This window comes from Protopterus annectens, chromosome 3.part1 (assembly GCF_019279795.1).
Source record: "Protopterus annectens isolate FY-2018-M chromosome 3.part1, PAN1.0, whole genome shotgun sequence".
NCBI classification, from domain to species: domain Eukaryota; kingdom Metazoa; phylum Chordata; order Ceratodontiformes; family Protopteridae; genus Protopterus; species Protopterus annectens.
In genome coordinates this window covers 152,826,278-152,898,366 of record NC_056732.1, presented here as the reverse complement: position 1 = coordinate 152,898,366, position 72,089 = coordinate 152,826,278, and positions in this window count along the sequence as shown.

Here is a 72,089-nt window from a genome sequence, read left to right as displayed (position 1 = left end):
CCTCTACATCTCTTTTAATTTATTATTATGACACTGTGGTCACTGTTGCTTGAATAAAAAGTAATCACTAACGAGAAGTACAAACAAAATCTGTCTCACTCTTTCTCTCGGAGGTTCAGAAATCAGCTCACCCACTAAACACTAACATATAAGCACTAAAGTGCTTTTTTATGTAAATTGGCACAGGAGCAGCCACCAAACTGATATGCACTACATCAGCGGTGTGTGAGCTTAGGTGCAGGCATGGGATGGCCACACCTGCGAAATAAGTTCTGCTAGGTATTTTATATTCCAGCACTGCCATTTTCAGCAAACATCTGAAGCCATGCTTCTTTCAATAACAAATAAATGGCATCAAGTTACTGGATAATTTTCCTACCATTGTATTGGTTAGGTTCTTTGATTAGGAAACCAGTTCAACATGTACTTTCTGCCTTTTCAAAGCAATGAGTCTCAGATATTTGGTGTCTACCTGAAGAGATATTTTTTTTAATCTAAGTTTTCTTTACTACTAACAGCAACATCACATCTACAGATGACAATGTAAATATGCATGATGTAAGAACTAAGCAATGTGTCGTCTGTTTCAGGAAGTGATACAATTCAGAGATACCAGGAAAGAAACACCTTAGCAGACAGAAAGAGGAGAGGGGATCTAGAAATAAGTGAAATGTTTAAGCGGTGGGACCTGAAATCTGCAGAAAAAATTATTTTTAAAAGCCTATAAAAAGCGGACAGCAATGTGTGCCACATATAGAATACATAAGCCATGGCATTCATCTTTTCATTGTTTGACTCTGGTATTGTTATTGCAGGTTAGCTATTAATTGCTTGCCTGCTACTGAAGCACCTGCTCATTTGTATGGTATTGTTTAAAGCAAGGAGAGGGAAATAGATAAGGTAAAATAACTAAGAAGGTGGCAATAATTTAAAAACAGGAGATCCAAATTAATGAAGCAGAAAGAAGGGAGCAATGAATGTTGGGGAAGAAAACAGAAGTGAAAGGTGAATAAAGGGGGTAGGGTGTATGCCAAGACACTGACTTGGGAGCTCTGGAGTGACACAGGATGTGGAGTACGAACAAGAAAGGGGAGTTTAAAGGAAGATTTGGGAAGCTATTTATGGGAATATGGTGGTTAGTCAGATACATAAAGGGCAAATACAATCTGGAGAGGAGGTGTCAGTGTGGTAAGATAGGAAGGATGCAGTAGAAAAGGATAGAAAGGGAACAGAAAATGTACACGAGGACTTGAACACAATAAATCAGAGGAGAACAAGCGAGATAGCAGATAGGAGTACAGGGGACAGACACTGGATTATGTAGGTAGCAAGGAATAAGGAGAAGGTAGTTATATTGTCATATAGAAGTTATATTTTGCAGAAGCGTACTTATGTCAGTGTTCATTGCCATTTGAAGTGGACTTGCTCCTTTCATCGCTTCTTTCATCAGTTTCAGCTGTGGATGACCCAGACATATGCTGTTTGATACTCATTTCAAGAAATAAGCAGAGATGTGGCAGAACAAGATAAATGTATTTTTAGACACATCTTGTATTAATAGTCTTAATCTTGAAACTAGTGCACAACTCTCATTGTTACGGAAACCTATTTTTATATACAATTACAGTTTGTTGTAGAGACAGCCTGTTGTTAAATATTTCACTAAAGGTTTTATAGAAAGACCAATAGCCATCCTTTAAATAGCCCTGCACTAATTTCCAGGAGGATGAAATGGACTGGCAGCAATGGTGTGAGCTCACCTGTCAGGACATTCAGAAGAGCATTCAGATTTCGACTGGCTGGAAGAAATGAAAACATGCAAAAGTGTTTCTGAGACAATGAATTTTAGGATAGTTGATATTTAAGAAAAGGTTGCACCACAAAACCACAAATATTATTTACATGCTGCAAGATTTACTGGTCCTTCCCTTTGTCAAACAGTGAAGCAGATTCTGCAAGACTTGGTCTCAGTGAATGGGCCTTACTCCAGTGTAAAGCCTATCTATAAAGCAGGTTTACACCAGGGACCAGGTTCCAAGCTACTTACTCTCACTATAAGTGACACACTGTGGTGCCTTAAAGTAATAATGAATAAAAATAAGAAACAGGTTAAAATGGTACACTGGTTTCAAAGCTCATATCTTCTTCCTCAATACCAAATCTTTTTTTTTCATTTGCTAGTTTAGTATAAATAAAGTGTTTGCTGCACCTTACATGGTGGCTGAGGTTTTGGACTGCAACAGTGCTTGGTCACTGTATGGACTTACTGTTGGTTGCTGCTAGCCATTCTGTGCAAATTGCAGGTTTCCTGGACCATGCATTGGTTGTGGTCTTCAATATGCAATATTACCTGTGGTTATCAGAAATATAAAATATGACTAAATACTTCTTCAAGTTGCAAAGACAAGAACATATGCAGGTTATGCAACTTCATAAATAGAACAATGTAACTGGCAAATTTCCAACTGCTTGAGTTGGTGTTAGTGCAGGTGGATGTGAAAGATCCCACATCACTTATCAAAAAGATCAGGAAATGTCCCCAGTGCGCTGGCCAAATTTCTCCCAGTCAATATAAATACCACCTCAGGTCTCCCCTGAAAAGACATTAAATGCCTACTGGGACTATCCTGGTCAACAAAAGATAGATTAGATTAGATAGATAGATAGATAGATAGATAGATAGATAGACAGATAGATAGATAGATAGACATAAAACTCTCTCTTTACGTAGTCTCTACAACATATATCTGGCTATTACCTGAGAACTCCTCTCTGATGCCCCTATTTAAGTTTCTGTACTACACTGCAACCTCTATCCCTGTTGACCTCTGATACTGCTTTGCAACTGAAGTGAATATGACCGACTTTTAAAATTGATCTACTGTGAAATTGTTTTGTATTGTGAAAATTATCAATACAATTGTAAATCTTTGGATTATCTCCTACCTTTGCTATTGTTTGTTAATAAACTTACTATATATATTATGTTATCGCATAGGACAATTATTATGATTTTTTTCTCCTTTGTGCACGTTGTCATTTTCATAGTGTTGTATAAAGCTTTTCTCCTGGGGTCTCTGCTGAAAAGGCGTTTGCTTTTGCTAAATCAGTTGGACTATCCCAGCAAGTAAATGTAAATAAATAAACAATTGAGGGAAATGCATGGTGTCCTTGTTGACCCATTTCATTGCAGAGTTATGTTTCCCTTGAATATATCCTCTCACAGGACAAGAGAAGAAAATAAGAAGCATTTAGAAATATTCATGACATTTTATATCCTTGAATACAACATCAGTTCCAAAGCAGCATGGATTTTAAATTTCCACTTTGGGTATTTCTTTCATGCTATTTATATGAATATGTAATTCAGCATTTTAATATAACTTTCAATATTGTTTATAGTGAAAATGTTACTTATGGTAGAATTGAAAATTGGAACATATTCTTTATGTATTTGTTCATTTTTAATTGTGATTGTTTTTTTCTCAAGAACATTTTATTTAATTGGTTATTGAGTTATTGAAGGGCCTATTTAAGGTGCTGGTTTACTGGGCTATGTACTCCTAAGATGGTTTTATAACCACCAAGGTGCTTAATAAAGTTAGTTAGTGCTGGCAGTATGACAGTGTGTTCTTTCCAAGAAGGTTGTAGCAGAAGCCAGGAAAGACATGAGAAAGAAAAGAAGGTTAAGTTAGATGAACTGAAGCACAGAGTGATCAGAAAGTAGAACCAGAAGTGGCCATGCAAGAATCAATTTCATAGGGGGGGGGGGGTACAAAGGAAATAGCCAAGAAGGGCACTCAGCCGTAAGGGAGCAAAGAGGTTGCCAGTCAACAAAGTATAGGGAATCAAGAATAGGACAATACAAAAACAGGGTGGACAAGGCTCGTGGGCAGAACTGTGATGCAGCATAGAGTACAGGAGGCAGGTGATAGCAGGATGATGCAGTACAGAGAACAGGGGCTGGTATGCAGAACAGTGATGCAGCTTAGAGTACAGAAGGTTGGTGGGCAGAACAGTGATGCAGCATAGCATACAGGAGGCTGGTGGGCAGAACAGTGATGCAGCACGGAGAACAGAGGCTGCTGGATAGCAGGATGATACAGCATAGAGTACAGGGGATGGTGGACAGCAGGATAATGCAGTACAGGCTGATAGATCTAGAATAAGAGAAACGGGCAAGATAATTATGGTAGACTCAGTCACTAGCAATATCTGATAGTTTCAGCAAAAGGACATATTTTGGAATTGAGGTAAAGTATACAGGAAGGTGGAGCTCACCGTGTGGACAGAGCAGTATAAGGGCCAATATGAGGAATTTAGGAATGTGCTGACAAAAAACAGCAATAGAAGGAGGAGGGAGCTGAAAGGAATTAAGGAAGTGGGAACCAAGAAAGGTCATCAGTGGAGAGACCTTGTAGAAGTATTATGGGATGGGCAGATAAGTGGTCAGGTATAGCACACAGAGACAGGCGACTGACAGCAAGAATTAGGACAGCTGTAGTGGTACAACTGGTGTAAGAAAGGGTACAATTTAGGGAGTTATGCCACAGGGCAAAAAGTGAAGAAGCAGAGCCAGATTGGCCAGAAAGAGCATGAAGAAGACCAACAGTTTATTAAGATAGAAAGGATAGTACAGGTTACTGTAAAGTCAAGCTTTTGGTTTAGGCTTAGTAAGATATGGAAGGAAGTGACTAAGGTCATCATTAAGAAAATTCTTTTATGCACAAAAGATACAGTGATAACAGGCACTGGGAAAATTTCCATGTAGCGTTGGATGACCTATAGAGATCTAGAAAGCTGCAAAAGAAGAAATTATACTCATTTGGGTAAAGCTATTTAATCAGGTACTAGAAAAGAAAAACGTTACCAAAAGCATTGAAAGAAGCAATTATATCACTTGTACCAAAAGAGAAGGGTGACCCATTTCAATCAGGGTCATACAGACATATAGCAGTGTTAAGTCATGATTATAAAGTCCTTATAGCTATAATGGTCAACAGGGTAGCTCAGGTGTTACTGAAAGTTACATAATTAGAACAATGCAGATTCATAAATGGAAGGCAGACATTTGACAATATTTTACTAGTTAATATAATCCACAGGGAAGCAGAAGAATCCAATAAACCATTAATAATGTTGGGCCTAGATGCAGAGAAAGCATTTGACAGAATTAATCGGCCCTACCTATAGGAAATGCTAAGGGAAATTAGTTTTCCTGAAGAACTAATATGGCTGTTTCAGAACGTATATAGTGGGATCAGAACAAGTATAAAGGTGAAAGGGAGGGTGATGTAGGAGATAGAGATTCACCAAGGTACCAGACAGGGCTGTCCCTTGTTACTGCTACTTTTTGCACTGTATTTAGAGCCATTGGCAAATAAAATAAAACAATCTGTAATCAGATATTGGTTCGCTGGGCAGAAGCAATATAAACTGATGAAGTTTGCAGAGGACATAGTACTGTATTTGACAGAACCAGAAAGGGTTATACCCAGATTGTTTGAAATATTGTGACATTTCACAGAGGTAGATGGTTATAAAATATATTAAGGGAAAATGCAATAATAATATAATACAACTGCAGTGAATTTTTCCCCACATACCAACTAGTCAATACTATCCTATGTTATGGGGACAATATAAAATGAAGTATCTAAGGGTATGGATAGCAAGAAAAGCAAAGGGGTCATCAAGTGAGACATAGAACAAAATGGCACATAAGACAAAACAAATGCAATAAAAGTGGCAATTAGTTCAGGTGGATATGGAACGACAGATTCAGGAAATTAAAATGTCTGTAGTGCCTCTACTGATTTAAGTAAAAAAAAAAAATGTTTATACCTACCATCAATGGAACAATGGCAGCCACTGCAACAGTAACATCAAGATATATCTGGGGAGCATAGACCTAGGGTAGCATGGGAAGTGATGGGTGCACTGCAGGAGGGAGGTCTGGATGCCCTCATCTTAGAAGAATGTTGATCTCCTACTCAGTTAGGAGTAATATACAAATTGCAAGATAGTTTAACTCATACTGGAAGGAGATTTTTCTATGAGCAGCACAAGGATCCCAAGAGAAGTTTAATGTAAAGATTTGGCAGAAAGGGGAGACAAATATCATAGCTGGGTTAAGCTTAGAATACTTAAGGTAGGTGGTAGTTTGCACACAAAAAAAGAAAACATGGACAGATGGTGGAATTTTGAACTGAAACCTACTGGAATAGCTGGCACTAATGTGAAGCTACACACAGTGGCATTAAAGATTTGAACAATGATTAATAACAATATAATACTTTGGGAACAACGTAAGAGAGGAGGAGCAAATCTATCATTAAATAAGTTAATAGAAATATGGGGTGAGCAGAAGAGCCTAGATGAAATGTAGGGGCTTACGAACAATTTTAGAAAAATATGAAGCAGAGAAAAACATCAGACACAAAGACCACAAATACTGGAAATGTTAATACAGGCAAAAATGATGGAAGCCACAGAAGACAGACTGGTAAGAAAGGGACCTCCTGCATATCCATAAAACAAATAACACCAGAATTACCCATCCTAAGACTTAAACTTTGCCTATGATATAAATAGGACCTGCTGGAGAGATAGGCATGTATCCCAGAGACTACCGCATCTATGGAACAAGCTCCCCATCCAAGTGAAGCAGAGTTCCTCCCTAACCCAATCCAAGTGCAACTTGGACAACTGGACGGGAAACCAGAAATTCATCCCTGGTTTGGCAGCTATGTCTAATGGACACAGGTAACCTGTAAATGGTTCATCTCCCAAGCCCATGCTTACACTTATCAAGGGTATCAGAACTTGTCAGAGATTTGGGATGCATGGCTAGGCTTAAAAAGGTCCTTGTGGTCATTAGCCTAGAAAACACTTACAAACCTATAAAAAGTATTGGGATAAATGGGATTGGAAGAAAGCTGGAAATAGATATGCACAATTGCTAAAAAAAATCACAAAAGCAAGGAAATTTTGTATGTTTGCATGGAAGTGCCTGCACAACTACTTTTATACTCCCCAAAGACTCAGAAAGATGTTTCCTTGGGTTTCAGCACATTGTTGGAGATGTTGAGAACTGTTGCGCATGTGGGAGCATATTTTCTGGGTCTGCAGCAATTGAGAGCTTATCACATAGAGTTACATGAATAGTAGAAGGAATTCTAGGGGCAACCTATATAATGAATAAGACAGATTACCTCACGAACAACATGGGTGGGACTCAGACTTTTAAGCATAAGAAAGAATTAGTGTCATTAATCTGGATATTTTCAATGAAAGTAATTACTAGAAAGTAGAAATCGCAGTAGGAACCAAGGATTGTGGAATGCATAGAATTGATGAATGATTTAAAAAAAAACAAGAGTTACTGATTATAAGAGAAGACAGTATAAAAAATGTTTTAGTGAAGAGCAGCACGTCTTCCACATGAGTGACAGCTGGAAGGACTTAGCCATAGCCCTCCTATGATGTGTTGCATACAATAGACTGATGACCAGGTGCACCAGTTTTGACAAGCGGCATCATTAGCACCCTATTGAATGGAGGAAGGGGGATATTTGGTTTGTGGAGTGGTCAACAAAGGTCTTTTGTAATTCTGGATGTTGGGTGCAAGTACACTATTGTAAAAACAAAGTATAGAAGCACTCAATCAATCAGCTGGCTATGCAGACAGCTTTACCAGTATGTTGTAATCCAAATTCTTTGATGTCATATCCCTGTTGAACTACACAATATGCAGACAGCTTTACCAGTATGTTGTAATCATCTCTGTATGATGTTGCATCCCTGTTGTACCACACAATATGCAGACAGCCTTACCAGTATTTTGTAATCTTCTCTGTGTGATGTCGCATCCCTGTTGTACTACACACTATGTTGATAGCCTTACCAGTATGTTGTAATCATCCCTGTGTGACGTCACATCCCTGTTGTATTACATAATATGCAGACAGCCTTACAAGTATGTTGCAATCATCTCTGTGTGATGTCTCATCCCTGTTGTACTATGCAATATATTGATAGCCTTACTAGTATGTAGTAATCATCTCTGTATGTGCCATATCCCTGTTGTAAGGCACAATATGCAGACATCCTTACCAGTATGTAGTAGTCATCTTTGAGTGATGTCACATCCTTGTTGCACTAGACAGCATGTTGGCAGCCTTACCAGTATGTTGTAATCATCTCTGTGTGATGTCACATCCCTATTGTGCTACACAATATGCTGATAACTTTACCAGTATGCTGTAATCATCTCTGTGTGATGTCACATCCCTGTTGTACTACTCACTATGTTGATAGCCTTACCAGTATGTCATAACCATCTCTGTGTGATGTCACATCCCTGTTTTACTACACAATGTGCAGGCAGCCTTACCAGTATGCTGCAATCATTTCTGTGTGAAGTCACATCCCTGTTGCACTAGACAGTATATTGGCAGCCTTACGATTAAGTTGTAATCATAACTGTGTTCATAGGTTCATATGTTCATAGGTTGGTACTAGGCTATCGGCCCTGGGGCCTATGCAAGCCTAGTCATAACAATTCCCTGGATATTTCTTCCCACAATATTTACTTCTCTGGGCCCATGTCTAGCAGGGTGACTGACATGATCCCTGGGGTGAATTTCCTATCTTCCATCCAATCATCAAGGCTCCTTTTGAAGAGGGCCAATGAGGCGCTCTGCTTGACATGTGTGGGTAGTCTATTCCAGAGTATGGGGAGTCTCTGGGTCAGGAACCTATCCCTCCAGCATGTTTTGTTCATTATGATGACAAGGTTTAGATCCCTGGAGAATGTGGCTCTGAGGGATTGGGATTTCTTTAAGTGGAGCATGTCCAACAGCTCAGGGTTTGACATGGCCTTGTATGTTAAGTAGAGATCGCCTCTGAGTAGACGATATGCCACAGAGTATAACTGGGTTTTTTTTAGACGGTCAGCATATGGCATCTGCTTTAGGCCTGTAATTCTTTTAGTGAGGTATTTCTGTGGCCTTTCCAGCTGTTGCAGATGTCTTGTGAGGTACATACCAAGTGGGGCATTATACTCTACAATGGGTCTAATGAGGGATGAGTACAGTGGGACAATGACCTCCTTTTTTCTGGAAGAAAAGCCCTTAGTGATGAGGTGTGCCACATAGAAGAATTTCCTGACTGTTGTGGTGATGTGGTTATCGAAAGTGAGATCACTGTCCACCTGTGTCCCTAAGTCTCTCATCACACTTTCGATGTTTAGTGTCCTGCCACCTATGTGGTAATTCATGGGTACATGTTTTTTTCCAAAGGGGATAACTATACATTTCTTGGTATTAAGCTTAAGCCCATGGCTCTGGCACCAGGCATCTGTTTCTGTAAGGCCCTTTTGTAGAATATCCACATAATTTGCGTATTCAATAATGGCTCCCAGTTTGCAGTCATCTGCAAACTTTGTTAGCCAGAGTCCCTTAGTGTTGGCCTGTACTTCAGAGAAGTAGATGCCAAACAAGAGTGGTCCCAGGACTGAACCCTGAGGTACTCCATTTGTCATTTGTCTGGAGCTGGATTTGGAGTCTGGGTTCTGTCAGTAAGGCAGTTGGCAACCCATCGAGTGACGTAGGGATTTATGCCCAGCTTAGTAAGTTTATCTATGATTCCAGAGAGGGGGATGGTGTTGAAGGCCTTGGCGAGGTCCAGATAGGCTGTGTGGACCACCTTGCCTTCGTCCACAGCTCTAGAGATTGAGTCAAAGAAGTCAATCAGATTCAGGAGACAAGATCAGCCCTTCACAAACCCAAACTGGGTGAGGTCCAGTGTTTGTAGGTTGCCAATGTCTTTGTTTATAACTTCCATGATAATGCGTTCCATGCCCTTGCAGATCAGGCTTGTCAGACTGATGAGACAGTAGTTCCCGGGATCCAAGGTGGATCCTCCCTTGTGGAGCGGGATAACTGTAGCTGTGCGCCACTCAGTGGGCATGAAGCCTGAGGTGAGGCTATGATTAAACATGACACTTAGGTGAGGTGTCAGTTCATTTTGTAGTTCATGTAGTACACAGCCTGTGTGATGCCACATCCATGTTGCCCTTCATGCAGATTAAGGCATCAGAAAAAGTAAAGTAGTATAATATTGTTTATTAAATGTACATCAAATTGAAATTTTTATTATATATTGTTTTGGTCCATGGCAATATTGCAGTGATACAATGTGAGTAATGAATGGTACGATCAGAAGCCAATAATTCTCATCCATCCCTTCTCATCATTATTGCTACAGCACAACCAAACAGTTATATCAGAATACATGTCCTGCAGTGCAGTGGGTGGACAAGGCTGTGAAGCTAATTCATATTTAACAGTGCTTTCATGCTTGCATTATGGGACTGCCATCTGTACAATAAGCTGCATAAAGAGACCCTGTTGAACAGTACTGCATTATAACCTATGCATATATTACTATGCAGATGTGGAACCAAGACTGGAAAAAATGTGCAGGATTTAACATTTTTCAGTTCTAAGGATAGCTGTGAAGCATACCCAAAGTAACAATATTTACTCTTTATTGGATTTTTCTTGTAATAAATGCTGTAGTAAGTGTATTTTATGTGCACCTTCCTTTTATGTCTGTCAGTTAATGAAGAGGATTATGACCCTGAGCTGTTAATGACTGTTTCCTCTGTCCATGTTGCAGTGTTTGATTCCTTCACCTCCATTTGCATATTGTGTGACTCTGAACAAGTCACTTGACCATATAGTGCTTTTGGGTTGCCACTGTAAAGGGATACTTGTGTACAGTGGGTTTATCCAGTTAACAAATGTTACATTGAAAAAAAAAATAGGCCCCACATCTTGCATTCATCATCTTCATCACTATCAGTATCATCAGAAACCTTCTTCACTGCAGGTACTAGGGTATGGGAGGTCCTGCAATAATCCCTGAGTCTCTAAACACACAGGCCTTTAAAAACATTAGTTGAAGGAGTCACAGCTCATAAATTAACCATGGAATGTGCTATTTTTGCAATAACACATTCATGAGGAAATTGTGTGCATCCAGATAAGTTAAGTGCAATATCAAGATATCAGAATGCATATCAACAAGACATTTGGTTAGGGTGTCTATTCACCCCCCCCCACACACACTATGTTTCTTACGGAAGTTGGTGACACCATGTTCTATCTTCCTACGCCACTTCATAACCCTTCATGCCAACTATGAACAATATTTCACCTTGTTTGGTGTCCAGTCCACCCTTGTATCATGTGTCTTCCATTCATATGTATATATGCCTCCACGGTGAAGACAAACCACTGAATCAGTAACATGCCAGCATGCCTGTTATCTCCTGTGTTTTGCTTCCATGCATGTCCCTGCACACTCCCCATGTACAATATTTCTATTACTCCTGCAGCTGATGCTTTTCTCCAAACTTTCATTGCATTGCCACTTTCTCCAAAAGGGGATCTGCTATGAAATATATTATCATCCCATATGTATATCCATTTCTTCCACTACAGATTCTATCATTATATATTTTTTAATTATCTGCTCCCTTCTTGGTCCCCCATTTGTACTAGAATATGCCCCCTTTTCTCCACAGCAATTGTATTGTGGGGGGTGCACCCCTATACCTCATCAACCACCATTTCAGAGTGACTACTGGTCTGTTTGTAGTGTGTTGGGTTATATTGTATACACAATTTATTTATGTCTGCAGTGCACATTGGCTTGAGGTGTAACTTAACATTACAAATAATTTTAAGATTTGCACACCATTTGGTGGTAATGCCAATGTGCTACCCTATGAGAGTGCCTGGTTCTTACATTATCATATGCACAGCATATACATACATATTAAAAATTATATTTCTAAACATTGTGACTTCTGTTGCCTCTTCAGCTTGTATATTAATTTGTTTTTGGATATTTATCCATTTGTTTTTTGATTGCCAGCAGACATTTTTGTATGGGAAATAGTTGCAATTGTTTAGCACGTATGTGAATATCTTATTTTGCACTTCTATTTGTCAGTTGTCTACATTATGTCTTCTTCATAAATATATTAGCATAACTATATGGTAAAGACAGTGGTTAGGGTCTACATATGTAGCATGCAACTGTAATATGTACATATGTATGTAATCCATGTTATGCATGTAAGATGGGTGCTGTGGACACATACTGTTCATATTATTATTATTATTAATAACCACAAACTTTCATGTTTGACACTTGAGTTGTTACCATGGTCATGTTTCCTTTTTTCTGACAACGTGTTTTTTGCTCTGGATAACGTGTACTGATGCATTTTTGTGACAGTGTCATAACTTGCTGTGTGCTTTGGAATGTATAGCACAATACCTGTTTCACATTGGTATTTCTATGTATTTTACCTGCTTTGCATATGTATGTGTCACTAAAAGTATGTACCCAGCCTTAATTTAGTAAATGAATATGAATATGTCACTGCACCTTCTACATACCCTCTGGGTTCTACATACACACATCATATATATTTTAGCTTTTTTTATCATGGACAATTGAAAACTATGAGCTGGATGCTTACCTAGGTAATACTGTGACTTTCATTTCTGTATTTGTTTATTCATCCTGTGACAGAATTTTACCACTGATGTTACAGGCAATTCTTGTTATACATGAGTGATATTGTTTGGCCCTTTCTCAGAGCATCAGTTTTTAGTGGCCTCTGTGCATCCTTTATTATCATTTATTGATTTGCTTTTGGTCTGCAGTTTTTTTTTACTTTATTTAATTTAGCTCAGGTAAGCTTAACAGCTTAACAGATACCGTAAAGTGCATAGGACTGACCAGCTGTAAGGAACCCATTCAAATATGTTTTTACTTCTCAGATGAGATCTCTCATGACATTAAAATTGCTGTGTTTTCAGTAAAGGTACTGGGGTTTAAATGGTATTTCAGGTTCTGAACAACACACTTAAATGGTTTAACTGCTATTTTTCCCACCACTAGTAAATGTTGCAACAGCCCATATGTTTTGATGGATCTAGGACTTTTGAACGAAAGTTCAAAAGCCCAAATCCATTACCACCAAATACACTTTAACGAAAGTGCTTTCATCAAAAAAGCACTTTCGTTAAAGCATGTTAAAAAAAAAACACAAAATCTACTTGAATGCAGGGGGACAAGACCCCTGCACCGCCCGATGTGGGGGACTGGGCCCTTCACACCCCCCTCACTTTAATATTCTCACTCCGAGGTTGCACTATAGTGGGGAAAAGGGAATTTTCCCTTACCGCACCGTAGTACAACTGGAACAGCAAGCATACTTACGTGAAAGTGCTGTTTCGGTGAACAGCACTTTTGCGCAAGTATGCTCACCAAATTGGGATTCGGTGAAAAATGCAGTCGAGCATCTGTTTGGATCAGATCTAGGACTTTTGAACGAAAGTTCAAAAACCCAAATCCATTACCACTGAACACACTTTAACGAAAGTGCTTTCATCGAAAAAGCACTTTTGTTAAAGTATGTTAAAAAAAAAACACAACATCTACTTGAATGCAGGGGGCAAGCCCCTCCTGCACCCCCCAATGTGGGGGGCTGTGCCCCCACACCCCCCTACTTTAATAATCTCACTCTGAGGTCACACTACAGTGAGGAAAAGGGAATTTTCCCTTACCGCACCATAGTACGACCGGAACAACAAGCATACTTACGCGAAAGTGCTGCTTCGGTGAACAGCACTTTCACGCAAGTATGCTCACTAAATTGGGATTTGGTGAAAGATGCAGTCAAGCATCTGTATGGATCCCATTTTGATACACATTGAACTAATAACCTTTCATGCTTACTTAATGTTTTCATGATCATTTACAACATTGTAAGGCCTCTTTCCAAATACATTGACCAGTCTTTCACAACAGCAACAAAAGCAATAACACGTGAAATATGGCCTTCCATATTAGGTTACTTCAGTTTTCAAGCGCATGCATTATGTTTACTGATTTAGACTTTGCAGTGTTCAAAGCTGGTATGTATTTATTTTGTTTTTATAAATAAAAATCACTGACTACACTCTTTTTAACCAAATGTATTGTTGTATTGTGCTTAGATAAGCAGTTTTCTTTATCAATGTCAAATATATAAATCGTTCCATATTTCACTGATTAGCCTCTTGTATTATGCCAGAAAAATCACCTTCTATTACCTTTACATAAATAGTTTTCATGCCCAAAGTCACTCTGTATAAATCAGTTTCATGCCCACAGTTACAATTTATATTTTCCATCACTCACTGATTAGTCCCTTGCATTATGCCAAAAATGACCTTCGATTACCTTTAGATAAATCATTTTCATGCCCAGTCACTTTGTATAAATACTTCTTAAACTAATTAAAACTCATTGATTAACCCCATGAGTTATGCAAAAATCACTTCATATTACATTTAAATATGCTATTTTCCTATCCAATGTCACTCCATATAAATATAAACTTCATAGAACCACCTATTAACCTATGTGCTGTGCCAAAAATCACTGCATGTTGCCGTAATTCTTTATCTGCATATTATTTATTCAGTCTCCTTTATTAGATTTGCCTTATTAGTAGTTCTAGTTTTCCACATCAGCTGCTGGGTCATTTTTTTCCTGTCTCTTCCATGTCTGCTGATTTTGCACCCTGGATCCTTGGGTTCTGCACACATGGGTGCAATACTTAACTTGTCGGTGTTTTTACCAATTAGAAAAATATAATGGCCCAATTTAATGACTTCCTCAACCTTACCAGTTGTGTCCACAAATTTTTGCATGTCTGCGAGTGCACACACACACACACACACACACACACACACACACACACACACACACACACACACACATAAACACAAGACAGGTACCATATCTAATTAATGTCTTGCCTAAGAAAGCTGTGAAAATTCCACATGTGGCATGGATATTGCAAATATTACATAATTTAGTGAAGGAATCTAATACGTACAGAAATATGTAAAAAAATATTTCTCTGTCTCTAACATTGCTTCTCATGTTATTCCTTCTGTTTTAATGAGTAACATAATCTGTGTGTTTTCTTTATCCTCAGGTTGAGCCTGAAAGTGGTCCACCTACATCAGTGTTCTACCCCGGCCAACAAATGGTAAATTAAAATATAATATGATAGATTTTCTTGATTGCATCAAGCCTTTAAACAGAGTAAATATGCTTATTATCTCAATAGTGCTAAATACATAAGAAGTAAGCTGTAATAGTAACTTATTTGGGCTCATTATGAAGGGAGAGCGGCCATGTTTTTATTTCTGCACTCTGGGATACATTTTCAGTTACTCTGAAATTCTGGTCATCATTAAGCGCTCTTTGTGAAATGGAGATGATCCTATTTCTAGTCCACTGAGAGAGCACATTCTTTTTTTATGAAGAAGCATTGGGTTGTATCTGAAACAGTGTTTGCCCATCCTGTCTCTGGCCCATTAATGAGATACTTACAGTAACTTCCTGCTGCAGACTTCATTATATACCCTTTACTGCTCTGATTTAGTCACTATTTTATGCTCTTTCCTCACTGACTAACTAGCAGAACTAGCACTTATAAAGATCTTGTCTTTAAGAAATACTCTGAATATCAGTTAACCTAATTTCTTCTTGTTTTTGCTGTGTTGCCCGTGCAAGTGTTGCCTGCTCATTTTTAGGACAATAATATGATGCAATGTTTAATTCTATGCATTGTTTACCCTGAGTACAGGTTTTAATTCAATGTCCCTGTGTTCACCAGCTACATGCACTCTGATACTCTACTTTGAAGGAAAATTTGACTACAAAACTGAAACAAAAACGATATTATCTTGAGACTATATGCTATATTAAGGCATCAGTATCACTTTAAATGTTTCTTAAAATACTTTAATTTCTTAACTCAAAATGGGCATTAGTCTGGACTGATATACTGGCATGATTCTGGTTTTTAGTCTATCCGATTCCTACAGTGCAGCTTCTGTCTTTATAATACAACCTAGCCTAGATGCAATGAAGGACTTTGTTACGACAATGTTATGAGTCACTGTCATCATGGACTGTTTATAGAACCAGTGTGCATTTCTTATTCACTGAATAACTCTGATTTGTCCTAACTATAACCTGCTAAAATCCTTTCATGGCATATTGAAATATTCTTCAGTACAACACAAACAACAGTGTTTTGTCAGTTACTCAGAGCAGCAGTTTACAGATCCTAATCCCCCACACATCTCAATTTTTGCCTCCAGAGTTACAAACAAAGCAAAATAATTAGGGAAAAGGTTCCAGATTAGTACTGTTAACATAGAACTTCTCAAATAATTTTCAGTTTTATGAAGGATGGAGCAAAAGTTTGAGAACAAATTAGGGTTATCCCTCCAAAATCTAGACAGGTAAGAGGAATGCTTCTCCCACAATATTGTTAGATGCTAAAGATGCCAACAAGTCAAGAAGCACCACTCATTTATGTGTGATTAACAGTTTTCACTTCAAGGAGCTGGCAAGGTGGATGAAAGCAACTTGCACTATTTCAGACTGCCATTAATATTCTCGCATTATGTGAATAAATACAACACTGTCTTGACCAAAAATGTGAGTACTTACCAATTTGGTTATGTAATACTGCAGTTAACATGCTCCCCTTAACTACCAGCTAACACATACTACCATGATTCCTTTATAACTCTAATCTTCTATTGTATTTCTGTTACCACAGCTGATCGTAAACACACAGCAGCCACAACTATAATATCCTGAGGCAAATTCAAAATTGCATGGTTCTCCTTGCCAGCCCTGATATCAGTGCTGTATCAGAAAAGTAGCTTAACCATAATTTGCCAACACTGCATTTGTGGATCTAATTATAGTGCTCTTAGATACAATAGGTCTGTCACTGGTGTCATGGTTCTTAATAAAACATGTTCATAATGTATCAGTTTCCAAAAACAGTCTTTGGACTAGTATGAGACCAAGTGGCTAATCTCTAGGGTTACATTAGGAGGTTGCATTACTATGCACATTATCCATTGTTGACTACCATTTCTGGTTAGTCAATCAACTTCACATGAACTTGCCCTCAACTTAAGTATCTGTTGCATCAAATTAAGCACCATCTTAAGATGTAATTTCACTTCAGACCTATTTGATCTACTTGGCATTTATCTTACAGACCACATGGCTGAACTCCACTTCGCACAAATGGTGCAAGAAACTATCAGTCATCTATGTACATACATCAGTAAGCTGCCTAACATATTAGCAACCATAAACATAGTACAATTATAGATCTTTAAGTTTTTTATTTATTTTATTTATTTATTTTACATTTGTTAACCGGGCTAGTCCAACTGGATACATGTCCATTTTCAGTGGCGGCCCGAGGAGAAAAGCTCCGCTATCTACTACATGGTAACAAAACATTAAATCAAAGTACACAATGCATATAAATCACAAATAAGCAAGGCAATAAATAACAATTTCAGGGAGTTAGAAAAAAAGGGGGGTAGAGAGACAAGGAGGTTACTCAAGTACAGGTAAAAGTGAGCGAAGAATTTAAGTTGTTTAAAAAAGTTTAGATACGTGTTACTAGAAAAGTATAATAAAAAGTTGAGATAGTAATATCTCAGGTAGGGAGGAAAAAATAAATTGAAGAAATAGATTTGGGAGAAAGTGTAAGGGATATAGGAGAAGAATAGGAGGTAGAAGAGGAGCTAGATCAGCTAGGGTTGATGTAAGAGCAAAGCCAGTGTTTAGTAAGAAAGAGTTTCAATTTAGTCTTAAATAGTGTAATGGAAGTCTGGGCTATAAGGTCTGGAGGAAGTTGATTCCAAATTTTACCAACTGAGTTAGAAAAGATGGAGTCACCTGCTGTATTCTTAGAAAGAGAGGTTTGAATCAGTATTTTATTAGAAGAGCGTAGGGCTTTTAAGTTGTTGTAGGGTTTTATAAGGGTGGAGAGCATGGGTATGTTTTCAGGGTGGTAAAGGGCTTTGTGGGCAATTGTAAGCTGATAGTACTGAATTAGGTGGGGTAATTCCATCCATCCTAGGTTAGAGAGGTTAAGACAGTGATGTGTTTTATATGGAGAGGCAGTGGCAAATCTGGCAACATTGTTGTATGCTGTTGTGAGCTTATTTATGTTATGCTTAGAGAGATTAGTATATATGGGGGAAGCATATAGTAAAGTAGAGATAAGATGTGTTCTAGCTATGGTAGTTCTTGCTTCAGGGATAAGGAAATTTCTGATTCTGTAGAGAGAACCTAACTTTCTATTAGTTGCTTTTATGATGGAGTTGATGTGAAAGTCAAATTTTAGTAGGTTGTCAATAGCAATACCCAATAGTTTGGTTGTTTGGTCAGGAGAGATAAGGGTGCCATTGTTAGAAGTAATAGTGAAATTAATAGGGGGAGACAGGTGTGTAGGTAAGAAGAGGAGAAGTTTAGTTTTCTTCGGGTTTAAGAGAAGACAGTGGTTGGAGAACCATTGTTCAATAGTAGTGAATGTCTTTTGGGTAAGGTAGTGAAGGTCAGCTTGGTTTGTGGCAGAGCAAATGATGGTGGTGTCATCAGCATACTGAATACAAGTAGTTAGGGGGGTGGCAAGATGTAAGTCGTTAATAAAGATGGAGAATAAAAGAGGACCTAAGATGGAGCCCTGAGGGACACCTAAGGTGGTGGGGAGAAGTTCGGAGAGATTGTTGTTCCATAAAACAGCTTGTTTCCGGTTATGAAGATAGGAAGTGAACCAGTTTAAGGCAGGATTATCGAGAGAGAGAGATTTTAAGCGATGTAGGAGGAGTTGGTGATTCACCATATCAAAGGCTTTAGACAGGTCTACAAAGAATGCTGATGAAAGAAGATTGCTATTCCGGTTAATATTAATGGAGTCAATAAAGGATAATAAGGCTGTAGTGGTGCTATGGTAAGGACGAAAGCCATGTTGGCAGTTAGCGAGGAGATTATTAGATAGGAGGTGAGTTAGTAACTGTTTGTGGATGCATTTCTCCATTATTTTTGCAATAGGAGATAGCAGTGCTATTGGGCGGTAGTTTGAGTACTCAAATGAATCACCCCCTTTGAAGAGGGGGATGATGTGTGAGATTTTCCAGAGTGAAGGTATAGTACTTTCTTTTATGGTTCTGTTTATAAGTATAGATATAGGGTAGGCAATAGCTTTGGCACCTAGCTGGAAATATTCGGCTGGCAGTTTGTCGGCTGAGGGGGTAGAAGCTTTAAGTTTTTGAAGTAAGTTTAGAATATAGGAGGTAGGTATGGGTTTAAGTTGCATAAGTGGGGGAGTGAAGCTTGGGCTACCTAATAGAGAGGGGTCAGGACTTTGTTGGTTGGCCAGTTTAAGTATTGTAGACGTAAAGAAGTGATTGAAAGCATTAGCTGTTTGTAAGGGAGAGTCAGGGCAGGAGCCGAGTGGATTGGGAGTTTCAACCTTTCCGGGAGAAAAAAGTGTGTTAATAAATTTCCAAAATTTGTGTGGATGGTGGTGGGAGGATTGCTGTAGCTGTGTGTAAAAGTTCTTTTTATCTTTTATGATAGCTAACTTTGTTATGTTCCTTTTTTGTTTGTAGCTAAGGTGATCAACGGGGTCTTTGGAGGTTCGCCATTGAGTCCAGGCCTTATTCCTACTAAGGATTAGTTGTTTCCTGTTGGCTGTAAGCCATTGGGCTGTATTATATTTCATGCGAATAGATCGCATGGGGGCATGTTGATCTAAAATAGTAAGAAAGGTTTTATTAAAGTGGTCAACTGCGTCTTCTATTGGGAGAGTTTTTAGAGGAGACCAGTTAACCAGGCTAAGTTCATTTTGAAACTGATGAGGGTCAAAATGTTTTTGCTCTTGAGATAAGCGAATAAGGGGAGGTGTTTTAGATGAGTTTTGTGCCTAATGATGTATGTGAGAGAATGGTCACTAAGGTCATCTGGGAGGGTACCTGTTGAATACTTTTGTTGGGGACTGTTTGTCAAGATCCAGTCAAGTATGGTATCTTTGTTATTGCACTTATTTATTCTAGTTGTGGAGTTAATGATTTGGTAGAATCCATGCAGGTTGATGAGGGTGGATGGATTAGTTTGGTTACATACATTCCAATCAATATTGAAGTCACCTAACAATATAATTTCTTGAAGAAGATTAGTTGAAAACCAGTTAAGTAGGTTTTCTAATATGGGGGGGGGGGTTATTGCCTGGGGGAAGATAGGTGCAGATAATGTTAATAGTTTTATGAGGGTTAAGGGAGAGTTTAGAAATAATAAGTTCAGTGTTTGTTACATATGGAGGGGTTTGGGCTGATTTGTTTACATCCAGTCCAGATTTAAAGAGAATAGCTACTCCGCCACCTTTTTTATTAAGACGGTCTTGTCTTAGGATGTTATAGCCAGGGGGAATTATTTCATTATCTTTTATTGTGGGTTTGAGCCAGGTTTCGGTAAGACAGAGAATGTTAAATTGTTGGATTTCTATTAGGGCGTGAAGAGCTGGAAGCTTGTTGCAAATGCTACGGATGTTAAGATGAGCTATTGTGAGAGATTTAGGAGGTTTAGAATGAGGTGTAGGTGGAGTTATCATTTGTTGGGAGTTAGGGGATATTGTGAAGGTTTTAGGGCCTGGGTTGGGATGGATGTCCCCATCAATTAATGATAAACTTTGAATAAGGTGAGTTAGATGTGTGGGCTTGAAGCAGTACAAGTGTTTTGTGTGTCTAAGAACAAGGTATTTGATATGTGAGAGACGGTGATATTTAGATTCAAGATATGAGTTGCAATATGTAAGACTAAGATGGGTTGTGAGTGTAGATGGGGGGGTAGCTAAGGTGTGTCTGTGTGGAATGCTAACAGTAGGATTTAAAGGTTGCTCATAGTAGGTTATTAGGTATGTAGAGGAAAGAATAGTTAGGAAAGTTAGTAGTAGGAGAGGAAGGTGAGTGTAGGACATGTTGAGAAGGGTAAGAGACTGTATAAAGTAGGTAAGTGTTCAAGTAGAGAGGGTGGGTGTGGGAGGAGATGACTATGGAGTGGGCGGAGAGGAAGAAGTTCTGATTGGTTATGGATTGTGGTAGGTGTGGTTATGTGGGAATAAATGTAGAGGTGCTAGGGGCGGGTGGAATTTGGGGGCTGGGAGGGGAGCGGAGTGAGCCAAGAGGCAGAGCGGGTAGACACAAGAGAGTGGAGTTCAGCAGGAAACAATCAGAGAAAGGGAAAAACAAACAGGTAAGTTAGTAGGCTAGAGAAAATGTGTTAGTGAGTTATCTAATGTGTTGGAATAAAACTATAGAGGAGCTAGAGTAGGAGGAATAAAGGTAAGGAAGGGAGGTTAGGTTAAAAAGCAGGTCTGTAGAAAGTTTCAGTTAAAGGATAGATAAGAAAGGTTAATAGAGGCAAGAGTTAAGCAAAAGAATGGGAAAAAGGGAAATAACAGGAGAAAAATAATACAGGTGCTACCTTATGGCAAGATGTCTGGTTACAGGGCCAGACAGTAGAGCAGAGGGCTAAGTATAAAGGGGGAAGGGGGAAGGAGTGTGATGTGCTAGCAAACAAGGATAGTAGGGGTAGATTCAGATAGAAATTAAACTGAGATATATAATGTGGATGGGGAAATATGTAGGCTGCTGGAAGTACAGGAGGGGTGCTTAACCCGAGATACACAAATAGAGTATGTCTGGTCAAGTAAGGAAACGTAGCATACTTAATTTCCCAAAGTAAGTCGATGCCTCTTGACAGTGTAAGTTATGGGATCAGTTTTGAGGTTCCTTTGTTCCCAGGAGAATGGTAGGCGGGAAAAAAGTTTTGCTTGAGTTACACAGTTGACCACTCTGTTATAAGGTAATGAGGGAGAGAGATAGTGAGTGAATAGAGCTAAGGAGCTGGAAGCAAAAGTAGTAACAGTGCATAAGATTTTCTAAATAACAGTATCACTAAAATACTAGGTGCAAAACATTAAACATTGAAGAATAATGATAAAACCTTTTTAGTACATACAGTAATGAAAAACAAAACAGGTATATCAGTTTGCATGTATAAACACTTTGTAACAGTATAATATTCAAGTATAGGTTTCGAGAAAAATGTACATTGCAATGGTGAACTACAGTACTCGTTGGCCGTTATTGAAATCTGGCATCCCTAATTGTCAGGTAATTCCCTGAAAAAGCTACCTTTCAGTAAATTGAGACTAAATGTCAGTAGGGGCTCAGAGATTAAGGAGTACAACTCACTTAAAAAATGTTGGAATAGAAATTACTTGCCCCACGCTCACTCTACACGGACCTGACATCTGGCGTCCCCAGTTATCGAGTAGTTTCTAGGTAAAGCTACTGTTAAGTAAAATAGGCCAAATCTTCACTAGGGGTTCAGAGATTATGGTGCCCGACTCAGTTACACAGAGTTACAATAGGAATTTCTAGCCACCCACGTTCACTCTACCAGGGGCAAATAATACAGCTAGTGGTATCGTGAAATGATTCCACCACAGTTCGGTGAAAAGACAGGATTTTTACTCAGTAATTTAAGACATTTATTTTACAGTGGTCTTCTAAAAGACACAAAACTCCATCCTGTGTTGTCACAAGCAAGGCCTTCTCTGCCGTCCAATTCCATCCTAACCAGCTGAACTGAACCTTCCTTATCTCTCACCTTACATTTGCATGACGTGTGATAACTTTGTCTCAATGTTATGTGAGCTGCAAGGCAATCCCTCCTCACACTTCATAAAGAATATGGAGAACACAGCAACTCTGATGACCCAGAACTTTAAATGGCTTCTCAATATGTGTGATGCTAGATGATAAGTTTGTTTGTCTTTTCGGCTTTTCCCGGTTAGGGGGTCACCACAGCAGAACTCCACTCCACTAATGATTGGCAGTAGATTTTTATAGTGCCAAGTTGCCAGCCTGACTCCCAACCTTCAGTGAAGGCACACCTATTCACGCATGTCTTTCAGAGGCCACTCGACCGTGGAGAGGACATGCAGACTCCACACAGAAGGCACTCCAGTCGAGAATCGAACAAGAAAACCTCTTGCTGTGAAGCAACAATGCTACTGCTGTACCACCACGGCACTGAGTGATGCTAGATGATAAGAATAGATAATTATTGACTAACATGAAAAGTACCAGAGCTTCATTAGCCTGAGTAGTTTTGGTAAAAAAATAGCTATGTAATGAAATTAATTTATTTATTTTATTTATTTATTTATTTGTAGTTGGTTTACCAGGATAGTCCATTGGGCCAATATGAACCCGTTTTCAATGGAGTCCTGGGGAGAAAAGCTCCAGGAAGAAGGGTTGCAATATGTGTTACGATGTTTACAAAATTATGCAGTTTGAGCATCAAACAATATTAACACATTGTGCAGTGTGAGCATGAGACAATATTTACAGGTTATGCAGTTTGAGCATCAAACTGGTGGTGAAACAATACAGAAAATACAGAAGTGTACATTGCACTATTTACAAGATTATGCAGTTAGAGAATACCATTCAGAAGACAGTTACAGACAGTTACAGATGATATAGACTAGAAACTGGAAAACATTTCTGAAAAAATACTGAGAAGTCCTTACTTGTGAGGCAGAAGCAAGCATGTTGTTGGAAAAGAGGGAGAGGAGGTAAGGCAGTGCAGTATTAAGATGGATGGGAGCAAGAGCATTCCCATTGGGTTAGTAGGTAAGAGTGAAGAGATCTTTTGAATGAATAGTGGTTGGAAGTGGCACGAATGGCTGGAGGTAGAGAGTTCCAGAGACGTACTAGACCATAGGATAGGAGGTTTTTACCTGGGGGATGAGTAGGTTTGTATAACTCAATTAGGTTTTGGTTATTAGTTCTGAGAACTCTGTTGGGAAGATGCATTTTAAAGGCAGAGGAAAGGGATGGACAAAGGGAGGGTTTGAAAATGAGCTTATGAGCTAGAGAAAGTTGAGTATAGATGAGTTGATTGGTTAGTTCAAGCCAGTTTAGTTTGTGGAGAGAAGAGCAGTGGTGGGTAGATCCTTTGTGACTGTTTGCGAATTTGGCTATTTTGTTATAGCATGAGGAAAGTTGTGTTTTGAGGGAAGATTGAAGGCTAATTAGGAGTGGGGCTCCATATAGAAGAGAGGGGATAAGGAATGTAGAACAGAGTGTGATTTTAGTTGAGGGTGTAAGGTATCGATTTTGTTGGTAGAGCATGCCTAGTTTTTGATGAGTTTTTTTGATATTAAGTTGTATGTGGGAGTTGAATTTGAGTTGACTGTCAATTTGTACCCCAAGTAACTTGGTCTCTGGCACCAGTTCCAAGGATGTGTTGTTGTTGCTGGTGATAGAAAAGGAGCTTGTGTTGAAAGAGTTGCATTTAGAAGGGGTAAATATCATTAATTTGGTTTTAGAGGCATTGAGAGCTAGGTGGTTTGCTTTCATCCATTGTTCAGTGATTGAGAATGTGTCTTGTGTAAGTTTTTGGAGTACTGGGAGGGTTGTGGCTGAGGAGATAATTGTTGAATCATCTGCATATTGAATGATATTGGAAAATGGGATAGAGTTGTGGAAGTCATTTATGAATATATTAAACAGAAGAGGACCTAATATGGAATCTTGGGGGACTCCTGTAGGGGTATTAAGGAATGAGGAGGTGGCTTTTTTCCATTTGACTGTTTGAAATCTATTAGATAAGTAACTAGAGAACCAATTCAGTGTGGAAGGTGATAAGTTAAGTTGGGAGAGTTTAGTTAAAAGTAGTTTGTGAGAAATAGTGTCAAAGGCCTTTGAGAGATCCAGTAGCAGGGTAGAAACAATGTTGCCAGAGTCCCGTGCTTTATTAATAGTTTCTGAGAAGAAAAGGAGGGCTGTCATGGTGCTATGGCCGGGTCTAAAACCATGTTGGGTTGGAGTCATCAGGTGATTGTCTAAGAGGTAAGGTAGGAGCTGTATATGGATACACTTTTCTAGGAGTTTAGAGATGGGGGACAGGATAGCTATGGGATGGAAGTTTGTAGTACTGTTATTATTGCCACCTTTATGCAAAGGTATGATGAAGGCTTTTTTCCAAATTTGTGGTACTATGCTTTCTTGGATAGAGCGGTTAATTAGAATACTGATAGGGTAGGCAATGGCTTCTGCAGCTATGCTAAGAAAGTATGAAGGAATGTTGTCTGGGGCATTGGAGCATGGCTTTAGTTTCTGGAGAAGTTTTTTGATGGTTGATGTGGGGATAGGTTTTAGTGAGAAAGGTGGAGAGTTAAAGGGTGCTGGAATAGTAGAGGAAATGGGGGTGGTATTGGGAGTGGGGGGGGAAGTGTTAGTAGAGGAGGATGGGGGAGAAGTTGAGGATGTGGTGGTGTTGGAGAAAGAGGAGGTTAGTTTAGAAATAGAGTCAATGAAAAAAGAGTTGAATTGAGAAGCCAAGTCCATGTCAGTGGCATTTGGATCTGGGCTGGGGTTGACTATCCTGCCAGGATTGATTAGGCTAGAGATTCCTTTCCAGAATTTCTGAGGATTTGTTTTATTAGTATTTTGGAGGGTGAAGAAGTAGTTTTGTCGATCAGTGATAATAAGCTTTTTTACTTGGTTTCTTAGTGTCCTGAATTCATTATGAATAAGTGGAGATTTATTTTTCCGGTAAAGTGCCCAGAGTTTGTCTCTATGTCGCATGGTTGTGAGTGTGGTTTTAGTTAGCCATGGGGAGGTTTTTAGTTTAATTCTTTTAGTCCTTAGAGGAGCATAGTGATCTAGGAGGTTTAAAAAGGTTGTGTTGAAGTGGTCCACAGCATTATCTAGAGGTAAAGGTTTTAGAATGTTCCAGTCAATTACTTTTAGGGAGTCAGAGAAAGTTATTGGGTTAAAGTTTTTAAGGTTGCGGGTGGTAATGTAGTTATGTGATTTCTGTATAGAAGTGGGGAGACGATATGTGAAGATGGGTAGGTGATCACTAAGGGTGTCTGGGAGTGCACCGCTATCAGAGAAGTAGTGTGGGTGGGAGACTAAAATCCAGTCTAGAATGCTACAATTTGAAGGGGTTTTTGAGGGGCGAGTTATGCTGTTAATAAGCTGTGAGAAGATATAGAGGTTGATATTAAGTGGGTTTGCGGAGCATTGAATGGAGGACCAGTTGATATTTGTGTCACCCAAAATTATGATTTCATAATTGATGTTAGTGGAGAGCCAGAATAAGATATTCTCAAGTGTGGTAATGTTATCTCCAGGAGGGATGTAGAGGGAAGCTATACATATGTGTTTGTTTTTATTGATTTGAAGTAGTGATAGGAGTAGTTCAGCATTATTGAAATTAGGTATGGTTTTATTATAAGGGGTGACTGTCAAGGAGGATGAGTATATTAGAGCTACTCCACCTCCTTTTTTGTGGGATCTGTCTTTTCTGATGATTGAATAGTTTAGTGGTGTTATTTTGTGGTCTTTTATGTGGGGTTTTAGCCAAGTTTCTGAGATAGATAGGATATCTGGTTTATTATGTGTAAGCCAAGCATGAAGGTTTGGAACTTTGTTTACTATGCTTTGGGAGTTTAGGGAGGTGAATAGTATACATTTATCTATGGTGGATGAGGTGGAGGGGCCTGAATTGGGGTGAATATCACCTGATAGTAGAGTGGTTAGTAGATATAGGGTTAGGTTGGAGAGATAATTGGAGTATTTTGAGTTTGGGTTGGTTATTATTATGTTGATGAAAGAATTGTTAGGTACTATGGGGGTGTGGGGTTTTTGAGTGTTGATAAGTTTATAGGTAAAAAGTAGATGGCTTTTTATGGGGTAAAGATGGGGAGAAATTGTTGTGTGTGTTTTTGCATGAGGTGAGTTGAGATGTATTGTTATGTGAAAGGCTTGTGAGTGGTTAATATATATGGGCTGGGTGAGGTAGTAAATGTAGACTATATTGAGGAGAAATAGTAGTAGAGTAGAGGAGGGTTTGGGTTTTGGCAACATTTGTAAAGGTAGTTTCTGAAAATGCAAAAGGTGTAGATGAACAGTTAGGATTTGCTATGTTGTTTGAAGTGAACTTGTAGGTGCTGTGGGGTTTGAAGTACAGTAACTAGGTATGTCTTTGATTAATTATGGGAGGATGGTATAGAGTAATGATTTATGTAGGTGGGGTTTGGTAGTGATTGTAGACTGGCAAGTATGGTTCTAATTGGTGAGGTAGGGCTTTCTAGGAGGATGAGTAATGTTTGAATGGGTGGGGTAAGGAAGTGGATGTAGACAGAGCTATGGTATGTGATTGGTTGGGAGTGTAGTGGGCGGGATTAATGAGATATAAATGTAGAGGTACTGGGGGTGGGTGGGAATTGGGGGTAGGGTAGGGGAGCAGAGTGAGCACATAGGGCGAACGGAGCGGGAAGAGCCAAGGAAGGCAGAAAGAGAGTGAAAACCTATCAGTGAAATATGGAGTGGAGAAGGTAAGTGCAAGGGTCAGGGGATTTGTTACCAGTGGTGTTTACACAAGGCAGAGGGAGAAAGGAAAAGGGGAAGTTAAAACCTGTGTGGAATACTAGGGAGTAAATTAAAAGATATAGAAACTTGGAAAGAGTATGGTGAGGGTGCCACCTAGTGGACTAAAGGTGAAGTGCACCTGAGAATTCACCGGGGTAGATCTCTAGGCTAGATTAAGTTAAGGGGGAGAGTGATGAAAGGTGGCCTAGAGGAGGGCTGATATTGGAGAATACAGGGTGAAATTAGTGTTTAGCTGCTGAGTTTTCTACCAAGGGAGCGTACCGAACACTTAGCAGGAATAATACAACTTTAATGGTACAAGGTTTAGCAGCAATTATACATACTTTCATAAGTTCTTCTATGAAGAGCTTAGTCCTTTTTCCATAAGGGGGTGAGAGAAGTATGGCTTGTTCTGTTGAAAGGTTAGGTGTAGGCCTCCGAGTCAGGTGTAGTCAGAGAGAAGGTCAGGGTTAGAAAGCTTCATAAGTTCTTCTATGAAGAGCTTAGTCCTTTTCCCATAAGGGGGTGAGAGAAGTATGGCTTGTTCTGTTGAAAGGTTAGCTGTAGGCCTCAGAGTCAGGTGTAGTCAGAGAGAAGGTCAGGGTTAGAAAGTTTCATAAGTTCTTCTATGAAGAGCTTAGTCCTTTTCCCATAAGGCGGTGAGAGAAGTATGGCTTGTTCTGTTGAAAGGTTAGGTGTAGGCCTCCGAGTCAGGTGTAGTCAGAGGGAAGGTCAGGGTTAGAAAGTTTCATAAGTTCTTCTATGAAGAGCTTAGTCCTTTTCCCATAAGGGCGTGAGAGAAGTATGGCTTGTTCTGTTGAAAGGTTAGGTGTAGCCTCCGAGTCAGGTGTAGTCAGAGAGAAGGTCAGGGTTAGAAAGTATTGTTGCAGGCGCTAATGCCTGTTTTCTCTACACCAGTCAAAAATCTCTTCAAAAATAACTCCATCGAGTTCTGGAAAGAAGTAAACAGATTGATAGGATACTGTAATATCATGGATGACTTTATTATAAATACTCTGACAGGAGATACTATGTCTTCATCCTAGCTCATTTCCATTTTCCAAGAAGTATTCTGTATGCCACATAGGCCTAATTATGCTAATATTATGGAACCTCATTTTCACCAGACCTTCATTTTCATTCCACTTTTACAATATTACATAGAGTGAAGTTCTAATTCTTGTTATAAAACTATAAAAACAGTAAAAATGACAGTTTAAGACAGTTTCCATTTACATTTCATGGAGATACAGGCCCCTTATATAGCAAAACCTCAAATTCATATTTTCAGATTTATTCTGTTTCAGTCCTTTGTTCCAGCTTCACAGAAAAGGGCAGCTGTTACATCACTTCTTAAGCACCTGCTGCAGTTCATGCTTAACAGTAAAACCATAAATCATTTATTTTATCTTTGATAAAATCTTGGAAAAAAACAGTATCTATAGAATTCCTAGATAAGTGTCAGATTTGCATCAGATGTCAATATGCATTCAGCCTACCAACATTATAATGAATTTATTTGGCTGCTATGTCACAAAATCCCCAAAGTATGAAAAGAGATCAGTTAACAGGTGTTTCATTTACTCACCTCACTAAGTCTTCAGGCTGGAAAAAAATTCTCAACTGCTCTAAACTTCATTGGCAAAAAGTTTAACCAAAGAGACGCATTGGTGGTTCTCACACTAGATCTTTAACCATTTTTTCTAAGTTAATGTTTGCAACATTTGCTAAAAGAACATGTCATTTAACACAGTACACAGACATTCCTCAGGACTCAATACTGAGCCCTTTTTTATTTTCTGTCTTTATCAACAGGATTAATGAAGACCTTCCAAACTTTCTAGATGTATTAGGTAGTTACTAGGCATGCAGTGAAGGAAACCATTGCTATACCAAGTGCAATTTCCCAATTACCCTAGAGCATTGTCTGGTTACTTGACTTGATGAGAGTCAAACAATAGGCACATGGAGGCTGAGGGGATTAAACCATGAACAAAAGGAATTAGCCCATTAACAGATCACAGCTTTAATCCTCTTTAATAACTGCTAGACTTCATTATTACAATGTAAGTAGACTGTCTTGATTATAAATGGATATTTACATTTGTTACAAAAGATCAAATACTCTGAACAAGGTCTAGCCAAACTGGAAAAAAGGCTCACACCCACATTCTTAACTATGAATCTTTTATGTTTATTATTTCTTCTTTTGTTGTCCAGGTTAGTCCTAGTAGGCTAGTGGCCTGAGGTGATATTTCTACTACTAATGGAAATTTGGCCAAACAGGGCTGGCCTTTGGTCAACTGGTACCCTAGTTGAAAGGGCTCCACACTGCCCCCACACCATTCAGTGCCCCCATCCTGGTCTACCTACACCTTCCGGATTACTAGAAAAGTGCCCCTGCTAGTGGCGCCCTAGGCGGCTGCGTAGTTGGCCTATGCCTAAGGCCGGCTATGTAGTCAAGGCATCAAAGAACTTCCTCAACTCTTTTTAAGTGCAGTGGGATCTTTTCCATTCACCTGAGCTACCACCAATGCAAGCAGATAGGACCACATTTTAATGTCTTATTTGAAGGATGACAAACTCAAGAATGTAGCACCCCCTTATGCTATACTGCAGTGGCAACAATCAATTTTCCTAGTGTGGGATTAGAACCCACAGCCTTCTGTACCAAAGGAGAGTGTGCTGTTGTGCCACTGACACTGCATTTATTCATTAATTCATTTCCTGATTGTTGTTTTATCCTACTCAAGCTTATGGTGAAATAGAACCTATCCCAGTAAGCAATATGCATAATGCAGACAATCTGTCTTAAATGCAATGCCAGCTCATCACAGGACAAGAATACACATGAACAGTTCACACTAGCCTGTGTACAGTTTACAGGTAACTCAGCAGGTGACCCACTATACTTCCATTACATATATAAACTCTGGAATACCAGCCCGACATGCCTAAAACAGACCAGGAAACTTTGTTCTTTCAAACCCTTACTAAAACAACACATAAACCACATATGGTCATGCACATCTACTGTGTAACTCCATTTTCCTTCAGCAGCTCATACCCCCATCCCTTTATAACCTCTGTCCCCTTCTCCCCAGCAAACCTTTCTATCACTCTTCCTCAAACTCCTTCTTACTTTAATCCCCACTTTACCTTTCCACTTTATCCATCTCTTTCATATACTCTGCATTACTTTCATATAAGCAGGTTCTGTGTCAGAAAGTACCCTAATATTCTTACCCCCATTATCCATGGCTCATCAGCTGCACAATGCCTTTATCTCTCTACTAGCTTTAACTACTATCAACCCACTGACTAATGTTTCACACACCTTACCTCAATTTTATTCATTTCTAATATATATACTGTAACCCTCCTTACCCAAGTGTTTTGATTCATATCTAATGTCTGCTTGTCATATATATTCCACATGAATGTTTGCATACTAAATGTTTTATACCTGAAATTTAATACAGGTTCACAGGTTTATACTTGGCTAACAACCACTGCGGCCTTTATAAGCTTAGCCAAGCATTCCAATTGTTTCCTACAAGTTTGTGTCTTAGAGATTATTTTAAGGGGTGTATGTAAGATAGGCCAATATTTTTGAGCCACATCTATCTATTAAAGATATAGGTGCTTGGGCTCGTGGTGCATTTTTGATTTCCTATCAACTGATCAGGGTTCCTCTTGAATAGGGTTAGGGAAGAACTCTGCTTCACATGGATGGGAAGCCTGTTCCAGAGAAGGGGAATTCTCTAAGACACATACCTTTCCATCCAGCTTGTCTTATTTATGTCATAAGCAAAGTTTAAATCCTTAGACTGAATAATCCTGCTGCTACTCATTTTGCAGATATGTAAAAAATCCATCAGAGTGGTACCCAAAGATGTTTTAAGCCAGTCATAGGTTGCTCTCAGCAGTCTGTAAGAAAAAGAGTATATGGATATGGCTTTGAAGTGATCTGCACAGGACATGCTGTTTATGACCAGGATTCTTTTTGTGAGGAACTTCTGTGGATATTCCAATTGTTGAATGTGCCTGTACAGGTACATACCAAAGGGGGCATTGCACTCAATGACGGGCCTAATGAGGGACCAATGTAGTGACACAATGACTTCTTTGTCCTAGATGACATGCCATTGTTTATAAGTTAAACAATATAGAAAGATTTCCTTACTACCTTAGACCCATGTTGGTCGAAAGCCAGGCTACTATTTACATATGTACCCAAATCTCTGACTAATGGGTCTGCTCTTAAGGGTGTTATTGATGAGGCAAATTCCTAGGGTGGCTGACTTTCCAAAGGATACTACTATGTATTTCTCATCATTGAGTTTTAAGCCATGGCTTTGGCCCCATTCATATTTCTGTGTTATTCTTTACTGTAGAATGTTAGTGTCTTGGGAAGATTCTACAATTGCTCCTAGTTTGCAATCAGCTGCAAACCTGGTCAGCCAGAGGCTTTTAACATTAGCCTTGAATTCTGTGAAGTAGATGCCAAAAAGGAGAAGAACCAGGAAAGAGCCCTGAAGGACTCTGGTAGTGACCGCCCTCTTTATGGAGGTGGTGTCCCTTATCCTAACTTCCTGGGTCCTGTCTTAGAGCCAGTTGGCTATCCAGGACATAACATAGGGGTTGATGACTATATCCATGGGTTTGTCTACAATGCCTGAATGGGGTATTTTATCAAATGCCTTAACTAAGTCAAGGTAGGCAGTATGCACTATTTGCCCTCATCCGTTGCCTTGTTGATTCTTTCAAAGACCACCAGGTTGAGTTGGCATAATCTGCTCTTGATGAAACCAATTGAGCTGGATCCAGTGTTTGAAGATTTTCTATGTCCTTATTAATAATTTCCATGCTAATTATTTCCACGACTTTGCGTATATGAATATTCAGACTTATGGGTTTGTAGTTCCCAGGGGTTTCTTGCTGTCCTGCCCTTGTGACATTGCAGTTCTCCATTCTTGTTACACAAAGTCTGTCTTGAAGCTATGGTTAAGCAGTGACTCCAGTGGTCCTGATAGGTTATGTTTCAGGATATTTGGGAAGCATTCTGGGATATTATTAGGGCTCATGAATGCAGTATTTTTGACTAAGAAGTCACATCTAGTACCTTCTCCATATCCCCCCATGCTGACAAATATTGTAGTGTTTGGAATGACACCAGAAGGTAAACCAGTTATTGAAGTCAGTCATCTTTTGTTCAAATTGTGGCATCATCCTTGGTGAAGGTAGAATGCTGATCAATGCTAGGCACATAGCCTGAGACACATAGTTATGGAACTCTATAATGTCTCTGTTTGTGTAGTCTGGGGGTAGCTATGTCTCAGGTTAGTTACACCCACATGGACTATAATTGAACCATACTGGTATGTGTGGTCTAATGACATGAGGGCATGGGAGATTTGGTGGATCCTGGTCCCTGATAGACAATTGACTGGTTTATTTATTTATTTATTTATTGGCATGTCTTTAGGATTTCTAAGGTAACAAGGCACTTCTGTAGCTTAATTTCAGTTACATGAAGCTGGTGCCATCTGGCTAGCATTTCCACTCCTAACCAGAATGTACATAACGACTTGCACTTTGGTGTCTATTGTGATCCTGTTATCTGTTTCTTGTTTAACATCGGCTGACGTAAACCTAAATTCAGTGGTTAGTTGTCCTTACCCTAAGAACAAGGCTAGGCACTGGTAAAAGCATACTTTTGGCTCAGATTAAGCATGATCTTGTGATTCCAAGATGGTGGTCGGCTAATTGGCACCCTTTCCATGGAGCTCCTACTGTCATTTTACCTTAAATAGTCTTAATTACTTTTAAATGATAACTGCTGCTGGTCGCTGACTTTTAAAGAACTATAAAAACTTGCCTGATAAAAATTTGGGTGTTTATACTGGTAAAATTTGAAAATATCCACTTTTTTATTCAATTCCTGGGATAAGTGACTCGTGCATCCAAGAGGCCTGAGGGAAAAGTTTGTACCTGACAGTTCCGCGCTTCTGACAGTTGGCGCTACTGACATTCTGTGCTTCTTATCAGTTACCAGTTATGGCAGACAACGCGGATGTCATGGATACCCAAAGTACAAAAGCAAAAATGTCGTCAGTACTTTCTCCGGAGAAAGATAATACTTATAAAAGGTTGAGAACCGCTAAATCATCAACAGATGGTGGTAACACAAGTAGTAAAACAAGTGCTAAAGGCAAACCCGACCCTAATCTTCACATAGATGATCTTAAATCAGCGCTTCAACCATTACATGTTGCTATCCAGGGCCTCTCTGACCAAGTGTCTGGACTCACTAAGTCTATTAATAATCTAATGCAAAGAGTTGACACACTTGAACAAAAAACGGAAAAAAAATGACTTTCAAATAAACCTAATAACTGTTGACATAAAAAATAACTCTGCGCTTATTGAAGAATTACAGTCCAAAATAACAGATCTTGAAGCTAGGAGCCGTCGCAACAACATTATTGTCAAAGGTTTACCTGAAACCTATGATAACCAAAATTTGAGGTTAATATGTGGTCAGATTTTCAGTGCTTTATTGGGTCCGGGAAATTCATCAGAGAATTTAATAATTGAAAGGGCTCACAGAGCCTCTAGACGCCAACAAGATGTACTAACTCCTCGTATCATTTACGCAAAGATACTTAACTTCCAAGATGTACAAAATATTCTGAGTGCTGCAAAAAAGCAGAAAATCCTTATCTGGAGCAGTCATAAGATTACCTTCACTCAAGACCTGCCACACCAAATAAAATTAAATAGGCAGAAACTGGCTCCTTTTTGTGCGGATTTGATAAAAAGAAATGTGAGATTCCAAATGAGGTACCCAAATATCCTCTCATTCACCTATAAAGAAATAAAATATTCAATGAATACCCCAATTGAAGCCAAGGATGCCTTCTCTAAAGCCTTTAATTCTTATCCGGTTATATAACAGAATATTTCTGTATAGTTCTGTTGTCAATTCGGTCTTTGGTGAGGAAAAGTAGGAAGGCTGGTAACTACAAACACCATTAAATTGTGTTGCGCTCTTCGCTTTACTATGTTACAGTAACATTGAGATGTACAGTGCCTGGTTCTTTTTCATTTTTAAAGTAATTTGTTTATAATCAGCAGAAAAGGTTTGTTCATTGGTTTGTAAGTATTTTGTTATATATATATACTTTGAGTTTCTTAATGCTTGCTTTATATTCAACTACCAGTTCTACTGTTGAATGCGTGACTGGTCCTATTAAGCTCAGAGACTTTATTCCATGCATCGCTAGTTCTATAGAGCTAGTTAGACGTACAAATATAATAAAATGAAGAGATCTAACATTTGCTTGGCATCAGTGTTTTATGGTTCTGATTGGGAACGTTGGTCCTTGAAGTGTTTACAGTCGTTGGAACACTTGTTCGCGGTACAGACGTCGGATAATTAGTCTTCTGCATTTTCAGTGTTGTCCCTGCAATGGCAATGATAGATGCCTTATGCATCTTGATACGATACTCAGTTGTTGTGTTTATCATTCTCTAGGTTATTCTTTTGTTTATAGTAATCTTGTCTGCCATGTTGGAGTTTAAGTTGAGATGAAATCCACGAACTCTTCATCAAACAGACTGCTGTTATCCTTATCTACGTGGTAGTTTCTCAAATATATTTCATTGTGTGCGTTTACATCGCACATCTGTATATATCATTGTTTTATGACTTTGACACCCGGTGAGGATGTAAATGTTTTTTAAAATCCAAATCTCTTATGTTTATTAAGTATAACATGGTTATATCATATATTTGCTTATATATTAATATCTACTTCCTTGCATGTTACTTAAACATAATAATATAAGTTTCTGTGATTCTGTCTATTGGTAATCTATGCAAGGTATTTTTTTCCAGTGGATGTCATCATACGATTATCTCTGCTGAGGCTTAAAATGTATTATATTACTAGCTTATGCAAGGTGAAACTAAGAGTAGCAAGAATTTCCTGTAGTTTTTTTTTTTAAAAAGTGGAGGAATTGTGTTCCCACTTCAGATTTTTAACTCAGTTGCTACATTGTGGGAAAAGCATTTGCATGCAGAACCAAGTGCTTTAGTGTTCCAGGGGTTCTCAGTTTATATTGCCTGCTTTATATCTGTATTCGTTATTTGCTTCCCTTGCTGTTGTATGTGTGCATAGTTTTGTTCTACCTCCTTGGTGATGTATGTTGTTGAAAGTAACATGAAGATGTTACACTTCCAGTGCCCTGCAGGTGTACTTCCATATGCCTCATTGATGCTGTTAGTAATATGAAGATATTACACTTCCAGCTTTTTTTTTCTGCTAATGTGTATCCCTCAGTCTCAGTGATGCTCTAAATAATATAAAGATGATACATCTCTGGCGTTCTGTTAGTGATCATTCCTTAGTCCCACTGATGATACAAGTAATATGAATATGTTATATTTCCAGTGTTTTGTTAGTGTGCATCTCTTCGTCACACTAATGCTGTAAGTAATATGATAAAATTACACTTCCAGTGTTGTGACTTATGTTATTTTATTATGCTAACGCAAATGTCAGGAATTTTGGAGTCCTACTCTTTCTTATTTTTCTCTAGAGCTTACATTTTCTTGAAATTTAAATATAAATTATTTATAGAAAAGTTTTATCTAGTAGATGTGTGACTGTTAAGTATGACATTTATATAGTTAAATGTTAATCTACAAGGGTCCATAAGTATAGTTTAGTGCTGTATAAATAACTACTATACATTGTTTTTTTTCTCTTCTTTTTAAGAATCGAGCAAGATAATTAAAAAAAATGGTACTTATTATGTTCTATTTTATTTTAATCAGGTTCATTTTGCTTTTTATCCTTCTTAGTTACTAACAATTTTGCATAGTATATATGACAGATATAGGATAGAAAAGTTTTTTGTCCTATTCTAATGTTGTGTTCTTAATTAATTGTACAACTAATCTTTTCTTTTTCAGCAGAGACATGTTATTTTTGACAATACGATAAGATGATTCTTTATATTACTTAATGACCAGTGTAGCTTTTGTTTTTACTTATTAACATGGTTACTTTAAGTTGTAATTTTTATGAGCTCATGGATAGGTTCGCCTTGGGTTCTAATATAGCCTGGTCTTGGAAACTGATTGTTTTGTATATATGTATATATTGCTGTATTGCTAGTTTTTTTAATTTTTGTTTTTTTTTTAATTCATATGTTAAGAATCATTATGCTAACCTAACACAAAAATTTGTGTTTAATTACATGTTTGTTCCTTCCACTAGCTTTGTGGGGTGGGTAGGCACTGGGGATTTATGGAAGGAACTGCATTTATGCCCTAATTATTTCTTCTTTATGTCTTTCTCCCTTTTCTCTTTGTATCTTTTTTATATTTGCACCTTCCTTTCTCAAGTTTGTTATTTTTCAAATTTACTCCTTTCATTCTATAGCACTTATAAGTTCAATTTATCTAATTTTACTATACCATGACTTTGTTGGTTGATTCATGGAACATTAGAGGTCTTCAAAATAAAGCCAAAAGAGCACTCCTTTTTCACTTGGTCTTTAAATCTCATGCAAGTTTATGTTTTCTTCAGGAAACACACACTTGTAATAAGGATTGGGTTAAGGACCGTGAAAGGAAATGGGTGAAATCCATTATTTCTGCAGGAAATAGTTCAAATGCTAGAGGTGTAGCAATTATTATCAAAAAATCCTTCCAGGGTACCATCCTTAATGTAAGATCTGATGCAGATGGTAGATGGTATTTGTTTTCGTCCAATTTTCCCAATATTAATAAGCCAATTTTATTTTTCAATGTATATGGCCCGTGCTCCCAGCAACATATCTTTATTACAGAGATTCACAATATTTTAGCAACTTTTAAAGACCACTATATTATAGCAGGAAGAGATTGGAATGCCGTTATTGATCCTAACACAGATCGTACTAGTAAATCTCCTCATTATAATCTTCAACCCTCCTCTGCCTTGGGAGATTTAATGTATGATCTTAATTTAATTGATCCTATATCCTTGAAAGATCATATAACTAAAAATGAGTTATATACTTACTACTCAAAATGTCACAAATCTTGGTCGAGGCTGGATTTCTTTCTAATCTCTGAATCTCTTACACACTTTAAAATTAATCTTTCTTTAGAACCAAGATCCTTATCGGATCATTCCAAGATATCTATAAATATTAACCCGATTCAAAAAGTTACTTCCCCATGTACTTATAATAACTGGTCACTTAACAATAATTTACTTCGTAATAAGGATATAATTCAAGAAATCACTGAAACGCTAACTAATCTTAACCTTAATCTTGAACTCTCTAATATACCTATAGATATACAATGGGCTGCATGTAAAGCCTATATTAGAGGTACTCTAATTAATAAAGCATCTTATCTTAAAAAAATGTATAAAAGCAAAGAAATTGAACTTACGAATAAGCTTAGTGAATTAGAAAAACAACAAAAACTTAATGTAGACCCCATTAGAGACAATTTAATAAATGAAACACAAATCCATTTACTTCAATTACATAATCAGAATTTAACCATTTTTGAGCAAAGGATGATTGCAATCTACTCTGAGTGGGCACAAACCCCATCTAAACTTCTTGCAAAGAAAATTCGGAATACCCAAGAACCCCCTAAAATATCTCGTCTGCTCTTTAATAGCAAGATTTATAATTCTAATCAGGAAATTATACAACTTTTTTCTAACCTGTTCACTGACATTTATTCCAAAGGAGATACAGATCATATTCTACATCATTATATGATTGATTTCCTGAATTCCATTAAATTCCCTTCCATTAATAAAATTCAATGTGACATGCTCTCAGCTCCAATAAATCTACAAGAAATCCAATACACTATTTCGAATCTCAAGTTAGGAAAATCCCCTGGCCCTGATGGCTTCACAGCTCAATTCTTTAAATCTTTTGTCTCAATATTTTCTCCTGTCCTGCTGAAGGTATATAATTATGTAATAAAATATGACATATCAGATATTCATTGGAATACTTCGAAGACAATCTTAATTTTAAAAAATCAAAAGGACAAATCAGATCCACACAATTATCGTCCCATCTCTTTAATAAATATTGATATAAAGATTTTAGCTTCACTTCTAGCCAATAGACTTAGAAAGGTTCTCCCATCTATAATCTCTATGGAACAATCAGGCTTTATGTCATGTAGACATACATGGGATAATACTTTAACTCTAGACTCCTTAACTCATCTATTGAAAAAAGATAAAATCCAACTTACGCCTTAACAATAGATGTGGCAAAAGCTTTTGACAGGGTTAACTGGAATTTCCTTTTTCATTCTCTATCATATTTTAACATTCCCTCCTCCTTTATAGATATGATTAAAATTTTATATAATAAATCCTCTACTTGTCTATGGATAAACAAGACTCTTTCCAAACCCATACAAATAACTAATGGCACCAAACAGGGTTGCCCGCTGTCTCCTTTCCTCTTTAATATATTTATTGAACCCCTATTTCTTTATATAAAATCAAATACATTTCATACGATTCCCAAAGTAATGAATACTAAAATAATTCTTTCAGCCTTTGCTGATGATTTAATTATTTATTTTCAACTTCCGAACACGGATTTTCACAAGATTGAATTTTCCATTAATGCCTTCTCAAAAGCTTCAGGTTATCAGGTAAATTTTCAGAAATCTCACATCTTTCCTATTAATCCTCTAGGTTATAAACCAAATTATTTTCCTGCATCCCCCTTTAAAACAACTTTCGATATCAAATATTTAGGGATTTATTTTGATCATAATCATTCATCTACATTTCAAAATAATTTGCTCAGATCTTGGTCTAAAATATCTCTTGATATTCTCAGGTGGGAAAAGTTGAAGTTATCTCTCTTATCCAAAGCAGCTATAATTAAAATGAATATACTCCCCAGAATCCTTTTTCAGTTTAATTTGATAGATCAGTTAATACCAAAGTCCTTTTTTACCAAGATTGGTAAAGAGCTAGCTAAATTCATTTGGTATCCCAAATCTGTGAGAATTGCATATAATACATTAACCATTCTTAAATATCAAGGGGGCTTGGGCCTTCCAAACTTTCATCTATATTATTCAATAATTTCAGCAAGTAGATTATTATACATTTCTAAACTTAAATTAGCAGACTATAATTCTTATCCTACCTGGGCTAAATTATGGTTTCAACAAATTCTTACTGTGAATTTAAATCCAGCTGCTCTTCCCTATCTTTCACAGGACTCTTTAAGAAACCTCAAACTTTTAAATAATTTAAAACAAAAGGTTAATACTTTTCAAAATTTGTTAAAACTCATCAATCTTGACAAAACTCTCCCTTTACTTCAACCCCTACATCTAAATCCCAATATAAAAATTAATAATTTTCCTATTAATCTCTCCAAATTCCCATTAATTAAGAATCTTTTGGTTTGGGATATACTCAAACATAACAATGAATCATTGACTAATTTATGCAAAATTCTAAAAATTAATAAGAAATACTTTATAATCATTAGGCAAATACGTGATGTCATTACTTATAAATTCATACATCTTTTAGACAACGGACAAAATATTTCCATACTAGAATCTGTGTTGCAGAATCTAACTCTATCCAAAAAAATGCTCTCTAATTCGTACAAACTCTTATTATCCATGATCAATAGTAGTACGTATCTCTTTTCAAACTATTGGGATAAATATAATCCTCTTCTTTCACATTCTCAGAAACTCTTGGCCATAAAAAACACTATAAATTTTTCCCCTTTCAAGAACCTTTTCTATACACAGCTAATGATTAACAATAATGCTTACTTCACTCCAGCTAAATTAGCTACGTTTGACTCTAATAAATCTCCCTCTTGTTCCTGCTGCTCAGCGCCTTATGCTGATTTGATGCATGTTTTATGGTCCTGTAATTACACTCATAAACTTTGGACATCTTTAAAGGTTCGCCTCCAAAAAATGGGTTACCATAAATCTACACTTTCTTGGGAACTAGCTATCCTCCATATTCCTATATGTACCCTTTCTAAACTTGACATGCATGTGATGGTTTTTCTATGTTCACTCATGAAATTATACATCTCAAAAAATTGGGTGGATCGCACTAAGCTTTGTTGGAACAACTTTAAATCAATGGTTCTTACATATATGGCGGCACAGAAATTCATTAGTAGGAGTTCAAAGAGGAGTGCTCTTTATTCAAAAATTTGGTCTAAGATCAATACCCTCCTCCTTATCTCTATCTAAGGCTATCCTGTGTTCTGCAATTGCTATGTTTTATTTTGTGCTTTATACTTAGTTTTATATTCTCTTTTTTCTATTGGGCAGTTTGTTAGGTTGGCAATCTAAAATAATGTTTTTTTCTTTTCTGTCTTTGTTTTGTTTTATTAATCTCTACTGCATAATTTGTGAAATATATATGAATAGTTTGTATTGTATTTACCTTGCTATAACCTGTTTGTTTTTTTTTTTCTTCATCATTTGTTTTGTTAAAAGAAAATTATTAATAAAAAGTTTTTGAGAAAGCATGATCGTCCTCTGTATGCAATTACATCGTCGTAAACTAGGCTGTATTCTAAGCCCTAGTGAATACAATCTGCAGACTAATCCTCTCATCATCTAATTTCAGGCATAATTATATCTCAGCTGGATGTAGCAACTGGTTCCTTGTTACTGAATGAAGTGATCTGTGTACTAAACAACTCACTTTCGAGCACTTATACCTCAGTTGTTGTTCCCTACCTGTAGCCAGTTAGACAGCACATCTGGGACCTTCTCTCTAGTGACAGTTGAGAGAGGGTTGTTTAATGCTATTTCCTGGGGATGGCCACAGAACAGAAGGGCAAAACTGGAGTTGAATTTGACAGGCAACAGATTTGCTATATCTTCTGGCTCCACTTACAATTAGTTCTGCACACTGTTGTGTGCTGCCTTTGATATTTCATACATAGCTAAACAAATCCTTATGGCTGTCCTTTGCCTGGGAGACTATCTTTACCTCAAATTTGACTTTATTGGACTTAATTTGTTCTCGCAGTTTTTTGTTTAGATTAATGAGGGTATTTCTATCATGCCAGGTATGACAATAGGAGGTACTGCCAGCCATGCCAGGGAGAAGTAGGGAGGTAGATGTATGACTTATGCCAGCACAGCTAGCTGGAATTTTGTAAATAATTATATGTCATTTGTATATCAAACTGATTTGTACAGATGCTTGTGCTGAAAATGTAATTGTGAGCTTTGTATGTGTTAATTGTGTTAAAATATATCAACAGTGCACCCTGCTGAAATAAAGAGAAATGTACAAGTATTATGGTATCTGAATGAAATGTATATGTTTTAATACAGGACACTGGCACAGCAATGGTTAATCAGCTGACTTATTTTAAGAAAAATAAGGGAAATGTAAATGAGCTGTTAAATTATTGAATGTCACCCCACAGTGCTGAGCAGGCCCAGAGATGGTAGGTATGCCAGCAGCCATTAGCTTTTATCTTTTGTAAAGAAGAGTGAAGTGATGTAAATGGTTCTGTCTCCTAGGCACTGCCATAAAAGCTGTAAATTTATACTGAAGCAGTCTGTTCAAGTCCTCTCTCAAACTTCAGAAGGAACTATTGTAGGTTCCTACCTAGAGTCAGGTGACCAGATGAAGTTGTTCTGCAAGTCATCTTGGATATTATATTTTATGGGGAGTAAATAGTATAGAGTATTCTGTTTGGGAGACTAACTAGAAAAACTGCTCATATATTTCATCTTGCCTTGCCCAAGTAAATTACTAGGGAACAGTAAAATTCTTTTAGATTCAGTCAGGAATATAGTGAAGTTTAGTTTAGAGATTGTTTTACTTTATTTGCATGAGTCTGTCTATCAATGTTGTTTTCAATATTTTCTGTGGTTTACTGTGAATATATATTAATATCTTCATGTTCTTTTATTATTTATTATTAATTATATTTAAAACTTTTATTGTGGGTGGTTTTGTAGAAAGTATCTAACCTTGACAGTACCTATATTTATTTGGTGACATTGTATGGGCCACTCCAGAAGGCCTGACCATCTTGGTGAACTACTACCATTTGTATTAGTATTAATATTGCACAGTATAATTTCACACCCTTTGTTAAGGGCCTTAGAGTAGCTGATTGTGAAGTATCTGGTGGCAGTGATAACTACCTCATTCTCTGGGCAGAAGGGGGCACAGCAGTAAACCTATGCCAGCCTTTCCCAAATGTGTGTGTGTGTGTGTGTGTGTGTGTGTGTGTGTGTGTGTGTGTGTGTGTGTGTGTGTGTGTGTGTGTGTGTGTGTGTGTGTGAAAATCAAATCTCTCAGTGTGCATGTGTCACCTACTTGGGGCAGGGGCATGAATCACTGGGTTTACAGAGAGGGTGCTAGAGGACTTGGCTTGGACACTCAGCTGAGGAACAAACCCTACAGCTGTACCAGTGGGGAGTCTTATTGTGATTCTGGAGGGAGACAGATATACAGATATCCAGACCCCAGGCTGATTGTATTCCCTGTGTGTTCTTAAGAGAAACTGTACTTGATGCAGAGAGGTCTGCATCTGGAAATGCTGAGTGTACCAATTTGTATTGCAAGTGCACATCCCTCTCCAGTGTCACTGGTGAGGATTCAGGCTCCTTGATTACTGGCTCAGCTTGGGGATGACACATATTGGTGCCTATCCCATACTGGCAGAAGTGGTGAGCATCACACTGGGCACAGTATTTACTTGACTATGACTTTTTTCTTATGTTGTACAACCGGTTTAAGTTTGAATTCCACCAGTTTTTGTTTTTATTTATGTGGACCCTCCTCCCTGAGGTTTCTTATAGAAGAACACAGGAACACTGCTAACCTCAGATTTCAGAGACAACTGCCTCTGCATCTTACAAAATGTGCTCATGTCAGTATTACATCATCTTCCTGTTCCCCACTTCCTCTTTTACTACTACTAGGCAAATCACTGCCTAATGAAGCACTGGGTGAAGTTTCTTTTTCTAGCCTAAGCTATCGCAAATCTGCATACATTGTCATACTCCAAACTTTTGTACACTGCCAACTCATTTATTCTGTAGAAGGAGTTTAGACCTGTTTGTGTGTCTTTCAGATAACCTTCCTTCATACTTCCTATCATTCATCCCAGTTCTGTCTCATTAATGCTTCATGTCTCTTTACTTTAGCGTTTTTATGGTGGGGACTATTGATTTTTTTTTCTTCATATTTTATGGGGGATAGCTTGCTTTAATTAAAGCAACATGCACTGTGAATGTTATTTTAATTAGTGAATTTATAGAATCACATAACAGTTTAATATGGCAGACACTAGTATAACTAGTTTACTTACTCAAGTTTAATAATATTTGACTAGTACAGTACTGGGCAGAGTTTTATTATAGTTAATTCACATACCAAGCATTGTTGTACAATGCTGCTTTTATGTGTGAGTTTCTCATTTATGTTAGATTCTGAGGCATCCTGCAATACAAACTACTGACGATGGAGTTATGCATATCTAAATGCTCCAGATGTATTAACATTTGTCTTATGCTCTGTTTTATGACATACGCCTTGTAATACAGATTGTAGCAGAACAGTCTTTTAAGGATTATTCCACTTACCTGATTAACAAGGAAACAAATAATTCAAAATAGTCATAAGCCATTGTCACTTTTTCTTTATGCTTTCTGTTTGTTATGACATATCTACTTGCTAGATTGGGGAGATTTATAGTGTGCAGTGCTCTTTATGCTCCATGTTTTTGTTATGACATACAGAATCTACTCCCTAATCTGGGGGACATATAGAATACAGTGCTCTTTATGCTTCATGTTGTTGTTATGACATATCTACTCTCTAGTTTTAGAGACATACAGTGTTCTTTTTGCTTCTTGTTTTTGTTTTTACAACATATTTACTCCCTAATTTGTGAGACATATAGTGTGCAGTGTTTTTAATGTATCTACTCCCTAGTTTGGGGGACATATAGTGCGCAGTGCTCTTTATGCTTCATGTTTTTGTTATGACGTATCTACTCTCTAGTTTGGGAGACATATAGTGTGCACTGATGTTCATCGTGTTTCACTGTTGCAGTCATTACTATTGGGTTATCCTGCTGGCAGGCTACTCGCAGTCGGCCTGAATTCCAAAGTCTTGGTCTGGTGTTGGCTGCTGTCGCCACTTCCCTGACGTCAGTGTGCCAGGGGTATAAAAGATGCAGCCAACGCCATTTTCTTCAGTCTTTCTTGCCGCGCGGTGCCCGAAGCAGAAGCAGTTCGCAAGTGCCGGTCGGCCGACTCCTGAGATTTTTGTGTTTGAATTTCAGATCCAAAGTCTTCATTTAAAGCTAAGTACCCCATTGGGGAAACTTTTTTCTTGCTCCAGACCGATGTCAGAAAAAGTTAATAATTGCATTTCTTGTGGGAAGCAAATACCTCATAAGGGCTTCCATTCTCTTTGTATTCCTTGCCTAGGCCCTGATCACGACGTAGCTAATTGCAGATTTTGTGCTAGAAGCGTCGGTACGATTTTGCATTTCATTACTTTGGCAGAAGATTTAATTACACTATGTCGTCGGATAGCCATCCGACTACCGCAATTCACAAGAAACGCAAGGAAAAGGAAAAGGACAGGCATCCGAGGTCCAAAACTGAAGACGAGGCTTCTTCTAAGCCAGTCGCTGGTTTGCCAGTTCTCAGTGAGGTGCTTTCGCAGCCCCTGACACCCGCTACCTCAGAGCCGCAGGCCGCTTCCGACTCCCATGTGGAGCAGACTAGGCCTCTGGAAACTCAAGGTATTGGACACTTGGATAATATTCCCTCAGATGGGTCTGGAGCCGCTGAGCAGGCATTGGCTTCTGAGGATGTTTTCAGGCCTACACAGTTAAATATAAAACCGACTACAGCTTCAAAGGCAAAGACAAAAGCATGACTAAAGACAAAGAAACAAGTGCAGCAAGCCCATGGACAGGCCTCCATGCCTAAAAAACAGATGCTCAAAATGGCCGAAGACCTTATTACTTTGATCAGGGATTCCCATCCCCCTCCTGAAAAGAGGCCTAGGCAAGAGACATAATATGAATCTTCAGATAAGGTTTCCATTTCCTCTGACTCCTCTTCTGACCAAGAATACTCTCTCCCTCCCTATGAGGACTCCGATGCTGAAGAATCTATCCCTTCAGCCTCCCCTCCTGAGGATTATTTTTTTGGGAAAACCCTGCATACCATGAGGGAGCACTTCCACTGGGAGAGCCAAGACTACTCAGAATCTAAGAAAAGGCCTAGAGATTTTCTTTTACTACCTCAGCACAGGCCTCTTGCTGTCCCTCCTGTTTTAGACATTGTAGATGATCTATTTTCAGAGTCCGGCCTGTCCCCTGACTCTTTACCCCCTACACCTGTTAAGCCAGACAGATACAACAGGGTTCCAGATTCACATAAATTTCTTTATAAAAACCCTGCTGCTGACCCATAAACTATTTCTCAGGGTCCCAAAGGGGTCAAGGCTTCCACTGCAAAAAAACATATCCCCTCTGATAGGGATTCAAGGGCACTGGATAGATGGGGGAAAAATGTTAACACTTCTGCTACCTTGGCTGTGAGGGCTTTAAATTGTCAATTTCATATGCTTAAATATCAGCAATACTTATTGTCACTGCTTAAACAGAAAATGTTAACAAATTCTGAATGTGCAGAAAACAAGGAAATGCAGGATTTATTGCATGCAACTGAACAAGTGGGAAAGCATACTTTGCAATGTGGTTTTGATTCTCTGGAGGCCTCTTGCAGGGCCGCCGTTACTGGTTCTGTCATTAGGCGACATGCTTGGTTAAAGGAACAGAATCTGCTGGATCATGTTAAAGCATTGTTATTAGACGTTCCATTACAACATGATACTTTGTTTGGTGTTAAAGCAGAAGAGGTGTTGAAGAAAATGGAGGACAAAGCGAAATCTATGCAGACAGTTAAGGATTTCTTACAGATGCAGCCACCCATATTTAGCAGGAACTGCCCTACTAAGAATTGGTCCTTTCCAGTGTCAGACAGGCCAAAAAGAGGCAGATACAGATGCCCCAGAGGCAGATCCCAGCCCCAAGGCTCATACAGGCCTAAACAATGGGGTGCTTCTACCTCCAAAAGCGGAGAAGACAAATCACAGCCATACAGGAAACAGTCCCAATGACTTTCCTCTACCAGAACCAAGCACTTATCTTTTGGCAGCCCCCTTAGGGGGAAAACTAGCACTTTTTTCACAAAATTGGCACATGATCACCCAGGACAAATGGGTCTTGAACATTGTGTCTCGGGGCTACAGGTTCCACTTTCACACCCTGCCAAGGGCAAAAGGTATGCCAGACCTGCCACACAATCAATGGGCAGAGGCACAAAAGCAAGTTTCATCCCTCATGGACATGAGGGCCATTCAGCGAGTACCACAACAAGAGCAGGGACAAGGATTTTACTTGAGACTTTTCTTGGTACCCAGAAAGGACAAAGCCTGGAGACCATTACTGGACCTGTCTATTCTAAACACATTTCTGGACATTCCAAAATTCAAAATGTTGACTCTACAGCAGCTACTGCCCATGCTGGGCAAAAAGGCTTGGCTTGTAACTTTGGACCTAAAAGAGGCATACCTGCATGTCCCAATCAGGCAATCTTGCAGAAGATACCTCAGATTCATAGCTGGTTAAATGCACTACCAATTCTCTGCACTGCCCTTTGGCTTATCTACTGCGCCCATGGTCTTCACAAAATGCCTGGCACCAGTAATTGCATTTTGCAGACAAAGAGGAATTCAAATATATCCTTACTTGGACGACTGCCTTATTCAAGCAGAGAACAAGGACATTCTACTAAAGCATCTGGCATTTGTAAAAAGATTACTAATTTGCCTAGGGTACACAGTAAATGAAAATAAATCAAAACTATTACCCTCTCAAGAGATAATATTCCTGAGTGCAAGCTTAAATACAACTGCCCAGATGGTTTATCTCACGCCAGACAAACAAAGGCAACTGACTTCTTACTTCAAAATGTTGGCAACAAAGACCCAGTTATCTGTAAGAAAAATTCTGCAGGCTTTGGGTTTCATGGCATCCTGCATTCTGCTAATTCCATATGCCAGACTGCATATGAGGAAACTACAATGGTATCTAAAAAGTGTTTGGACTCAACATTGCCACAGCCTGGAAACATTAATTACCCTCATTCCCTGCCTGCAACAGGAGTTTCAATGGTGGGCACAGGCCTGTCACCACAGCAAGGGACAGCCATTCTCTTTACCCACTGCCAGGCAAACACTAACAACGGATGCATGAGATTATACCTGGGGGACCCACATGGCAGGAAAATGTGTTCAGGGCACATGACCCACAAACCAGATGCATCTTCATATCAATCAAAAAGAGATGCTAGCTGTTCAGAATGCCCTGACAGCTTTCAAGGATCTACTTCATCCAGGACAACTACTGATAAAGATGGACAATACTACAGTCATGTGGTACATAAACAAGCAGGGAGGCACACATTCCTACCCCCTATGCAGACAAGCCATGACTTTGTGGGACACAGCATTGACTTATCAAGTTCACCTGCAAGCACAATTCCTGCCAGGAAAAATAAATACTCTGGCAGATGAACTAAGCAGAAACCTCATGGATCCCCATGAGTGGAAACTGGATCCACAAATCTTCAGCATGATAACAAGGAAATGGGGATGCCCAGACATAGATCTATTTGCCCCCCTTCACAACTGCCAACTACAGAGATTCTGCACAAGGACTTATCACAAGCAAGCATGGAAAGTGGATGCCTTATCCTTCAGCTGGAAAAGCCAAACAGTATATGCCTTTCCTCCACTGCCTCTTCTCCCCAAGGTACTCCTAAAGGTCAGACAAGAGAAGCCAAAAATAATACTGATTGCCCCAGACTGGCCACGCCAGTACTGGTACCCAATCCTAAAGAACTTGTCTCAAGGTCCAGCCTGGACATTGCCTCAAATTTCTCACTTACTGACCCAACAAAACAATCAGATCCTCCACAGCCAACTCAGGACCTTAAATCTGGCAGATAATGTAGCCATTCAGAACACTCCTCTCTCCAAAGCTGTGATGGATGTTATTTTGGAGGCCAGGAGGCCCAGTACCAGAAAATTGTATGCAGAAAAATGGAAGAGGTTCTGTGCTTGGAACCAGACACAAGGAATTGACACGTGTGTACCAAATATTCCTCAGATTTTACAATACTTAACTGAGATGCTGGACAAAGGCCTATCCTTTTCATCAATTAAGATTCATGCCTCTGCCATTTCAGCCCATTACAATATGGAACCACCTATCTTTTCTCATCCTTTAATAAGGCAGTACCTCAGAGGGGCCAAGACCTCCAAGGAGAGCACCATTACCTGCATGGGACCTCAATTATGTCTTGGAAAAATTCACACTGCCTCCTTTAGAGCCAGTCTCAACAGCTGATATAAAATGTTTATCCTGAAAAACAGCTCTGCTCCTAGCAATAACCTTTGCAAGATAAGTCTTGGAATTACAGGCACTCATGGCTGTGGAACTTTTTATCATTTTCCATCCTGACAGGGTTTCTCTGAGGACAAACCCGACATTTATGCCTAAGGTGGTGTCCAGTGTGGCCCTTAACCAAACCATTCACTTGCCTACCTTTTATCCAAACCCACAGAACAAGGGTGAGAGACTTCTGCATTCTTTGGACATACACAGACAGCTACGCTTCTACTTGGACAGAACTACAGCTTTCAGAAAGACTGAGCAACTTTTAGTGGCATATGCTGCAGGATCACAAGGAAAGGCTATCTCAAAACAGACTATTTCAAAAGGGATAGGCCATTGCATCCGTTTCTGCTACCCTCAGCATGGCAAATCAGTGCCTATGGGCATTAGGCCACATTCAACCAGACAGCAGCAGCCTTCCTCAGAGGAGTACCAACCAAAGACATCTTAGAGGCTGCAACTTGAAGTTTAGTGCACACTTTTACGAAGCACTACCACTTACATCTCTACTCTAAATCCAGAGCAGGCTTTGCCACTGCAGTTCTGCAGGGCCTCATAGCCTCTCCTAATCCTATTTAGCCCAGCCACCCATCCTCAGCTTTGGGATTCAACCCAAGAGTAATTACTGCAACAGTGAAACACGATGAACATAGTACAGTTGTGTACCTACCATAAATGTAGATGTTCGAGTGTATTCACTGTTGCAGTCCAGGTTACCCTCCCACCTTTCCCCTTTCTTTTGCTGGGTCTTATCTGTACTTCTCTATTCTATACAACCTATGTGGTGTATTTGCTCGTAGATGAAAGAAATGTTTACTTTAGTGCATGCATGTTTATTGGCATAATTTATTTAGGCTACCCTTTTGGGGGCACCTGACATCTGGGGCAAGAAAAACTGAAGAAAATGGTGTTGGCTGCATCTTTTATACCCCTAGCGCATTGATGTCAGGGAAAAGGTGACAGCAACCGATGCCGGACCAAGACTTTGGAATTCAGGCTGACTGCGGGTAGCCTGCCAGCAGGATAACCCAAGAGTAATGACTGCAACAGTGAATACACTCTAACATCTACATTTATGGTAGGTACACAACTGTACTTTCTTAATGCTTCATGTTTTTGTTATGACATATAGTGCACAATATACATTATGTCTGCAGTTGCAGTCAGTACATGCTTCACCATACTGAGCATGGAATATACACCATGAAGTCTACTTGTTCAGCCATGCCATACAAGAGCTACCATTTTGAAATAGGGCTGTTACTGGCTCCAGCTAGGAGATGCCTCTTCAGTGAAACAATTTTGCACTTCCCATTCCCTTCTCCATAAAAAAAGAGGACTATCTTCCATCCACATGGTCTTCTCTATGCATCTTGTTCCATTAGCTCCCTCAGTGTTATGTATGCATCCAGGCCAATAAATTGAATCTGGATAATCACTAGAGAAGTCCGGGGCTCACCTTCTGCATCAGCATTGCCCCTAACTACCAACATAGTTTACCATATGTGATCCTAGCATGCTTATTTCCCACAATGGATATCAGTGATTTAATATTGTTCACTATATTCCTTCTGGTGTTGTTGATCCATTGGTATATTTCTTTTCAGCTTGGTGATATACTTCCACTTTGCTTTTTTCTGTGATATCTTATAACTATCAGTTTTCTTTCCCCTAAGTCACCATCCCTTTTGCACTCTTTTCTTCTATTAATATTTCACTTGCAAATGGACTATTTTCTCATTGTGGCTCACATGTACATTATGAGTTATTTACCAGTTACTTATAACACCTTTCCTTGCTGCTTCCCTCTTCCCAGCAGCCTATCGTGTAGTCAAGATGGAGGTTCCATACAGTTACTCAGCTTCTTTGAGCTATTAAAACCAGTGTCTGGATTAGGCCATTTAATAGCGTCTGATCCTTTTTGTGCAAATCAGCTTTCCCCAGCAATCAATCATAAGGGTCCACTTCTATTACCCCTGTCTTATAAGCTCTTAGCCATCCTGCTCAATGTGTTCTTCATCAAATCATATGCATTGCTGTCTCTTACTCTGCTACTATAACTTGTAGTTTCATGTTATTTATTCTCTCAGAAATCATCAAGGGCAGTTTTAGGCATCAATAATCAGTTATTTTTCTCTCCTTGAATGATTTATATCATAGATGTTGACATATATTTTAGCACAGAAGAGCAAAACTGGAACCAGGCTAAATAACAAAGGCACAGGTTTCTTTAGAGTACATAACTCTTTATTCCATACTTTCGTCCAAGACTTCATCAGAATACACTCAATCAAAACTGACAAGTTTAAATACAAGCTCCAACCAATAGAAAAACACAATAAATTACAATATTATTAAAAAGACAAGGTGCTTCAATAAAATATGTGTGCAAATGTTCAAAAACACAATTATACAGTCTATGTACAATTTACCTACGCAGATATACACTGTGGTATTTAAAAAAAAACACTTAATACTGACAACGTCATAAAGTCCTGGTTTCTTGTCTGAATTTAGTTTAATTTGCCATAAGGCTTCTTTCTGCTCTAAATCATTCTTAAAGTCTCCACCCCTCAAATCACTGACTCCCTGTTCCAAAACAGAAAATAAAAATGTATTATAATTCTGACATCACAACATGTGTTTAAAAAATGCATTCTTTGGATCTTTTTTCTTAAGGCTGTAATAGTGCTCCATAACTCTAACACATAAGCAATGAGTAGTCATTCCTATGTCGAAGGCTGAACAGCCCATGCAAACCCCTATGTAACTAACCCTTTACTCTTACAATTAAAAAACAAGAACTTTTATGATGTAAGGTAAATAGCTCAGGTTCACAAATGGTCCTTCTAAGATGAACCTGGAAACATTACAACTTCCACATTTGTGCATCCCACTTAACTTACTAGTGTAAGTTATTTCACTTACACATTTAGTTTTGTCTCTTTCAAATAAAGTTTTCAAATTGCATTGATTTTTATACACAAATTGTGGAAATGGACCTATGGTTCTATGTAATTCATGACTGCCCTCTATTATTTTCCAATTTTCCTTAATTATTCCTCTGATAGTCCCACTGTCCAAAGTCATATCCAAACTACAAAATACATTAGAAATACATACATACATACATCATTTTTAAAATTACTATTGTCATTAACTTTAAGATTGATGAATATTGCCTTTAAAATAGGGGGATAGTGTTTTTTTTCTTTTATCTAACCCCATCTTGGCTAGTTCCCTCAAAGAATTTACATGATAGCCCTGGTCAGTAAACACAGATATAATGAACTCAAATCCTTCAGCTAAATGGTGATGCTGATTAGTCATATGACTTACTCTAATAAACTGTCCTTTGGGTATGTTGTCCCTTATAAAACGTGGATGTAAGCTACTATAATGTAGAGAACTGTTTGCAAAAGTTTTTTTACTATGTATTCTGCTTGTAAATTTGTTTATAACCAAGTCCCATTCTAAAGTAACATCAACAAAATTTGCCTTAAAACATGCATCTCCCAAAGTAAACTTTAAAAAAAATCAGACTTTAAATTTAAACTCCATATAAATTCATTCACTTTTCTTACATCTCCTGAAATTATAAAAAACAGATCATCCATGAATCTCTTAAAATACAAAACATCAAATTGCTTCATTAGAGGTTCTAGCACTGAGAACTCCCACCAATCCATCACAATATTTGCAAATGAAGGGGCTGCTGATGACGCCATAGCAACCCCCCCTAACTTGTCTATATATTTTTTTGTTAAACATAAAAAAATTATTGTTTAACAACACATCAAACAAATCACAGCAGAAATGACATTTAGAATTCACAAAAATCAGAGAATTTGCCCAAAAACTCCCATACATATTCAATCCCAGCTTCATGGGGAATGCATGTAAATAAAGACATAACATCAATAGTAAACATTATACAAATTTAAAAATTAAAGGCAGACCCATTAACAAAAATTATAATATTATCTAAAAAATCCCATGAATCTCTTAAGTAAGAATTCATTTCATTAACTAAGGGATTTAACACAGAGTCCACTACCAAGGAAATACCTTCAGTGATATAGTTAGGAGCAGAGACAATGGGTCTAAATGGGGGATTTGTAACAGACTTATGAACCTTGGGTATTCCAAATACGGTCCCAAGTCTAGGTTTCTCTATGTTACAAAAGTCATAAGTAGCTTTATCCAAATTACCATTCGTCAGATTTTCAAATAAAAAATAATATGCCCTTCTATAACAGGTAAGCACTTGGTTAGTGTCAGTAAGTTCATATTCTAGTGTGTTGTTCAACACAACTTCAGTGTTTTATATATATATATATATATATATATATATATATATATATTTATCCTGAGCCATTAACACTAAAGTGCCCCCTTTGTCACTTTTCATAATTCTAACACTCTTATTTTCCTTTAATTCGTTCAAGTTATTCTTTCATTTTTGGTCATATTATAATATTTTTTTTACTTTTGCTGTTTCCATATAACAACCTCCTAATCTGTTTTTCACAAGTAATTTCAAACACTTGTAAAGTTTGAACCTGCGGTGGGCTGTAACAAGATGGTTTAATAAGTTGTCCAAATTAACATCTTGTAATATATCGTTCAGATTTAACAAACTCACATATTTTTTTCAAATCTAATAATGTACTTGTTACATCAGCTTTCCTAGATGGAACAAAGTTTAAGCCCAACCTTAACACTTTTAGATGATTGACATTTAAATTAAAACTAGACAATTTCAAGACATTGTCATTTACTGTCTTAACACTTTACAAATTGTCTGTTGAAGAGTCCAATGTTGTTCTTTCCTTTTTCTTTGTCATTCTGGTTCTCTGGGCCTTCTCAACATTCTCGGAAGTTAAAAAAAAAAAATTTTGGTCTGGCCCCTGACTCATTGGAAGTAGAAGATTTAGTACAATCTGTTAATCCAAAGTATTTGATGTATCACCGTGTATAATGTCTGCCAATGAAGTGCTTGCAACATCACTTTCCAAATTTACGTTGGTGGTACTATTAATTTCTATAGGCTGTTCACTCACTGTCTTCTTAAAGCGAGAGAAGCCAATGTTAAAATGCTGATCCTTATTATTATAGTTCATCTTCTTTTTATTTTTAAAAGTACCACTAATAAACACATAAGCAGTGTCATTCTCATAAGCTGTGGCATCCCTACTCAGTTTGTTGTTGTTGCATTTAAAAATCAATTCCTCATGCTTCTGCACCTCACCAAACACTGAGCGGTATTCACTGCAGTCACCAATCTTGCTATGAATTTTTTTCTGCAACAGTTGATCTACTTGACAATCTGTTCTTTTAGGCTAGCTATAATTTTAAGATTGTTGTCCACCAATAATTAAAAAAAAAAAATAATGCCAGCCATATTAAAAAATTATTTTAAGTGGAAAAGAAAGGATCAATGATTTCAATGCTGTTTGGGCAATTAAAAAAACTCAGTCCCTTCAGTATCATGCCCAATTCAATACAGCATAAAAAATACTTGTTCTCAAGATCCAAACTCTTTTATTTCTTAAGCAATCTACACAATGTCTCACAATTTTCTTTGTAATTCAGGATTTCCAAGTTGTTAATAGGTCTCTCAGAAGCTGAAAAAGGATCTGCTCCATTGTTAAGAACGGACACTACATCAGCATAAGTCTTAGTTGGTTTAAAAGACATTTCATGATGGTTACCTTGTTCACCATGATGAACATTGTATTCCACCATGGTTTCTGCATCATCCTCGGAGCTGGAATATCCACGAGGTTCTGCAAATTTCTCCAACATTAACAATTAAAAAAATTTTTGAATATCATTCATAGTTTTCACCAGTTGTGCCATTATTCCGTTCTCATCACTTCCAGGTGTAGACGTTATCCCACAGTCCTGCATTGCCAGTTTAGTGCACATGATTCATATTATAAACTGTTAATGAGGGTTATCCCACAGTCCTGCATTGCCAGTTTAGTGCACATGATTCGTATTATAAACTGTTAATGAGGGTTATCCCACAGTCCTGCATTGCCAGTTTAGTGCACATGATTCGTATTATAAACTGTTAATGAGGGTTATCCCACAGTCCTGCATTGCCAGTATAGTGCACACAATTCATGTTGTAATTTTTTTAGTGCACATGATTCATGTTATTATCAACTGTTAATGGGGGTTATCGCACTCTCCTGGACTGCCAGTTTTCATTTTATATGCTGTTAATGAGGGTTATCCTATAGTCCTGGATTGGCAGTTTAGTGCACACAATTCATGTTATAAACTGTTAATGTGGGGTATCCCACAGTCCTGGATTGCTAGTTTAGTGCAAAGGATTCATGTTATAAACTGTTAATGAGGGTTATCCCACAGTCCTGGATTGGCAGTTTAATGTACACTATGCATGCTATTATAAACTGTTAATGAGGGTTAACCCAGACTCCAGGATAGCCACTTTAATGCAAAGGATTCATGTTATAAACTGTTAATGAGGGTCTAATGTACAGTCCTAGATTCCCATTTTAGTGCTCATGATTCTTGTTATAAATTGTTAATGAGGGTTAATGCACAGTCCTAGATTCCCATTTTAGTGCTCGTGATTCTTGTTTTAAATTGTTAATGAGGGTTATCCCACAGTCCTGCATTGCCAGTTTAGTGTACATGATTCATGTTATTAACTTTAATGAGGGTTATCACACAGTCCTGGAGTGCCAGTTTTGTGCACAAAATTCATGTTATTATAGACTGTTAATGAGTGTTATCCCACAGTCCAGCATTGCCAGTTTAGTGCAGAAGATTCAAGTTATTGTAAACTTTTAATGAGAGTTATCCCACAGTCCTAGATTGCCCAATTAGTGTACACAATTTATATTATTGTAAACTGTTAAGGAGAGTTATCCCACCATCTTGGATTTTCAGTCTAATGTACATGATTCATGTTATAAACTGTTAATTAGGGTTATCCCACAGTCCTGGACTGCCTCTTTAGTGTAAGCAATTCATGTTATTATAAACGGTTAAAGAGGGTTATCCCACCGTCCTGGATTTTCAGATTAGTGCACACGATTCATGTTATGAACTGTTAATAAGCGTTATCCCACAGTATGGCAAACTGTTAGTGAGAGTTATCGCACAGTCCTGGATGGACAGTTTAGTACACACAATTCATTTTATAAGCTGTTAATGAAGGATATCCCACAGTCCTGGATTGCCAGTGTAGTACACACAATTCATGTTATCATAAACTGTTAATGAGGGTTATCGCACAGGTCTGTATTACCAGTGTAGAGCACACAATTCATGTTATTATAAAATGTTAACAAGGGTTATCCCACAGTCCTGGACTGCCAGTTTAGGGCACATGATTCCTGCTATTTCAAGCTGTTAATGAGGAGTATTCCACAGTCCTCGATTGCCAGTTTAGTGCACAGGATTCATAAAATAAACTGTTAATGAGGGTTATCCCACAGTCCTAGATTGCCAGTTTGGTGCACACGATTCATGTTAAAAACTGTTAATGAGGGTATCCCACAGTCCTGGATTGCCAGTTTGGTGCACATAATTAATTTTATAAACTGTTAATGAAGGTTACCCCACAGGCCTGGATTGCCAATTTAGTGCACATGATTCATGTTATAAACTGTTAATGAGGGTTATCCCAAAGTCCTGGATTGCAAGTTTAGTGCACAAGATTCATGGTGTAAACCGTTAATGAGGGTTATCCCACAGTCCTGTATTGCCAGTTTATTGCACTCAATTCATGTTATCAGCTGTCAATGTGGGCTCTCCCACAGTCCTGCATTGCCAGTTTAGTGCACACGATTCGTATTATAAACTGTTAATGAGGGTTATTCCGCAGTCCTGTAGTGCCAGTTTAGTGCATACAATTCATGTTATAAATTTTTAATGAGGTTAACCCACAGTATTGCATTGCCAGTTTAGTGCACATAATTCATGTTATTATCAGCTGTTAATGAGGATTATCGCACTCTCCTGGATGGCCAGTTTATTACACATGATTCATGTTATATGCCTTTAATGAGGGTTATCCCAAAGTTCTGGATTGTCATTTTATTGCAGATGATTCATGTTAGTATAAACTGTTAATGAGGGTTATGATACAACCCTGGGTTGCTCGTATAAAACAGAGGATTCATGGTTTTACAAAATGTTAATGAGGGTTATCCCACAGTCCTGGATTGCCAGTTTACTTCACACAATTCACATTATAAACTGTTAATGTGGGGTATCCCACTGTCATGGATTGCCAGTTCAGTGCACTGATTCAAGTTATTATGGTTATTATAAACTTTGAATAAGGGTTAGCCTACACTCTTAGATTGTCAGGTTAGTGTACAAGATTTATGTTACTAGGAACTGTTAAGGAGGGTTATCCCACAGTCCTGGATTGCCAGTTTAGTTCACATGATTCATGTTATAAACTGTCAACGAGAGTTATCGCGCAGTCCTGGATGGACAGTTTAATACACACAATTCATGTTATAAACTGTTAATGAGGGGTATCCCACAGTCCTGGATTGCCAGTGTAGTACATACAATTCATGTTATCATTAACTGCTAATGAGGGTTATTGCACAGGCCTGGATTGCCAGTTTAGTGCACATGATTCATTTTATTATAAAATATTAATGACGGTTATTCCGCAGTCCTGGATTCCCAGTTTAGTGTGCATGATTTCTGTTATTTCAAACTGTTAATGAGGGTTATTCCACAGTCCTGGATGGCCAGTTCATTGCACACAATTCATGCTATAAACTCTTAGTGAGGGTTATTCCACAGTCTTGGACTGCCAGTTTAGTGCACACTATTTATGTTATAAACTGTAAATGACAGTTATCCCACAGTCCTGAATTGCCAGTTTAGTACACAATATTCAGGCTATTATAAATGTTTAATGAAAGTTATCCCATATTCTGGGATTGCCAGTTTAATGTACACAATTCATGTAATTATAAACTGTTAAGGAGGGCCACCCAACAGTCTTGGATTGCCAGTTTTATGAACATGATTCATGTTATAAACTGTTAATGAGGGTTATCCCACAGTCATGGATTGCCACATTAGTGTGCAAGATTCATATTATAAACTATTAAGGAGGGTTACCCAATAGTCCTGGATTGTCACTTTTGTGAACATGATTAATGTTATAAAATGTTAATGAAGGTTATCCCACAGTCCTGGATTGCCAGTTTAGTGCACACAATTCATGTTATAAACTTTTTAATGATTGTTATCCCACAGCATTCTTTTTAATGATTGTTATCCCACAGCATTGCATTACCAGTTTAGTGCACATGATTCATGCTATTATATTATGTTAGGGAGGTTTATTGCACTGTCCTGGATTGGCAGTTTACTGCACAAGATTCATCTTATAAACTGTTAATGATGATAATCCGACAGTCCAGGATTGCCATTTCAGTGCAAAGGATTCATGTTATTATAAACTGTTAATAGGGGTTATCCCATAGCCCTGAATTGGAAAATTAGTTCACATGATTTATGTTTTAAACTGTTAATGAGAGTAATTTCACATTCCTGAATTGCTAGTTTAGTGCACACAATTTATGTTATTATAAACTGTTAATGAGAATTATTCCACAGTTCTGGATTTCCAGTTTTGTGCACAAGACACAAGCTATTATCAACTTTTAATGAGGGTTATCCCACAGTCCTGGACTGCCACTTTAGTGTACGTGATTTATGTTATTATAAACTGTTAAGGAGGGTTATCCCACAATGCTGGATTGCCAGTTTAGTGCAAATGATTCATCTTATAAACTGTTAATTAGGGTTATTCCACATTCCTAAACTACCAGTTTAGTCAGGATTCATGTTATTATATACTGTTAATGATGGTTATCCCACAATCTTGGATTGATAGTTTTTTGCACTCTATTCATGTTATCAGCTGTTATTAAGTCTTATCCACCACTCCTGCATTGCCATTTTAGTGCACACAATCCGTACTATAAACTGTTAATGAGGGTTATTCCACAGTCCTGGATTGCCAGTTTAGTGCACACAATTCATGTTATTATCAACTGTTAATGAGGGTTATCGCACTCTCCTGGATTGCCAGTTTAGTGCACAGGACTCATCTTATGAACTGTTACTGAGGGTTATCCCACAGTCCTGGATGGCCAGTTTATTACACACGATTCATGTTATATGCTGTTAATGAGAGTTATCCCAAAGTCCTTGATTGCCAGTTTAGTGCATGCGATTCATGTTATTATAAAATGTTAATGAGAGTTACCCCACTGTCATGGATTGCCAGTTTAGTGCACTGATTCAAGTTATTATCGTTATTATAAACTTTGAATAAGGGTTATACCACACTCTTAGATTGCCAGTTTAGTTTACATGATTCATGTTATTATGAACTGTTAAGGAGCATTATCCCATAATGTGGATTGCCAGTGTAGTGGACATGATTCATGTCATTACAAACTGTTAGTGAAGGTAATCCCACAGTCTTGGATTGCCAGTTTAGTGCACACGATTGATGTTATAAACTGTTAATGAGGGTTATCCCACAGTCCTGGATTACCTGTTTAGTGCACAGGATTCATGTGATTATATACTGTTAATGAAGGTTATCCCACAGTCCTGGATTGCCAATTTAGTGCACACGATTCATTCTGTAAACTCTTAATGGGGGTTATCCCTCAGTGCTAGATTGCCAGTTTAGCTCAAACGAGTCATGTTATTAGAAATTGCTAATGAGGATTATCCCAACAATCTGGATTCCCAGTTTAGTGCACAAGATTCAGATGTCAGAGATTTGGGATGCATGGCTTAGCTTAAAAAGCCCCTTGTGGTCGTTAGCCTAGTAAACACATATGAACCTATCAACCTATGTAATGGCAGTTATCTCACAGTCCTGTATTGCCAGTTTAGTGCATAATATTCAAGTTATTATAAACTTTTAATGAGGGTTATCCCACAGTCTTGGATTGTTAGTTTAGTGTACACAATTCATGTTACTATAAATTGTTAAGGAGGGTCACCCAACAGTCCTAGATTGCCAGCTTCATGCCCATGATTCATGTTATAAACTGTGTTATAACATGAACAGTGAGTTATCCCACAGTCCTGGATTGCCAGTTTAGTGCAACTTGGACAACTGGATGGGAAACCGGAAATTCATCCCTGGTTTGTTACCTATGTCTCTAATCCAAATAGGTAACGGTAAATGGTTCATCTCCCAGGCCCATTCTTACACTTATCAAGGGTATCAGAACTTGTCAGAGATTTTTGATGCATGGCTAGGCTTAAAAAGGCTCTTGTTGTCATTAGCCTATTAAACACCTATGAACCTATGAACCTATTAACAGTTTAGAAGATGAATACTTTGCACTAACCAGCCAACCTGGACAGTGTGATAACCCTCATTAACAGTTTATAATAAGATGAATCCTGTGCACTAAACTGGATCTCCAGGGATGTGGAATAACACTCACTAACAGTTTATAGTAACATGAATTGTGTGCACTAAACTGGCAATCCAGACTTTGGGATAACCTGTTTTAAGAGGTCATAATATCATGAATCATGTATACTAAACTGGCAATCCAAGGCTGTGGGATAACACTTCTTAAAATTTTATAACTTGAATTGTGTGCACTAAAATGGCAATCCATGACAGTGGGATAACCCTCCTTAACAGTTGATAATAACATGAATTGTGCACACTAAACTGGCAATCCATGACTGTGGGATAACCCACATTAACAGTTTATAACATGAATCTTCTGCAGTTAACTGCCAATCCAGGACTGTGGAATAACCCTCATTCACAGTTTATAATAACACAAATCCTGTGAACTAAATTGGTAATCCAGGAGTGTGGGATAACCCTAATTAACAGTATATAATGACGTGAATTGTGTACACTAAATGGGCAATACAGGACTGTGGGATAATGCTCATTAAACGTTTATGATAACTTGAGTCTTGTGTACTAAACTGGCAATCCAAGACAATGGGATAACCGTCATTAACAGTTAATAACATGAATCTTGTGCACTAAACTGGCAATCCAGGAATGTGGGATAATCCACATGAGCAGTTTATAACATGAAACGTGTACACTAAGCTGGCAATCCAGGACTGTGGGATAACCCCATTAACAGTTCTGTGACAAGTTCTGATATCTTTGATAAGTGTAAGCATGGGTCTGGGAGATGAACCATTTACAGGTTACCTATTTGCATTAGAGACATAGGTGCCAAACCAGGGATGAATTTCGGTTTCCCATCCAAATGTCCAAGTTGCACTTGAATTGGGTTAGGGAGGACCTCTGCTTCACATGGATGGGGAGCCTGTTCCATAGACTTGGTATTCTCTGGAATACATACCTATCTCTCCAGCAGGTCCTATTTATATCACAGGCAAATTTTAAGTCTTTAGAACGGGTAATTCTGGTACTGTTTGTTTTGTGGATATGCAGGAGGTCCATCAGAGTGGGGTCTGACAATGCACTGTATGCCAGGCATAGATCTCCCCTCAAAAGCCTGTAGGAGACAGAATACAGGGATAGGGCCTTGAGGCAGTCTGCGTAGTACATATTGCTTATGCCCTGTATTCTTTTAGTGAGGAACCGCTGCAGATGTTCCAGTTGTTGGATATGTCTGGTTAAGTACATATCAAAGAGGATATTGTACTCAATGATAGGTCTGATAAATGCCAAATATCGTGGAACAATGACGTCCTTGGACTTAGATGCCATACCTTTGCTAGTTGCGCAACATAGACTGATTTCCTCACCACTGTAGACACGTGATGATCAAAGGCTAGATTACTATCTATGTGTGTCCCTAAGTCCCTGACAACTGGGTCATCTCTAAGAGGTGTGTTGTCAATATGATTGTTACCAGGGATGGATGACTTCCCAAAGGATACTATTATGCATTTCTTGGCATTTAGTTTTAGTTGTTTGTCTGTATCAGCCCCTCCTGGAGAACATGTCTGTCAGTGTGAGATTCAATGGCAGCTAATAATTTGCAATCATTTGCAAATTTTGTCAGCCAGAGTCCACTGACATTGGCCTTGACTTCTGAGAAGTAAATTCCAAAAAGGAATGGTTCCAGGACTGATCCCTGAGGAACTCCACTGGTGACTGGCCTCTTTGTAGAGGTGGACTCCCCAATTCCAACTTCCTGGGTCCTGTCTGTGAACCAGTTGGTTATCCACCGGGTGAGATACGGGTTTGTACCTAACCTATTGAGTTTGTCAACAATGCCCGAGGGGGTATTTTGTCAAATGCCTTGGCCAGGTCAAGGTAGGCAGTGTGAATGATTTTGCCCTCATCCATTACTTTGGTGACCTTCTCAAAGAAGTCTACCAGGTTGAGTAGGCATGATTGCCCTTGATGAAATCAAACTGGTTTGGGTCCAGTGTCTGGAGGTTTACTATATCTCTATTGATCATCTCCATGATAATTCTTTCTATGGTTTTATATATACGACTAGTGAGACTTATGGATCTGTAGTTTCCATTTGTAGATGGCTCACCTTTGTGCAGAGGGATGACTGTTGCCTTTCTCCATTCATGAGGCACAAAGCCTGTCTGGAGGCTACAGATAAACATAATTCCAGAGGCCCTGATATGTCATGTTTCATACTATTTAGAAGGCATCCTGTGATATTGTCTGGCCCATTGATGCTGTGTTCTTGGTCTTAGAGAGAGCATTAAGGACCTGTTCCATAGTAATAGTAGGTGGAGTTATACTTGATGATATTTTCTGAGGGAAGATTGGGGGGAGTAAAGTTGGAGCTGAATTTATCAGTCAGCAGGTTTGCTATATCTTCTGGCTCAATATAGGTGGCTCCATTTACAATGAGCTCTGCACACAATTGTGTATTACCTTTGAGGTTGCGGACATAGCTAAAGAATGCTTTGTTGTTTTCCTTGGCCTGGGAGGCCAAACTTCCCTCAAATTTAGCTTTGCTAGACTTTATTTGTCCTCAGAGTTGTTTGTTTAGTTTGATGAGTGCTTTTATCCTTCTGGGTGCTGCACCTCCTAACTTTTGCCATGATTTTCTCCTCCTGTTATACATCCGATTGATTTTGTGATTCCACCAAGATGGCTTGTTTTTTGAGTTAGTTCTGTACTTCTTCATGGTGAGTATAGCTGCCTCTATGCGGCTATTAACATGCTTGTACAGGGTTTCTGTGAACGGTTCTCCATAGGCAGAAATGTTCTCAGGGTTTATAGAGGCTTGGAATTTTGCTAGGTTCTCACTTAATAGCAGGAGGGAATAAAGTAATACAAAATACAAAATACAAGAAATAAAAAGCAAACTAATCTTTCCCTCACAACAAGCTGTGGCAGAGTCTGGGTGAGCCTTTACAGTAAAGCAAACAGTCCACAGTCCTGGATTGCCAGTTTACTGCACACAATTCATTGTATTAGAAACTGTTAAGGAGGATTAACCCACAGTCCTGGATTGCCAGTTTAGTACACACGATTCATGTTATAAACTGTTGTCCCACAGTCCTGGATTGCCAGTTTAGTGCACAGGATTCATGTCATAAACTGTTAAGGCTTATCCCACACTCCTGGATTGCCAGTTTAGTGCATGCAATTCATGTTATTAGAAACTGTTAATGAGGGTTGTCTCACATTCCTGTATTGCCAGTTTAGTGCACATGATTCATGTTTTAAACTGTTAAAGCGGGTTATCCCACAGTCCAGGGTTGCCAGTTTAATGTGCATGATTCATGTTTTTATAAACTGTTAATGAAGGTTATCCCACTATCATGTATAGTGCACACAATTCAAGTTATTACAAACTTTTAATAACGGTTATCCTGCAGTCCTGGATTGTCAGTTAAGTCTACATGATTCATGCTGTTATGAAGTGTTAAGGAGGGTTATCTGAACATCTCAATGCCAGTTTAGTGCACACGATTCATGTTTACTATAAATTGCTAGTGAGTGTTGTCCAACAGTCGTGAATTGTCAGGTTACTGCACATGATTCATGTTATTATAAACTGTTAATGAGGGTTATCCCACAATCCTGGATTGCCAATTATTGCACACAATTCATGTTACAACTTGTTAATGAGGGTTATTCCACAGTCCTGGATTGCAGGTTTAGTGAGCATGATTCATGTTTTAATCTGTTAATAAGGGTTATCCCACAGTCCTGGATTGCCATTTAGTGTATATGATTCATGCTATGGACTGTTATTGAGGATTATCCCACAGTTGTGGATTGCGAGGTTAGTGCACACGAGTCATGCTATAATCTGTTAATGAGGGTTATCCCACAGTCCTGTATAGCCAGTTTAGTGCACGGGATTTGTGTTATAAACTGTTAGTAAGGGTTATTCTGTGGTCCTGGATTGCCATTTAGTGCACACGATTCATGTTTTAAACTGTTAAAGTGGGTTATCCCAGAGTCCTGGATTGCCAGTTTAGTGCACATAATTCATTTTATCAACTGTTAATGAGGGTTATCTCACAATCCAGGACTGCCAGTTTAGTGCACTTGATTTTTGATATTATAAACTGTTAATGAGGGTTATCCCACAGTCCTGGATTGCCAGTTTAGTGCACACGATTCATGTTATCAGCTTTTAATGAGGGTTATCCCACAGTCCTGGATTGCCAGTTTAGTGTGCACAATTTGTGTTATAAACTGTTAATGAGGGTTATCCCACAGTCCTGGATTGCCAATTACTGCACACAATTCATGTTGTAACTTGTTAATGAGGGTTATTCCACAGTCCTGGATTGCAGGTTTAGTGAGCATGATTCATGTTTTAATCTGTTAATAAAGGTTATCCCACAGTCCTGGATTGCCAATTACTGCACACAATTCATGTTGTAACTTGTTAATGAGGGTTATTCCACAGTCCTGAATTGTAGGTTTAGTGAGCATGATTCATGTTTTAATCTGTTAATAAAGGTTATCCCACAGTCCTTTATTGCCATTTAGTGTATATGATTCATGCTATGGACTGTTAATGAGGGTTATCCCACAGTCCTGTATAGCCAGTTTAGTGCACAGGATTTGTGTTATAAACTATTAGTTTGGGTTATCCTGGAGTCCTGGATTGCCATTTAGTGCACACGATTCATGTTTTAAACTGTTAATGACGGTTATCCCAGAGTCCTGCATTGCCAGTGTAGTGCACACAATTCATTTTATAAACTGTTATTGAGGGTTATCCCACAGTTCTGGATTGCCAGATTAGTGCACACGAGTCATGCTATAAACTGTTAATGAGGGTTATCCCACAGTCCTGTATAGCCAGTTTAGTGCACAGGATTTGTGTTATAAACTTTTAATGAGGGTTATCCTGCGGTCCTGGATTGCCATTTAGTTCACACGATTCATGTTTTAAACTGTTAATGAGGGTTATCCCAGAGTCCTGGATTGCCAGTGTAGTGCACAGGATTAATTTTATAAACTGTTATTGAGGGTTATCCCACAGTCAGGATTACCAGTTTAGTGCACTTGATTTCTGATATTATAAACTGTCAATGAGATTTATCCCACAGTCCTGGATTGCCAGTTTAGTGAACACGATTCATCTTAACTGTTAATGGGGGTTATCCCATAGTCCTGTATTGCCATTTTGTGCACATAATTCATGTTATAAACTTTTAATGAAGGTTGTCCCGCACTCCTAGATTGCCAGTTTAGTGCACACGAGTCATGCTATAAACTGTTAATGAGTGTTGTCCCACAGTCCTGGATTGCCAGTTTAGTACACGTAATTCATGTTATTATAAAGTGTTAATGAGGGTTATCCCACAGTCCTGGATTGCCAGTTTAGTGCACACAATTTATGTTAATATAAATTGTTAATGAGGGTTATCCCACAATCCTGGTCTTCCAGTTTTAGGCACATGATTCATGTTAAATTGTTGTTGAGAGTTATCCCACATTCCTGGATTGCCACTTTAGTACACTCAATTTATTTTATAATTTGTCAATGAGCATTTTCTTGCAGTCCTGTATTGCCAGTTTAATGCATACAATCTGTGTTATAAATTGCTAATAAGGGTTGTCTCGCAGTCCTGTGTTGTCAATTTACTGCACAAGATTCATGTTATAAACTGTTAATGAGGGTTATCCCACAGTTCTCTATTGCCAGTTTAATGCACACAATGTTTATTTATTTATTTATTTATTTATTTGTTTATTTATTGACATTTGTTTACAGAAAATTCCAACTGGGACAGGAGCCCATTTTCAGCCAAGGCCCATGAAGAAAAGCTCCACAAACACATTATGATTACATGGTATTTTACAAGAATTTACAGAATTTACAGATATTACCATACAATACAGTGCAATATAATAAAATAGAAACCAGGCTAATGAATTATGGGAAGCTACAATATCGGTGAGAAAAACAGAATAATTTACAAGATATATACACACACACACACACACACACACACACACACACACACACACACACACACACACACACACACACACACACACACACACACACACACACACACACATTTTTTTGTAAATATTGAAAAAGGTTAAAGGTTAAGAAATGAAAAGATCATCAGAGGGGTAGTATTAGGTTGAAAGAGTTAATAAAGGGAAAGAAAAGTCACTAACGAGATAGTTTTAAAGGGGGTGAGGGATTAGAATGATAGTTAAGGTTAGTGAGATTTATAGTAAGAACAGAGTTGTTTAAAGTAAACTATAGATCTGAAAGAGTTTCCTACTGGTTTTGATGGGTAAAGATTGGGGTAAGCTAGAGGAAGGCTCAAGCAGAGTAGGATGTTTATCTATTTGGATAGATGCAGGGCAGATTTTAGTATATAGCAGATAGTTCTTTAGGGTGAGTTTAAATTTGTTGAAATAGCTGAGGGTGTTTATGCTGGTTGGAAGTGAGTTCCATAGTTTAGCAACAGTGTATGAGTAAAGGCAGTGTCTGGTTCTTTTGTTTGGTACCTGAACAGTTATGAGTTTTTTATTTTCAGAGCGAAGGGTTCTGGTAAAGCTATATGGTATTAAGGTGTTCTTAAGGGCAGGGCAGTTGTTTGGATTGCAGACAATTTTATGAGCTATGGACAGTTGAATGAGGTTGAGGTGATGTGGAAATTCCAGCTGGTTTAATCCTTTTAAGGCTTGTCAGTAGTGTGAGCGGTATGAACTACCTGTGGAAAATTTGGTGATTTTATGATTGTCAGGGCTGGAGCTTATTTTGTAGAGATGAGTGCAGGTTAGTAAAAATGGGGGCACTGTATAACAGGGAGGGGAGCAAGTTAGTGTTGGCGAGAGCTTTTTTGGTGGTGCTGTCCATGAAATGTTTATGTCTGTATAGGGCTCCTAGTTTGCAGTGTTTTTTAATGGCATTACCAATATGGTATTCAAATGTAAGTTTATTGTCAATTCCTAATAGTTTAGCATGGGATACAATTTCAATTTCTGTGTCACTTTGGGAGACAATATGAAAGTGAGAGTCAGGTGAGAGGGGTTTTGCTGCAAAGAGTAGTAGCCTTGTTTTTGTTTTTTGGCATTAAGGAGTAGTTGTGATTCAGTTAACCAGGTTTCGATTGCAGTGAAATTATCTTGGGTTATTTGTTGGAGGTGTTGGAGGTTATTTGAGGAGGAGATGATGATGGTAGTATCATCTGCATATTGGATAATAGAGCTAAGAGAAGAAGCAGTGAGAAGGTTGTTGGTAGATATGTTAAAGAGTAAAGGTCAAAGTATGGACCCTTGTGGTACTCCAGTTTGGCTGGTTTGGTATTCTGATAAGGTATTTTGCCATTTTATGCATTGTTGCCTGTTAGTGAGGTAGCTATTAAACCATTGGTGGGTGAGTGGGGTGCAGCCAATATGTGAAAGGTGTAGAAGTGTTTTGTGTGATCCTGTATCAAAAGCCTTTGACAGGTCTAGTAGTAGTAGTACAGAAGTAATTTTACCTTAGTCAATGGATCACTGTACAGTATCCATGAAGGAGATAAGTGCAGTGCTTGTGCTGTGTGAGGAGCAAAAGCCATGTTGGGTGGGGGTGAGTAGGTTATTGTGTGTGAGATGGTGAAGTAATTGTTTATGGATGCACCTTTTGAGGAGTTTGGATAGTGGGGAGAGGATACAGATTGGACAATAGTTAGAGGGTTCATTGGAGTTACCTCCTTTGTGAAGTGGGGTGATGATGGATTTTTTCCAGATCTTGGGAACATAGGATTTTGTAATTCAGCGGTTGATCAGAATGCTAATGGGGTATGCTATGGCCTCGGCAGGGAGTTTTAAGTATTCTGGTAGGAGGTCATCAGAGAAGAGAGAGCATGGTTTAATTTTCTGAGGAGTCTCTGAATTTCTGTGGTTGGTATTGTTGGTATTGGTTGTAGTGAGTAGAGGCTAGATGGTGTAATATTGCTTTAGTGAAGTGGAGAAGAATTGTCTATGGGGGAGAGGATCTTTCTAAGTGAGGACTGCTTTTGTGGGGTACAGGAGGAAGGGGAAAGGAATTTGATAAAGTGAGGGTAGAGGCTGAGGAGTCTGTTATTAATCTGTGTATGATATTCTATAAATTGTGAGTGGAGCATAGTGGCTATTTGTAACATTGTTTTTTTTCTGGGCATGGTGATGGGTTTTATTTGGTGCAAGGGGTAAGGAGATTAGTGATGCTTTTCCAGAATTGTTTTGGGTTGTTTCTATAGTTACTCAGTTGGTTAGAGAAATAGTTTCTCTTGTCAATACATACTAGTTTTTAGCTTTGTTTCGTAAATGTTTCTAAGTAGGTAACAATCATTTTTTGGTTTTATGCCATTCTTTCCAGACCTTGTCCCTGTTTTGTAGGAGCTGTTTAGTGGCCTTTGTTAGCCAGGGAGCATGGTTTGATTTTACTCCTCTAGTATGAGGAGGGGCTAGGTTGTTGAGGGTGTCTAGGAATATCTTATTAAAATAGTATAAGGCATCATCCAATGGGAAAGTTTTTTAGTGGGTGCCAATCTGAGAGTTTCAGAATGTTGATAAATTCTTGTTGATCAAAATGTTTTAGGTTTCTGGTGGCTTTATAGTTATGAGATTTGAATATATGTGGAGTGGATCTATAAATGAAAACAGGTAAGTGATCGCTGAGCATATTGGGTAGGGTCTTTGGATTTGAGTATTTCAGTGGATCTGAAACTAAGATCCAGTCAAGGGCAGCTCCTGGTGTATTGCTGTTAAACATTCTGGTAAGGCTGGTGATGAACTGGGTGAACTTGTAGAGGTTTATGCTGTTTATTGGGGAGTCAGTTATTAAATCTTGGTTATTGATGTTTACATCTCCCATAATAATAGTTTTGTTGCAGATATTTTCAGACATCCAGGCGAGGATGTCCTCAAGGGTTTGGATATTTTGTCCTGGTGGGATATACAGACTAACTATGCATAGCTGTGTAGATTTGTTAATTTGTAGAGTTCATGTTAGGATTTCAGCATTTGAAAATGATGGAATTGTTTTCTGGAAGGGTAGTATTGTGAGACAGTCAGCATAGATTAGGGATACCCCACTTCCTTTTTTGTTGGTTCTATCTTTCCATTGTATGTTATAACCTGGAGGTGTTATTTCAATATCTTGGATTTGGGGTTTTAGCCAGGTTTTAGTGACTGCTAGGATGTCAGAGGTGTTTTGTGTTAACCAAGCATGGAAGTCTGCAATTTTGTTACAGACACTATAAATGTTTAAGGTTACTAAGAGTAGATCTTTATAAAATGGAGTTTGGTTGAGTGTAGTTATGCCTGAGGGTCCTGGGTTGGGGTGAATGTCACCACATAGGGATATTCTGTTTTGGTTGTTAAGCGAGTATTTTGAAAGAATGTATTTTTTGTTATAGGTTGCTGGATAGTGTTAGATGTTTTTATTTATGGTATTGTAGGGCAATATTTTTAGTTTTGATGAATGAAATGGTATTCGAGTAGGCTGGGTGATATATTATGGATGCTATTTAATGGTTTGTCAATGCATAGGGGAGAAGTTGTAGAAGTACTAGCTGTGGGGTGAAGTATAGATTTGGGGGAGATAAGAATTAGTAGGCTAAGGGTAAGAGTTAAAAACAGATTGGGGAGAGTACAATATGTAGTGAATGCCATACTTGTAAAATGGATTTAGGAAGGTTCTGGAGTGTGAAAGGTACTGTTATGGGTGGAGATTGGAGAGGACAGGGGAGGACGCTATTGAGGAGGGGGAGGGTACAGTCAGAAATGGATTGTGTGAGTGGGTGAAAGTTGATTGGAGTGGGTGGAGTTACCACTAAGTATAAATTTGGGGGGGTGCAGGGGTGAGTGGGAAAGACAATAGGGTAGGGGAGCGGAGTAAGCCTGAAGGGTGAATGGAGTGGGGAGAGCCAGCCCAACAGCTGCTAAGAAAAAAAATTATCAATGAGACTTGGAACTGAAGCTGTGGAATGGTAAGTAAGTGAAGGCTGTGACTGCTAGTTTTCAGGGGTGCTTTTTTATTACAGAAGCAGTATGCTATGCTTTGTAGGGAGCACTTTCATCTGGGAGACAATGATTCGATTAGAGTCTCAGTGGGGAAAATGGCTTGACAGAGCCTTGTTAGTACATGGAATAGCCTCAAAAATCAGTGTTTTACTACCACTTAGTGGCAGAAAGTGGGCAAGGCAATGAGTTAAAAAAAGTGGGAGGAGGGTGCTATCAGCTGCTGTCCCTGCGAGCGTGCATGCCACTTAATATAGGTAGTACTATACCAATAAATTGAAGTTGTTCACAGATATTATCACAGGAAAGCACCTATATTAGCTTAACAGTAGGTTTCAATTCTTATACTGTAGACTCTGTATGTCCTTAGTTGAGCGGGAAGTACAACAGGTACCGAGGTTAATGGGACCAGTTGGAGGGAGGTGTGGACCTGCGGAGAGCGAGCAGCACTTCGGACTGAAAAAAAAGAGAGTTCAAAAGGTTATAAGGGGTGCACAGAAAGCAGGTTTCTTGAAAAAGGTTGTTAGAGGCGAAAATTATAGACACAATATAGGTAGTTTGGTGAAAGGAAAAAGAGAAAATATGGTTGGAAGTGTGACAGAGAGCAGGAAAGCAAAGCAAATACAGCCAGCAGGTATGGAGTAAAAGCAACAGTTAAGCAAGTAATTATATTACTACAGATTAATGCAGTAAAAACAAAACTATACTTGCGGGAGACCCAGCTAACACAATATCTGAAAGTGAAATAGAAGACTACACTGTACAGCACAGAACATAAATAAGCTAGAAAACAGCAAAACAAAGTATAAGTAACAATGTAACAGTTTGCCTAATAATAAGCAGGTAATTATATCACTGCAGATAAAATGCATTAACAAAAAACTATAACTGCAGGAGAGTGAAATAGAAGACTACACTGTATGCTACAAAACATAAATAAGCTAGAAAACAGCAAAACAACGTATAAGTATAAGATCTGTGCTACAAACTGTTAATGAGGGTTACTCCACAGTCCTGTAAAGCCTGTTTGGATCTTCTTCTAAACATCGAACCTCATATATCCAAACTTCCTTTTTGTGAGATAAAAATCAAGAAAGCTGAAATACCTGAATGGAGAAATTTTCCCAGGGTATGTAAACACTTGCCCAACATGCCCTTTTCTCCACTGTACTGCTATGCTGGAGTTTGGTATGTATAGTTAGGGGGGATGTGGATGCACGGTCGCGGTGGTGCAGCGGTTAGCATTGCCACCTCACAGCAAGAGGTTCTCCGGTTCGATCCTCAGCTGGGATGCCTTCTGTGCGGAGTCTGCATGTCCTCCCTGTGATCGCGTGGGTTTCCTCCAGGTGCTCTGGTTTCCTCCCACATCCCAAAGACATGCTGTAGGTGGATTGGACACTCTAAATTGGCCCTAGGCATGAGTGTGTGTGTGTGTGTGTGTGTGTGTGTGTGTGTGTGTGTGTGTGTGTGTGTGTGTGTGTGTGTGTGTGTGTGTGTGTGTGTGTGTGTGTGTGTGTGTGTGTGTGTGTGTGTGTGTGTGTGTGTGTGTGTGCCTTCTGTGGAAGGTTGGGCACCAGGCTGGCAACTTGACACTGTAAAAACTCCACTGCCAGTCATGAGAGGACAGGTGATCCGCTGTG